At 39.3% G+C, this 66,557-nt stretch overlaps 1 protein-coding gene across 2 annotated transcripts; it reads left to right on the top strand.

Moving 5' to 3' along the window:
* Positions 1-28,614: 28,614 nt before the first annotated feature.
* Positions 28,615-46,934, top strand: FST (follistatin). 2 transcript variants are annotated; one of them, XM_087715486.1, is made up of 6 exons: positions 28,615-28,852; positions 30,929-31,120; positions 33,427-33,645; positions 35,454-35,678; positions 44,760-44,990; positions 45,469-45,764. In XM_087715486.1, coding segments are annotated over exons 1-6 (951 nt in total). In that variant the 5' UTR covers positions 28,615-28,770; the 3' UTR covers positions 45,471-45,764. The 2 variants fall into 2 exon arrangements, with proteins under 2 accessions (XP_087571612.1, XP_087571611.1); XM_087715485.1 differs by lacking the exon at positions 45,469-45,764 and adding an exon at positions 45,773-46,934 and having other exon boundaries at positions 28,618-28,852.
* The last annotated feature ends 19,623 nt before the right edge of the window (positions 46,935-66,557 follow it).

The raw sequence follows: 66,557 nt of genomic DNA on the forward strand, positions 1-66,557 counted from the left end.
GCTGGTCCCACCCCGCCCGGTTTAGTGAAGAGGAAAAAGTCCCAATATGTCACATGATGCCGTCATGACGATGCGAGTTTGACACCCCTGAAACAGATCATTAATAAAAATGGTGAGCAGCACAGAGCCTAGGACAGAGCCTTGACATTATTTCCAAGCCTATATAGAGCCATAGCAGTAATAGCAATAGCAGTAGACTTTCCACTAATGATGCAGTGAGGTGCTTGTTTCCCTTTTGAGAAAAGAAAAATGCACTGAGCATTAGCTTTTTGGACATAATCAATACAGTTTCTGTTGATTGCCTCATAGGGCTTTCAGCCCTCTCTAAGCGGTTTACAGAGAGTCAGCATATTGCCCCCAGCAATCTGGGTCCTCATTTTACCCACCTCGGAAGGATGGAAGGCTGAGTCAACTCTGAGCCGGTGAGATTTGAACCGCTGAACTGCTGATCTAGCAGTAGCCTGCAGTGCTGCATTTAACCACTGCGCCACCTTGGCTCTTGTATGTGTGCCATGTATGTGTGCCATGTATGTGTGCTCTATGAGTTCGATCATCCAGCCAGTTATGAATGTATCTAATAATTGGGGCATCTAGCTCACTCTTGCCATTTTATTAATGATGTCATGAGAGACTTTGTCAAAGCTTTGCTGAGGTTGAAGTAAATAATATCCACAGGATTTTTGTGATCTACTAAGACAAGGAGATAAGATTAGTCTGACATGACTTCCTTATGACAAATGCATGCTGGCTTTTGTCCTATCCAAGTTCTTACGAACATGGAGAGATAATAACATCTGTTGGGAGATCTTGCTCAGTAGAGCCATAGAGCTGATAGGTCTCTAATGTCCTGGGACAAAGACTCAGGACATTAAAAAGGACAGGGACATTTGTTCTCCAGACTTCTGGGACCCCACTAGTTTTCCTGGGGATCTTGGAGATTACACCTAACAAAGCTTTTGATCATCTCTACTTTATTCCCCTAGAAAGTAATTTCACCAGATTGTGGAAATTTGAAATCCTTAAATTGGCTAAGTATTCCTTTACTATCTTGTAATCTATGCCGAGCTGTCTTTCCACTAATGATGCAGTGAGGTGCTTGTTTCCCTTTTGAGAAAAGAAAAATGCACTGAGCATTAGCTTTTTGGACATAATCAATACAGTTTCTGTTGATTGCCTCTTTTATTATATGTCCCTCCTTTAATACTTATGTGTCTCTTTTCTTTAGTATTTTGGCAAGGTCTATAACCCACGTAGTCTCTCACCTTTCCTGCTAGAAAAAAAAATAGTTTGAGATTGTGCCATCAGTATCTCTTTAACAGGATTTTGCGTAATTCCTGCACTCTTTTTTTTCCATTTAGGGTCTAACTTACTTCCCTCTAAGATCATCAAGATTCATTATTCTGAAATACCAATTTGCAACCCAAATTCTTCCTCCCCTTGATATAATAAACACATGATGTTTGTATCATAGGGCCAGGTCATGAACTGAAGAGTCTATGATTTGCAAAACATGGTTTAACTTGCCTGAGACTACTCAAACTGTGATTGAGTTATCTTTGGCTTAATGTGATACATGAAACAGGTCAGTGAGAGGGAACAAAATTAGAGACATGCCCAGTGAGTTTAATCACATCAGAAAAGTTTCTGAAGAAAAACAGAACTATGGCATTACAAGCCTCTTAAACAAAACTACAGCATTACGGGCCTCTTAGGGATACTATTGATACAAGCATATCAATATTGCTCAACCAATAGTCAATGAAGCATAATCCATGCACTTACCATAGATTGTATTATCAACAGCACAGGAAAGAAATCCAGCATGGTCATTGCGAGCATAGGGAATGATAAGAACTCTTCTCTTTCTATTCTGAACATTTCCGTAATGTAAGCTTCCAGGCAAGCCAACTGCTGTCTGAAGACTCAAATATGTAGCGTGTCTCAAACAGAGACAAACTGTTCCAGAGGGGTGAGGAAGGGCTAAAGAACATGCTGGCTTAATTGTTTGCAGGTATATGCTGGGAGCAGAAGGGCATTCTTAGGAAATGAGAATGTTTATTTTAAGAATAACTGGATGTTCTGAAGAGGACTAGTGAAACCATAGAATTATTATGCCTCACTAGTGAAGTCATAGTTTTATAATATTATATTAGAGCTAAATAACCCATCCCCATTGGGTCACCATTTCAGAGATATTTCATTTAAACAGAAATAGACTGACTATGGATGGACAAAAAAGCAGTGGGAGCAGGAGTGACTTCTGACTTCCTGTCGACTTCCCCACTGAGTTTCCATCTGGGAAGCTGGCAAGGAGCCTCTGAGATCCATCCTTCCATCCTTCCATCCTTCCTTCCTCCCTCCCTCCCTCCCTTCCAGTGGTGGGATTATAAAATTTTTACTACCGGTTCTGTGGGCGTGGCATGGCTTGGTGGGTATGGCATGGCGGATGTGGCAGGGGAAGGTTACTGCAAAATCCCCATTGCTTCCTGATCAGCTGGACTCGGGAGGCAGAGAATAGATAGGAGTGGGGCCAGTCAGAGGTCGTATTTACCAGTTCTCCAAACTACTCAAAATTTCCACTACCGGTTCTCCAGAACTGGTCAGAACCTGCTGAATACCACCTCTGCTCCCTTCCCTCCTCCCTCTCACCCTCGAATTCTTGCTAGCTTCTCTATTTCCTGCAACTGAAAAAGTCAGCAGGAAGTTGCAAAAATAAGTCAATCTGGAAGGCAAGTGGTTGCATCCAAGTAAGGGAGGGAACAAGAAGGCATGCAGGGATATGGATCAGAAATGGTATGTGGAATTGTATGAGAGGTGCCAGATGGGTTAAGAAGGGTGTGTGGGCCACAGATACTATGCCAGTTGGGGAAGGTACATGAATGGGTAGCATAGGCATCCCAAGGCACCAGGAAAGATTCCTTGGGATGCAAAAGAGGTGCTTTGCAGGTCAGGTCAGGTGCAGTGGGGTGGGGCAGACCAAGAGGGTGCGTGGGGGGTCACAGATTTGTGTAAGAGGTGTTGAATGGGTTGAGTGGCTGCATGGATTAAGTGGGGTGCAGGAAGGTGGCGAGGTCAGGAAGAATGCATGGAGATTGCAGGGGTGTATATATATTTTAAAATATGCTTCATTAGGCAGAAAAAAAATCTTTCCAGGATTTAAAAAAAGTCTAGATAGATTGAATTAATAAGTATTTGGCATTGAGGGAAAATACAATTCAAAACAGTTGTTTCTGACGAATTCCAAGTAATAGAAAGAAAGGCCTGTAACGATGAGAATATTCATATAAAATGTTCGTGGTCTCTTTTCTCACTGTTGCACTGCCAATTACTTATTGGTATCCTTGTGACATCCTGCGGATATACGTGAGTGGATTATTTACAAAAGCTAGCAAGTGATTAATAAAGCCATCAGTGTTGAAAGCATGCTTTGTTATGCTACAAGGGCATAAACCCTCTTTGTAATCAAACGTTGTGGGGGGAAAGAAAGCAAATATCACAACATTGTATGACTCACATTCATGTCAGTGTCCTGACATAGTTCAGCTATAAGCAAAAAGAAGAAGATGAAATGTTTTGGGCGGAAAACTTTCAAACTCCAAGTTTGAGAATAGACATTCGAGGTCAAGAGTAATATAATGCTGGAGTTAAAAGATTTTGAAAAGACAAAAGCGCTAAAGGTTTTCCTTCTAGAAATAAACTTTATGAATGTGGATTTGAAAATGGATAATCATTTAAGTAAGACACACAATAATGCTGTTCATGGAATGCCTTCATTTATTTTTAAGAATGCATATACCTTCCGAATCTACCACACCCCATTAAGAACTCTCAGAGACTGCAAGGACTTTATCACAAGTTAAAATAACAATGCCTCAATTCTGGCCAGTATTCTTTTACTCTTTGCCTGTCCATATCTAGAAGGTGGGCTGAGGGGTGGGTTGCTGCCGGCATTACTGCCAGTTCGGCGTGCAAAAAATTTTGCATGCGCATTTGCACTTAAAAAGGTCTGCACATGCACACAACGTTAGAAAAGGGGGGGGGGAATTATATTTTTTGCAATGAAGATTATTCTGTGCATGCACAGAACCAAAAATCAAGATGGTGGTGCCAACAGTAGAACTGGTTCAGGGGCATGGCAGGCCAAGTTACTACCTACTCAGCTGAAACAGTCCGTACCCGTAGGAACCTACCTCTGGGTGGGCTGTGAGGTTGTCAGAAAAGGCCAAAGGGTGATTTCAATTGTACAATCAAAACCCTGCCCCCTTTTAACATATAACACTAATAAAAAGGAGACTAATGGTGGGTCTAGGATAACCTGCCACAGCCAAATATCCATGGCCTTCTGTCCATGGTCATCTCACCAGAGCCAACTTGGCATGGCCATCTTACTGTGGGACAATTCGCCTTACCCAACTTGTACTAACTTGCCATGGGAAAATCCACGTGGGGTTACTCAACATAATAAATGTTACCTGGCACTGTTTCTTCTATATATTTCCATTTTGGTCAATGGAAATAATGTCAAAGAAACAGTGGCTCATAATGTTTATTGTGTGGAGTTATCCCACGTGGAATTGTTCCATGATGAATTGTCCTACAGCAAGTTGACTGGGGCAAGTTGGCCTTGGCAAAATTGCCATGGCAAGATGCCCATGATAAGTTAGCCATGGCGAGTTGGTCATGGTGAGTTCTCCCATTCTGAGCTCGATTTGCTTAACTACTGTGATTCACTTAACAACTGTAGCAAAAAGACAGTTAAACTCACTTAACAACTGCATTGCTCAGCAATGGAAATGCATGTGCCAGTTGTGGTCATAAGTCAAGGACTACCTAAAGTAGTAATACGCATAAATAAAAACTTCAAAACATAAGAATGTTCAAAATATTTTAAAAAGTTGGAGCCAATGGGAAAGATACCAGAAACAGAGATGCATCTGTTAATTTGTTAATTTGTAAAAGTGATATGACAGAACCAATATGATCTTTCCCACTAGGATGTTCTAAGAAACAACCTTAGGGTCATTCTGCTACCAGTTGAACATTATGTTGTTTTCTACTATATCCATTTAAAGTGCATTTTAACCGTTTGCTTTGAATGTAACTAGCATGAGTAAGTCTAGATATGCCTTTTTTTTTTTACCAGAATCACAGCTGGCATGCAAGCCCAAACTTATTGAAAGCTTTCCTGCTATTTTTATCTATTTATACTTTTATAAACAGTCCAAAGTTCTGGGAATTCAGTCCTTCAAGAAGAACCATAAGTCAGTATGTCCTCCTACTTAATTCCAAATGGGTTTCTTCCAGTGTGACTAGGCTCTGAGAAAGGAGTACACATCAATGCTTGGCTCAGAAATGAAAGATTCACTGAATCACAGAATTAGAAATTACCCAGATCTATCTACTGATACTTTGAGAAGACCAGGAATATGCCATCTCTCATATATTCAGTCCATATAATCACTTTAACACCCAGATTGGGAAAGAATCCAAACACTCATGAATTAAGTCCTTTACCTCCAAGTAGCTTGTAATTGAAAATTCCAAATTTGCAAGCATTGTGATGATTCTGATACATCATTTTTCTAAGAATACCAGGAAAAAAATTACCAAAATAATAAGGTCATTTTTAAAAGTATTGCTAGATAAATTTGAAGGTCAATGTTTAGTCTTACTGACATCTATATGGTTTCATGAGAAACTCTCCAAAAGGAATATACACAGTAACTGTGTTCAACATTTATACATGAAGTACATTGGTTTTCATCTCTCATTTTATTTGGAGCAATGCACTGAAAGCTTTTTCAAATTGATTTGTAGCAAGAATTCATCTGTACATTCAATTACCATCCTATTTCTCTAATTAATATGGATATTAATATTTTAACAACTATCTTGGCCCACAGATAATAATTTCTGATAGTTATGTTTGTAGTTCTGCCTGGATTTCTAGACAACAGGTTCTGATAATATCTACTTAATAGGTTATCTCAGTATAAATAGAATATGGCAGACATTATTAAGTTTAAAAAATGCTGTGTTGTTTTTGTTATATTTTCGTGTAGATTTCTGAAGGAAGTCTTGATCCACATCAGAGATGGGTTGCTCCTGGTTTGACCAGACCGGGTGAAACAGTAGTAGTAGCGTCGGGAGACTCCGCCCACTCACCCAGACACTTCTGCGCATGTGCAGAAGCGCCACATGTGTGAGTGCGCACACACATAAACGAACCAGTAGTATAAAAAAAATGGAAACCCACCACTGATCCACATCCACCTATTTCAAAGTTTTATATTCTGGTGTAATCTATGGTGTTTTATTTTATCCCTATAAATAATGAAAATAAAGGAAGCAATCATAATTAAATATATTACATACAATATGACAAGGATGCTTTTCCCCTGTTGTTTTCAAGTTAATATGCAAACTTTTGTTTTTATTGTTAATAATTCTGAAAATATTTCAGAGGGGAAAATAGAATATGAGATTGTACTATATGTTGATACATTAAGATCTATAAATAGAACGGAAACTTCCTTTCCTGATATATTTGTTAGTAGCAATTGGGATAACACTTAGACTTATATACCGTTTCACAGTGCTTTACAGTCCTCTCTAAGCGGCCAGCATATTGCCCCCAACAATCTGGGTCCTCATTTTACCCAGCTTGAATGGATGGAAGATTGAAATCAACATTAAACCAGTGAGAATCCAACTGCTGACTGCAGGATTAGCCTGCAATACTGCATTCTAACCAAAGCATCACCCCAGCTCTACTAATATACGGATATGGTTATTCAATATATTGGAGTGAGTCAAAACTGAGACCATTTGATTCCCCCCTATATGTGTAGGAATTAGCAAATTTAATCATCTAATTTGACATAGTAAAACAAGATCTAAAAAAAAAACTATAATTCTTTTGAGAATATGGGGTAAATTAATTCCAATTCTGATTCATATTTCAAGAATCATTTATTTTAGCATTCCTTCACATTCTTTGAAGCAAATTTATATATTATTTAATAACTTTCCTTAACAGGGGCATCTTTCAAGATTTTTACTGCACATAAATTACCATTAACTGTCTTATGAGAACAATATATTAGATTACAATTTGGCATTTATTTTAACTCTGAGCACTTGTTAGAACAAAGATTCCAGCTCCTTTCTTGGTTTAACTTGAAACATGCTATTTGCTAAAACTAACTTCCTGCTATTGGATACTGTGATCAAAAGAACGCTTAATGGTGGTCAGACTATTGTTTCAAGGTCTCATAGCCTCATGAGTCCCATATCCCAAAGTGACCCATATGACTCTATTACAGATGAACAATTCAGCTAAAAGTTTTAAAAAAGAGAACATTATAGAACAATAAAAAAACTGAGAAGTACAGCATCAGATACCTTAAAAGACTATGAATATTTATTCTGTATAATTTGAAAAAGGAATTATTTATGCTGATAGAATAGAAGCTATTGGAGGCTCAGAAAAGAAAACGAAATAAAGCTTGGGAGATTGGATTATTTCCCATTTTGAACACATTAGTTTATTTTAATTCAAAATGTCTGGTTTATATTAATATAGTTAAATACTAAATGAGATTTTGGGTCACTGGTTGATAGTAATTCTATCAAAATAAACCTTTTTCATTTCTACAAAATCTAATTTATAATGTGAAAACAAATGTTTTGTGTAAATTTGTTATGTGTTATTGTTTTTCAGCTGGAAAATAATGCATTAGATTTTAGGTAATCCGCTGCTGCTTATTCTCTGGGTTTCTATTACAGATGTCTGGTGTTTCTAATTACGTTTTTCTTTGTTTTGCTTTTTGTACTGATTCCAATTTAAAATTTCCCCTTATTTATAAATTATAGGAATTGATAATTAGGAAACCAAGAAGGAACTTGCAAGTAAAATGAAGCCAAAATATGACATCGTAATATGCTTTGAAATTAAGTAGCCATCTTTAGTATGGTGCCCCCATATATACAGTATTAGACTATTTTTCACAATTCCTTAACCAACCCAGAGCTAGAAAGGAGAATTAAGAAATAACAAGTAGGCCTTCAGAGGTTTTCACTGAGGAAGAATGAGTAAAAAGGCCTGTGTTCAATGAAGTGATACTACACAATACAACAGTCCTTAGCAAATGACTCTGAAAACCTGTCCCCTTAAAGTAGGATGTGATCTGCTGCCCTTCTTTTAAAGAACTAAATAACAACATTTTGTGCTTTCCATTTAATTTTCTTGCAACATATTTGTAATGTTTTGTGGATTTGTGGCTCCTTGATGCTCTCTGAGCTTAGTTGTTTTCTTGCAGACATTTCATTACCAAACTATATAATGTTGCCAGTGCTAAAAGGGAGTGGAGTTTGCTCTCATTTTATATACTAGTAGCTTGTCCTGTCACAGTGTTTGGTAGTGAAATGTTTACAAGAAACTAACCAACTCTAAGGGCAGCAAGGACTCACAGTTCAACTCTGAGCTACAAATATTCTCTTCCTTTATGAGGTTTTTTTTTTTAAGCCTATTATTTTGAATTGTGCTTCAAACATAGTGAAGAAGTTACAAGACCTAAAATGCTTATGCTGTTCACTGGTGTCTTCGGCAAACGGGAACAATCCAGTTTGACAACACAGACACAATGGATGTTGGGACACTAATGCTGCCATTATGGATTTGTATCTTCACATCTGATACAAGTTAAGACATGGCATTTGGATGATGATGTCATCACACATATGTCATCGTTCGCCCACTCTCCGCCCATCTCTCCAGATGGTTCTTTATGCATACTACGGGCTGGTTTACAAATGGATTTAAGTTACCCTAGTTTGTTTATAGCTTTGCGTTTTGTGTAGTTTCTGCCACTGTACTTTGTAAACCATGGTATCTGACTTAGATAATTTGCAAAGCACGTTCATTAAGAATTACTCAGTAAATTCTGGTTTAAAAAAAAAAATTACGGCTGAGCACAGCTGTAAGTCCAGCTAATAAAATGCAGCTTTTCACTCCAAATATATTCTGTCTGATGTTAGACAACAGCTCCTCCTGAGCTCCCCACTTTGACATCTTTGCATTTCTTTGTTTCTTCCCTTCACATCCAGACTCTTTTCTTAGCCTGTCAGTTCTGTCTAGATAACAACATTCCTAAAAATATGCCCTTTCCACTCACCCTTGTCTGCCACTCTCATCAGCAAGAACTGTCACCTCTGATTGTCTTCTTTAGGCTTTTTGAGTTTATACTAAAAAGACACATAGTGTTCTGCTTTGACTGCAGCCTTACAACCATTTACAAATCCCATATTCTTTTTCTCATCTCCTTATAAAGCTGGCTGAAAGCTTTCGGTAAAGGTTAGCCTATATACTACTTTCGGATTGGTACAGCTCCTTCTCTAGGTTTTCCCATGTTTGAAGTTTTCTTTTCCATTTTAAAACTAAATCTTCTTTCTTTGATATGTGTAAGAGTTTTCCTAACCCTGCTGTCCTCCAGGCATGATGTCATTTGGCGCATGTAAAGAGCAGTAGACAGAAGATGGCTGATGTCATATTCAGCTTTTCTTCCAGCATGTCAATCTTTATTTGAAGAATGCATTTGTAAGTCAAGAAAGAGAATAGATAATTTATCTATGAATGTTATCAATTACTGCCCGCTCTGTTCATTTTCATCTATATACAGTATTTGGGCATAATTCAGCTCAGCGCTTGCTTCGGAATTCAAGTAAACATTAATAAATTTGAATGTTCTTCTCTGTCAAAAATGTTTGTAGAAAACTAGCATATAATTTAAAAAGACACTAATTTATGTGAAGGAACATTTTGAGAGCAAGATATTCCCACTTGCATTTGAATTATATTATGATACAATCTTAGACAAATATGCTTTTTTAATGTATTATCTATTATTGGTCCACTAATAGATATTATACAGAATGATTGATCATAAGATCTAAGAGAATTGCCTGCTGCTGGTGTATCTGAGGTGGAGTAGGTAGGGGTAGATGATGGTGATTGCTCAAACCTGCATTCAGGTGTCTGCCAGTTGACAATTCTCTTTAAAAGGAAGGGAGATTTGATGTGGCTAATGATATTCACCTGACTTCATAGGAGAAATCCGGTGAATGTTATCCAAGCCACCTGATTATTCTCCATTATTGCATAGGCGAACTATTAACTAAAGTAACACTCAGCAGACAATAATCTGTCCATAATAGTAGACTTGTTGTCTCACACCAAAATAATTTTCTACTATCTAAGACAAAGCATCCGGTTAACAGTAGATCTGAAATCTACAAGGGACAGATTACAAATTGAAATAAACTCACAATAGTCATGAATACAGAACTGATTTTTACAAGTGAATCTATGTAACTTGGGGTATTTTTCCATCATTTAGGAAATCAAGCTATTATTCAATAAAGTAGGTAGTGTACCAACAGAATATGTATTATGGGTTTTAAAATAAAATGTAGGTATTCAAATATAGTTGGTTATCAGGTGGGGCATTTAGAACAGGGATGTCAAACTTGATTTCATTGAGGGCCGCATCAAGGTTGTGTTTGACCTTGGGAGGCCAGGGTGGGCATGGCGAGGGTGGATATGGCCAGCTCAACATCACTTGTGTTGGGGGTCCCTGTGGCAGCCCAAGCACTCTGCAAGCAAAAATGGGCTCCCAAGCTCTGTTTTTGCCTGTGACTGCCTCTTGCCACTCTCCTGGCAGAGGCATCACGGGCCAGTGTTTCCAGGTCAGCCCCGTGGGCTAGATCTAAGCACCCTGCAGGCCGGATCCTTCCCCTGGGCCTTGAGTTTGACACCTCTGATCTAGAAGAAGTGATGGCATCTTAACATATAAGCCTTCTTATATTTGCTGCTTATATCCTAATGTTTTTAAAATGTTTTATTAAACCAACAGCGCAATGTTTTCTTAAGATGTTGCATATCACACAGGGGTCTTATATACATATACCCATTTCCTAAGAAGTCCAGGAGTATCAACATCATTATTCTGTTTGAAAGAATACATATACATAGATGTACCATGAAAAAATCAGAGTTTATATTCATTACTTTTAGTTTTTTAAATTTTATTTATTTGTTTAACTGAAGGTTACAAACTTACATAAGCTCTTCTGAGCACAAATATGAATGAAACAAGAAATACTGAAGGATTATATAATCTTAGAGTTGGAATAGGCAATCCATCTTCCAAATTATGCAGAAATCTGAATAAGAGTACTCCCATATATGGCTGTTTTGCTTCTTTTTAAACATAATCAATGAATGCAAGTTCACATCATCTTCTGGTTATGACATTTATTTTAATATTCAACTGGAATCTGTCTTCCTATAGCTTAAATCTGCTACTCCATGTTCTCTGTTCTGGAATGATTCTTACCAAATTATTTAGCAATTCCCTAAGAATTACAGGGATCTTGAAAATTTGCACTTTTTTTGTACCATATAGAGCCGTGATGGTGCAGGGGTTAGAATTCAGTGCTGCATGGCTAACTCACTGCTCACCCCAGGAGTTCAATTATGAATGGCTCAAGATTGACTCAGCCTTCCATCCTTCCGAGGTCAGTAAAATGAGGACCCAGATTGTTGGGGGCAATATGCCGACTCTGTAAACCACTTAGAGAGGGCTGTAAAGCACTGTGAAGTGGCATATGTGTAAGTGCTATTGCCATATGCTTACTTTTAATACAGATATTTCTGGATACATATTTTGAACTTTCTTCCCCTTAGCCTATCACTGTTATGATTATTGTAACTGGACGTTTCATTAATCATAACATACTTGAATTATTATTTCCAGTTTAAGTTTGTAAAACATATGCCAGGCCCTTTAAAATTTATAGGAATCAATTACTTTAAATGCCCTTATTAGCAGTAGGTTTCAATATCCTGAAAAGAAAGAGATGTTCATAAAAGCAATTTTACACACTTTTAATTGCACAACCTCTTTTCCAGTTACAGTGCTTATGGTTCCCATTACAGTAATTTCCGAATTTTGTATTTCCATTTGTTGTCTGCATAAATTGGCACACGGTTTTCTGTAATAATAGTGAAAATACATTGTAAATACATGTTGGCACTGGTTACCTCTCAGCTACTGAAACAGCTGACAACAAGCTGCTTTTATGAGTCAATTGCTTTTTTCAAAGAATATTTTTAAGCCATAGTTAGGAAAACAAAAAGATTGCAGAGCAAGATTGTGCAACACCATGGGAGGGCAAAAAGATTAGAAACTTATAGCAGATTCAACAGAATCCCAAATTCTATTTTGAAACAGACCAATTTGGCAAGAGGGGTAGGTTGGGGTGGGGGGAGAATGCTTTATTGCTCCAGGCTAAGAAGGACTCAAGCATGCAGAGATAAATATGACCAACAGATCAAGTTTCTAATCACAATGAATGATTTTATTAGGGGCTTCCAAGCAGTGTTGTGGAAAATATTGAAATAACACATTGCAGGAATTTCCAATATCTGTTGCTCTTTTACCCACAGGCAGGAATGTCTAAATGTCTTTGATGGAATCAGTGAGAAAAAGAAGGATGTAATTTTGAGTGTTTATTTGAGGACCTCCTAATTCTGCCACTGCATCACATCACAACCATTGCTCACAGCTATCCTGTGGCATCTTCAATAAACTGAAATGAGTAAAAAATAAACCTCCAAAAATATGACAGTCCTTATCCTCCTGTAAAAAGTGAACAATGCTTTCAGATATTATCCAGTAGAAGAAAATATTATAATTATTTGTCAGTTGATTGGAGGCAAAATAAATTCCAAACAAGATAAAAGATCTGATCTCCCGATTGATTTATACTGAATTATTTCTTCTGGATGGCTGCATTATGATCCAAAGCAATTTTGCATGAAATATTAATAGGAAATAGTTATAAAGTGTGTATTTTAATGATCCATCTAGATCTGTATGTCTAAACTAAGTATCTGAATTGAACAGAGATTGGTCCCAAATCTTTTACATGCAAAGCATGCACTGACTTAAATGAAATATAGCATTTTCCTAATAAAGTTATTGAAGTGAAAAGGGAGAAAAGAACACAGTCTAGGCAGATGTGGCTTAGCATCATCTTTCTATGCAAAACTCACCACATTCTGGTTTTATCCAGTTGCCAAGAGACCAAAGTCTTCAGTGAAAACTTAGTAGTCTTCACTACTAGTACTTCTACAGTGAAGAAGAAGGGTGCTTCTACTTCATAGCAATAACCATCTCCAGATCCTTACAGCCCCAGAAAAAAAAAATGATGTGGAGTGGGGTTGCACTTGTTACTAGTTATCATGGAACACACTTATCTAGGAATTAGGGAAAAATTCCTCTACTAGTATCTATCATTCACTCCCCTTATTGCAATGAATTTTCCTTTGTAAATTTCTGTAAAGAAGAATCAATAACTTAAGGAGAGGTTCGGTAGTCATACCCTATGATAGTGTGATGGCACGAGTAGGGATCTTGCACTGATCGTTTGATATAATACATATAAGATGTGGTTTTGTTATTTTTATTATTCTATAGAATCGTAGTGTTGGAAGGAACTGTTTGCTTGATTAAGTATTCAAATGTAAGATCAAAGGTTCCTTCAGAAATAAACCATTGCACCTGAGAAATGTGCAGTAGGAAAAACTACTTCAGGAAAACCTCATGGGCCTCGTGCACACTGGAAGAGATAGATTGACTGAATTTGGGGCTGAGGTCACTTTGTGAGTTGTATACTACGCTTGCCAGTTTGTAAAACAGAAAAATTGGAAGAGAAATTGAAGGAAATTCTGTCTAGACAGAAAAGCTGTCAATGTTACAAGCAAGAACCCAGCATTTATCTCAGCACAACCTTTCCCTGCAGTTCTTTGACTGTGAAAACTCCTATATACATGACATGCTATGGCTGGATACAAATCTTTGTTGCCTACTAGGATGAAGTCACTAAAAAAAGGTTACCCTATTTTTCGGAGTATAAGACACACTTTTTCACCCCTAAAAGAGGCTGAAAATTTGGGTGCGTCTTATAGTCCAAATGTAGTTTTTTTCGAAGGTTTTTTAAAGCCCTAATGAGGCGCTAACAAGCAAAGCAATCTTCTGTGCTTTGCCTGCTTTTCTCATTGCTGCTCCCTCTGATGATCAATTGTGCTTTACAATAGAAGTTGTTTTTCAGCCCTAACCAGGGGATAAAAAGCACGCATGCTCAAAACCAGCAAACCTATGTGCTGAAGCTGACCAGACTAAGGATGGCTAGCCAGATGAATACCTGGTAGGCAGATTTTTTTTCCTATTTCCCTCCCCAAAAACTAAAGTATGTCTTATACTCTGAAAAATATGGTAATTATCACCTGTCATCTACAGGGCGGGGCATAACCTTTTCCTAGGGGGTCACAGCAACACTTGTAATAACAACACAAATAATTCATACACCATTCGAAAGCCCATCAAAAACTGAGTTTATTGACACGATTTAATAGTCAGTATGACCACCATTAGCCCTTCGAACAGCATTCAAACGAGGTGGATAAGAACACAACAAATCTTCAAACAGTTCCGTTCGATTTTCCAGATTTTTCAACACAGTTTCCAAATTCATTCTCAAAGTTTCAACCGAAACAAATTTAACATTTAATAGCTCATTCAATTCAGTTTTTTATGGGCTTTAAAATGAGGTGTCGCGGAAGTTGTAAACTGCTGTCAATCTTGCTGTGACCCCCTAGGAAAAGGTTATGCCCCGCCCTCTGGAAAATCTGGAAAATCGAACGGAACTGTTTGAAGATTTGTTGTGTTCTTATCCACCTCGTTTGAATGCTGTTCGAAGGGCTAATGGTGGTCATACTGACTATTAAATTGTGTCAATAAACTCAGTTTTTGATGGGCTTTCGAATGGTGTATGAATTATTTGTGTTGTTATTACAAGTGTTGCTGTGACCCCCTAGGAAAAGGTTATGCCCCGCCCTGTAGATGGTACAGTTCTTCTTATACCTAATGTAGGTTAATTCTGGTACTTCCTCTCCCTTCCCATGATTTCATGAACCTCGTCTTATGCTTTGTAAATACATGATCATACTATATATACAGTGACGAAAGAAACACAAACACGTTTTTAGATAAATATATTGGGTATCTCATTTCTTCCTCTTGTCGCCTCACCTTTCTCTGTCTTTCTCTCTGTGTCTGTCTCTCTCTCTGTGTGTGTCTCTGTCTCTGTCTCTCTCTCTCTGTCTCTCCATCTCTCCATCTATCTATAACGTAAAGTATATCAGACAAGTATATGTAAAGTATACCATTCCTCAATTGCATAATATAATTTATTTAGTATATTATTCAGTAACAGGGTCTGATTACCATTAAGTATGCAAGTCAGCAAAGCGAGCTATAATTCTCCCAGTTTATCTGTACACTACTAATACTCTCGTATTTGTCTGTTTGTCTGTTTGTGCCCCATCCACCTGTGAGTGTAATCGGTTAATTAACCTGCAACAATTTTGAGCCAAGATACCTAAAATCTGCTAACTTAAAGAATGCATTAAAAACCCGGACTCGCAGCTCCTGTGGAATTAAAATTTCCACAATCAAAAGATCATTTTCTTTAGAAAGTTGTCACCTTTGCAGCATCCCCATAGTCACATGATTGTGATTTCCAGTGTTCCCTGCCAGGCTCCTACAAGCACAGTCCACTGGGAAGCCAGCAGGAAATGAGAAGTCACTCTTGCTCTCATTGCTTTTTTGCCCATCATGTTTATCTGTTTAGGTGAACAAATTTTGACTTATTGTTGAAGTTCATTTCCATTACAGTTATTTTTATATTTATGTTATACTCTTCTTAGATGATCGTGGGACTGTCCAGTGTTGGGGTAAAAAAAAAAATCCACTTAAAATTTAATGTTCATTCTGGTTCCATCAAGCTGCACTACCTTTCTCTCAAAGAATGACTTAACAGATCACAGAGGTGGACACATTCACCGTTGAATCCCATTCTTCTTCTACTCTGATGAGCTGAAGATAGCATCCAGTTCTTCTCACCATCAGGCTCAATAAGAGCTCACCAGCCCTATCATGAAAGTAGATCAGACTGAGAGACAATTACTTGCCCAAAGTAATCCACTGAGTTTTGTGATTGACTGGGAATTTAGAACTGAATTCCCTTTGTTTTATTCCAAAAGCCGTATTTACACCCTGTAATTGCGCTTTGGTGATCTGCAGGGCTGTATATATTTTCTGATATAGGTTTCCCCCCCCCCCCCATGTTTGCCAGATTCACAATGTACATTTTAGGCATTCTATATGAATGTAACCATGGTTCTAAAATTTGAAAAGCAAGTGTGGCCTTTAAGAGTGAGCCACCTGCCTGAGTCATATCTCATTTGTAAGTAAAAGGTGACATTCTACATTGCAATGGAGCTTTTCTTTTCTCTGCCTTTGTGCTCTTTTGAAATCTGATCCAGCAAATTCCCCTTGCAACAGGCTGCTTGATAGAGAGGGAATCACTCACCTTTCCACTGCATTGGCAAAAGTCATTCCATTGGAAGAGCCACTTGGAATTCATCCTAAACGTACTTTCTTTACTGAGTTTATTTATTCATTTTATTCAACTTATATGACACCCATCTTGCCTAGAGGTGATTCTAGGGTTTTTTTTAAAAAAAAACAACCCACTAAAATAATAAGCAGTGACATTAAATTAATTTAAAATTGACAAATTATGCTTGATTCTACACATTAATAAAGTTACTCTGAATACATTACCTAAATCTTTTAAAAAAAGAAGCAATACATTACCAAGTCAACAAATTCAAACATCACCACAATAACATAAAAGTTGGCATTGCTGGGAAATGAAGCATCTTTGTCAGAAAGATGACAATGTGGGCACGAGGGGACCTTAAAGGGGAAAGTTTTCCATAATTTGCATACCACCATCCAGAAAACCTCCTTCCTTAGTACTTAATACTGGCAGGGGCACCTCCAAGAACAACTTTGGAGTCACTTACGTGAGACATACAGGTAAGCAAAGCAGAGCAGAGCAGAGCAGAGCAGGGCAAAGCAAGATTATTTTTACTAAAAGAAATGAAAAACGGTTGATATCTGCAGTAGGAGTTTCAAAGTAATCTCAGAAATAGAAGGTAGAATCATTGACAAAGTGTTGAAATCAGGGGTGGGATTCAAAAATTTTAGCAACCGGTTCTCTGCTTGGTTGCTGGGTGTGGTGGGTGTGGTGGGTGTGGCCTACTCAGCTTCCTGCACAACTGCGGGGGGGGGGGGCATTTTCACCCAGGCTCTAGAAGTTTTTCTCAAGCCTCTGGAAGGGCAAAAATGGCCTCCCCCAGGCTTCCGACGCTCAGAGGCTCTCCAGAGACCTGAAACGGGCCCATTTCCAGACTTCCAAGAGGCCTATTTTTCACCCTCCCAGACACTGCACTTACCTGGCACCCAAAATGGGCCACGTGGAGACTCCTGGGAGGGGAGGGGTAGAGGGGTGGGCAGCCAGTCCTTGCAACTACCAGTTTAGCAAACCAGATGTAAAATTAGCATCCGGTTCTCCTGAACCGGTTCGAAATGGGTGAATCCCACCCCTGGTTGAAATCATACAATCATATCAGTCAGCTCCAGTTATCAACCTAGAAGGTCTGTTTTGATCTGATTTAAATTTATTTTCAAAGAAATCCCACGTACAACGTATTGATAAATCCATACTTGGAGAACTGGACTACCAGAGAATAGACAGTTGGTAACTATCTATTCTCTGGAAGTCCATCTGCACAAGTGTGTTGTGGATCACAAGTATGTAATCAGTAAACATACTGATTACTCAGTACGTTGTAGATAGGATTATTAAACTTTTCCAAGCAGAAATACAGCAATTATTTTAGCTAATAAAATGTGCTTCTAGACATCAACGCTGCCTACACCTCCTATGATAAAGATGGATTCTTAGCCCCATAAGAACTGCACCCGAATATCAAGGAAAATGAAAAGTTCCCGCAAAGAGTTTGAATGTCATTCAGCTGTATTAATGACCCATCCCAATGATGAACATAAGCATCCTTGGCAAGAATGGGATGAGGGTAAAAGATCATCACAATGCAAACTCAAGACTAAGGTAACTGTGCCTGGTGTTAGGAATGAAGCAATAAGGGTGGGCTTTGCTTCAAGATGCCATGTTTGCATAAATTCACTTTCTTATTGTGGTTAGCAGCGAACACCTATTGCAACTGCTGAAACGGGAGCGCATGCACGTGGGAGGAGCACCAGAAACCGGAAGAGCAGCTCTCCAGCATGTGCGCCAGCCACCTGGTCTTCTGGTTGTCTTCTTGGGCTGTCTTCCAGTTTCCGGCGCTTCCACGCATGCGAAGACCAGCTGGCCGGCACACATGTGAGCACTGGAACCCAGAAGAGCAACAAGCGATGGCTGGCATGCCCGGAAAGATGACTCTATGTGCCACTTCTGGCACACATGCCATAGGTTCTCCATCACGGACCTATGGTATCCTATGGCACAAATGGTAGCTCTTATTTTTTCTAAAGTGAGATACAGTTTATAGACACCGATCTCCAGTCCATGAACTCATTTGGCTGTGGATTCAAATTATACATTTCCTCACCTGGATTGGATGAAAGAAAAAAGGTAAATTTGGATGTCATGTTTGACTCATGATACTTCTTTGATCTAGAGCAGCGGTTCTCAACCTGTGGATTGGGACCCCTTTGAGGGTCGAACGACCCTTTCATAGGGGTCACCTAAGACCATCGGAAAACACATATTTTTGATGGTCTTAGGAACCAAGACACCAATTTTATGGTTGGGGGTCACCACAACATGAGGAACTGTATTAAAGGGTCACAGTATTGGGAAGGTTGAGAACCACTGATCTAGAGAGCTTCTTCACAAAGATACTAAATTATATGGGAAATATACTAAAATCTCAAGGTTTAACTGCTGAAGGACAGAGTAATAATCCCTCAGCACCACCTTCTGGAAATGGCTATACAAGTAGAGAGGGGGCAAAAGCTACCTCCAGATCTCTACTCAGAAGAGACATATCATAGTGGCTGCTGTAAAATGTCAAATAATGAGACTTCATCAACAAAACCAAGTAAAATGTCACATTATAAAACATTTGATTTTCTACGTCTCTAATTCTTGGATTGCAACATCTTTTATTCTGCTCTCCCATCACTTCTTTCTTATTTTGTGATAGGATTTGGTATTTCTTGGGGCAAAAGGCTTCAGTAGCCTCCTGCAAGATTCCAGCGTGTTCATATTTTCCTCCACTGTCTCAGTGTTAACAATGTGTGTCCAAATCTATGACCTCAAGTAGGGACACAAGAGTCTGTTATTACTATTTGAGCTTCCAATAAACCCCAAGCATGGACAAGTTTGACCTTATACAACATGTGCAGATTTATTTAGAAGCATTTGGGAATGTCACCTGCTCCCGAGCCCTTTTAACTATATCCACATAAAGCATTTGTCTAACCACACACAGTCACCATAGTCCTCAAAGCTTCACGAGGCTGCACAAGAGGCTGCTTGTGCTTAAGGTCACAGACATGGCACCCTCTCTCAGTGCTTCCTTTGGCTCAGGATGAACCAAATACAGAAAACAGACAGCTGGTCTAATAAAGCCACTACAAAGCGATAGTTTTGGAGCAAGCACAGTAAAGTTTGTCATAGCCTTTTGGTTACAGAACTCCTAAGAAAGGGAAGAGAGGGAGAAATTTTCTGGAATTTCTAAATCAATGTATCAATATTTCTCATATATAAATGAGAAATATATACATACATACATACATACATACATACATACATACATACATACATACATACAGCATAACAGATTTCAATCCTCCGCTGAGGCATGACATATGACCCAGTGGTGGATTCCGTATCCACCGGGTGTCCACCACATGCACGTAAGCAGCATGCACGCAGCATGTGCATGCGTACTTGCCGCCCGCAATGCTCTGCAATGCTCCAGCTGCTCGGTGGAGCGTCATGCAGGCTCTGCACGCTTTGTGTGCCTAAGTCCCAATCGGCTCATATACAGGTAAGGAGGGAGGGTGGGCCCTCCGGGGCACTGTACTGTAATGGTACCTGGTGCTCCCAGCAGGCACTGGTACGCCCGTACTGGGGCATACCAGTCGTATCCCACAACTGGTATGACCAAATATTTCCAGAAAAGCTTTGGAAAATTCAGGGCAAAAATGAAGCTAAGGTTAAACTTTGCCGTGGTTCCTTTTACAATGTATGATCTAATCATCTATTTGTTAAACAGATCATTGATAGCATCAGTAGTACTTAGATTAGATAGAATGTCTAATCTATGGCTTTGCCCATATATGGTTCCTACAAATCTCTACACAACTCTGCGTAAAGAGTACATGTACTGGTAGTCTTTGACTTACAAGCACAATAGAGCGCAAAATTTATGTTGCTAAGTGAGAAATTGGTTAAGTGGGTTTTGCCCCACTTTATGACTTTTCTTGCCACATTTGTTAAGTGAATCGCTGCAGTTGTTAACTTAGTAACACGGTTGCTAAGTGAATCTGGCTTCCTCATTGATTTTGCTTGTCAGAAGGATGCAAAAGGGGACCCCCCCATGGCCCGGAGACACTGCAATTGTCATAAATATAAACCAATTGTCAAACCAGCATTCAAATGTAAATCACATGACCATGGGGATGCTACAGTGGTCATAAGTGTGGAAAACGGTCCTAAATCACTTTTTTCAGTGGTGTTGTAAGTTTGAATGGTCACTAAATGAACTGTTGTAAGCTGAGGAGCACTGTGTTTTATCATGAATTATGTTCCATTTCTGCCAATAGGGAAGCCATAATGAGGAACTTGGGGCTCACCCTCATCTTGTGGAACACTGCTATGGTAGGAACATGTATTCCCGGTATAGATGATATTCCTTAGAATCTCCTTATATGATAAGAATGTCAGAATGTGCTAGAAATGCATCTATGAATCATTTCCTTCACCTCCATAACCCCTTCAAAGTATAATGAAAAGGTGTTACAGTGATGGGATTCAAATAATTTAACAACCAGTTCTCTGCCCTAATGATTTCTTCCAACAAGCAGTTGACCAAACTGCTCAGAAAGTTAACAAACAAGCAGGTCTCTCAAAGTGGTGCAAACTGGCTGAACCCCACCACTGGTTTTTCATACTTTTTGATCCCCTGGGAAATTCTCTAATAGAATAAAGCATTTATAGCACTTTCCTGGGTGGCAGCTCTCAAATGATGATTCTAGACAGTAGGTTCCTCTTCTTAGTGCAATTCAAACAGTCAAAGGTCATCTGGAAACCAGGTCTCCAATATTCCATCAGTGCCCATCAGTACTGATATCTGGACTATTTTAAAGTTCCTGTAACACCTGGAGTACAGAATCATTCAGAGTATTAGAGGAAATGTTAAATGGAAATGGAGCCCATCAAGGCACACTTTAAACACATTTCAAATAGGGAAGTATTTCTTATTTCCAAATAATTTGGTTTCAATATAAACCATGTGTCTGTGTGTGTTTGTGTGTGTGTTTGTGTGTAGTAAAGAAAGGAATCTTTGTGGATTTTAATCAACTAGTCGTTGCCAACAATAGCGGGCAATGCTTATCTCCATTTCAAGAGCATTGAGCCAGCTCTGTCCGATGACATTACTGTAGTCATATGACCAGCATGAAATCATGGAGCATTGTTACCTTCCCAACATAGTGGTACCTATTTATCTACTCGCATTTGCATACTTTCAAACTGCTAGGTTGTCAGGAGCCAGGGTGAGGATGGGCACTCACCCTGTCACATGGAGCTTGGGTCTCAAATCTGAGCTTCTAGCTTTCCAGCCAACAAGTTCAGTGTCTTCACCACTGAGCCACTGCACCACCATAAGTATGTATGTATGATGTATGTGTGCATGTATGTATGTATCCTTCAGTTTTAACTTTGTTATTGCTGGACAATCTGGAAGCAATTCCTTATGGTTAAGAAGCCACATTTAAATTCATACACAATGCTAAATCATAATTATGGCCTAGAAGCCATAATCGCTTGAAACTAGTCAGAACAAAATATGACAGCTTATAACTTAGGATACGTGACTCATATCCGTCATATTTGGACACCCTGCAATTTGAAGTATAGGTAACCCTTGACTCACAACCAGAATTGGAACTAGAATTTCTGTTGCTAAGCAAGGCAGTTTGTAAATGAGTTGTGCTCAGTTTTATTACCATTTTTCCATAGTTGTTAAGATAATCACAGTTGTTAAATGGATCATGTAATTGTTAAGCAAATTCAGCTTTCCTTCATTGACTTTGCTTGATGAAAGCCCCTTGGGAAGGCTACAAATGGTGATAACACAATCCCAAGATCAGGGGTGGTATTCACTTATCTTCCCTACTGGTTCGCAAATGTGGGCGTGCATGTGCACAGCCTTCCCGTGCATGTGCTTTTGCTGAAAAAAGGGCCTAAATAGGATGCCGTAGAGCCGAGGCTGGTGGGTGGGGCCACCCACAATTTCTGCTACCAGTTCGGGCGAACTGGTCCGAACCGGTAGAATACCACCTCTGTCCAATCATCATTGGGCAGCCATCATTAATACACGTTGGTTTCCAAGCTTCCATATTTTGATCACGTAACTGTAGGGATGTTGTGTTGATCATAAGTGTGAGGAATGATTGTACAATGTTTTTTTCAGTGCCATTGTAATTTTGAATAGTCACTAAAAATCTTTGTAAGTCAAGGAGTACCTGTATCCCTTCATCTGACAACGCTGTCACCTCACCTTCATCATGCTGCCAAAGAATCAGTAGTTTGGTTTTCAGTATATGAAGAAGGAAACATAAATCTGTACGATAAACTCCAAAATAGTTTTCATATAGTTTGAAAGTCTAAAATGGGGGAAGACAGATTTTAATCTCATTGCAAGTGACAAACCCTTGCCTACTTTATATCACTGCCTCTATCCAACATAATTGCCTATGCATTCTTCCCACCGTCCACAATTAAATAATCCAAAGATTGCCTACCTTGGTTTTGTATTTAATTACCGTGGATTAAAAGGGGAAGGAATAACATTTGTGGCAAATATTATTAAGTAAATTCAGATGAATTCTCCTAAGAAGGAAATATCTTCCTAGCTGCCTCTGGAATTTCTACAAGTGTGCAGGAGTATTTCCCTACCTCCTGCTCTCAAAAATTACACCTCTTGTTTGCAAACTGTTCTTAGTAAAACAAGGTATAACCAATCTCAAGCCAAGTCCCAAGAAAATTAGAATTTTCCAAAAACAATTGTCACGCTGCTATAAGTCATGATACAGCTGGGAGGAAAATCCTTATTGTTTCTTAAAGCCAATGCTAATTAACTTCAACAATAAGATTCCTCATAAAGAAATATTGGCTATGATTCCACTTTATATTTCCCCACAAAACATTGTCTTTCTTGTATTTTACTCACAATCCTGCCAGGCATATTAAAATGTATAAATTTCCCAAACAAGCTTGCTTTTCAGGGAGAAAATGCAGTCTGAGAATAGTGACATTCTTGTATCCTGTTGGACAATCGCATCTAGAGTGGGTTTTACTGTAATTTGCATGTTGTGGTTGAGAAACAAAAGAATAATAAAACTACTACAAAAATATAAAATACAATGCCGCCCTAATATTGAGGTAGAGGCAACCTTGAAAATTTAACTTAATTTTCCTCAACCTGCTGATGTATTGGGATTATGGCTCCCAGAAAGCCCACCAGTTGGAGGGAGAAAGTTCCATATGCACCATATCAGGTGGATTTCAGGCTGCAGGAAGTTATTCCAGAAGTCAAAACAATAAAAGACAAGGCAATGGCTTTCATTCTAGGGTGGTTGCATTTAAGGTAGATATTAGTATGTTAACAAAAATCATTTTAGTGTAGAGGTTTAAAGCACTAGGCTGGAAACTGGAATGTACAGAGAGGTCTTATTTTCTGTGGGCCATGATGGCTCTTTATTGTTTTTCCGTTTGTCCATATGAACAGAAGAAGGTAAAGACTCCTTGTAGAACTGGATCCAAAGCTGACCAACAGTGATATAATGGGTAAGGAATGTGGGAAAGGGCAGATTTAGGGCTATTTTCAGAACACAAACTCCGATTTCACCTGCTGGAGTTTAGAAATTTTCCTTGCCCAAGTTAATGAATAAAATGTTAGACAGGCTTTCAAGTTTTATTATTGTTTGTGACAGACTGGCATAGCGAAATTTTAAAAAATGAACAAAAGAATCAAGTAAAGCCATGAAGTAGCTCTTATTTATTACGTATTCCAATTCCAATTCCATTCCTAAATGATAACTCTACTTTGCAAGATTATTGACATTACTATTTGAAAAGTTGCATTCCAGCAGACAGAAGATCATTTGTTAAAATTCTGTATCAGGCATGGGAAACAATGGTCCTCCAGAAATGCTGAACAATTCCTAACAGCTACATTCAGCATGATCACAGTGAAGAATTCTAGTTGTTCAGGAACATCTGGAGAACTTCATACTTCATACTTTGGGTATATCTTGATAAACTTGTGCAATCAGAAGTAAGCACATCTCAAAGTGAGCTCCTGTGTTTTCTATTCACCAGCACAAGTCTGTGATATAAATACCACTCTTACAAGGAAAGCATAATGAAGATAATTTTGTCCTGTATTTAAGAGCCACAACTCCTGATCAAAAATATAAGTAACCTTGTCCAAATGTCTTCTCATGGATCATTTTAAGCCTGTCCATTGGTGCTCATTCCATCATCTAGAAGCAACTTCCATAGCTTCACATATACTTGTACTGTATATGTGTGTTCTGGGGGAGTAAAGCAACACTCTTAGGAAGCATTCCTTCTGAGTCTGTTAAATTATTTCCCTTCTTGGATTTTGGAAAACATAAAGCTGTTTCTTCACCTCCTAAACACCTGCATAAAGCATGATTTGAATTATTGATTCAATAAATCAATTGAAATTGGACATTTGAATTAAGTTGCCTCATTCGATCAATCTGATTTTCCAGTCAACTCATAAAAAATGTTTCTGCAAATACCCAGAAGTTTCCAAAATTGTCCATATCAACCCCAAGTCAACGTGTTTGATACAATAATTGGAATCAATTTCCTGCTTCATTCAGAAATTTGAAGAGTTCAATTGAATTGCCTTCAAACTGAATTTCCATATCAAATATTCACACAGCTCTTCTAAATTAGTTGATTACTCTCAGATGCGTGGAAGACGCAATTATTTAAGTCAAACTCAGCTACCAATCCTTCTATACCAGTGATGGGTAACCTTTTCCTTTTCCGGACCAAGTGCCCAAAGTGCAAATATGTGCATTCCCGAACCCCCAAAATGCAATGTGTGTGTATGCACCCTGTGCCCCCTTGCATGTGTGCCCATCACATGTACCCCATCCCCCCGCATGTGCATGCAGCCCCCACATACGACCTGCCCCATGCATGCATTTTGGTGCCCCATGCACGTACCCTTCCTCTGCGCATGTGCGCAGAGCTGACCTGGGGCGACAGCTTGTGCGCCCATAGAGATGGTGCTGCATGCCACCTCTGGTACGCATACCATAGCTTTGCCATCACATTCCTATACTATACTTGAAAGGAAGTAGGAGCATCTTTATTTCAGGCAATAAAATGTCTTGGATCATTTGATCTATCTATCTATCTATCATCTATCATCTATCTATCTATGTCTTCTTGCATTCTTCATTGAACATCAGATCCCTTACTGAGTTCAAGGGGATTCCTTCCAAATAAGTAGGTAAAGGATGATGATGTCTGTAAAGCAAAAACAGGCATATTGAAGATGATACATATTTTAAAACAGTATTTTTATTAGTATGCAATCCTCCAAAAATTCTTCATTAGGCAAGATCTTTGAAAATTTGGAGGTGATGATGGAACAGGAAAGAGATATAGGTGGTGTTTAAGCCAGGTCTATATTGTCTGTGATGGAGAGCTGGGATAACTTGCAGACTTTCTATCTCATGCTGCTCTCCTGATAGCAAACGTCAAGGGATGTACATCAACTGCTTTTTGTGCCTTTATCAAGAGAACCTGGAGAGAGAACAGAAAATCCATCCATAACATTCCCCATTGATCCCTAACAACTTAGGAATAGGGGTTCATAAAGGCAAAATCAGAAAGTTAAGATGTTATTGCTGCAGAGTGAAATACATTTGCAAGTCGTCAGCCAGGGCTTGCAAAGTAAACTTTTCTTCTTCGCATCCTGTTGAGGAAAGTTAGGGGTTGGACTTCAAACCATGTTAGGATATCAACATCTCAAACCTTACCACTGCTTTTTATTCTTTCGGGAACAAGAATGTGATAACTTCTGCACGAGGCCTGTGGGTTTTATTTTCCCCTTATTAATTGAGAATGCCATCTACCATAAGAGGGCGCCCAAGAACCCCACATTAAGGCTAATATTCCAGGGAAGAGAGGAGTGTAGTGGTACTAAATGGGAAGGGAAGGCGGAGAGGGGGGGAAGGATGTAAACTGCTAAGAAGCTTCTGAAGTAACCAAAATGCCCCACAGCTTGATAGGAAAGGTCACAATGTCTGTCTCCCCCAAACACAAAATATACCCCCACCTCACCCCATCCCTCCATTCCTCCCCCCGCCCCCCCAGAAAAAATACAAGAACAGATCAGTCATTTACCAGTCTGGTTGTGAATGGTTTTGACTGTGGGTGCTGGGCATTGTATTGTGATTCTTGCCCATTTTCAAAGCTAGGACTACAGCGCAGTCTGAGGCACCCAAACAACTGTCTTCTAATATTAGCACGGCTGTATTTCTAGATCTATTATAGTCTGTCCAGACAGATCCTATTGTAATGGGATCTTTTATTAAAAGATTAGCACTATCTCCTGCAGTTGGTGGAAAAAAATCTGTTATCACTGAGTTATTTGCAGTTGCAAGGCGGGGCATTTGAAGGGGGGGGGGGACGGGGAAAGAGACACTGGGGAGACCGGGGTAAGGAAGGCGGGAGCAGACCGGGAAGGGTCTGAATGGGAAGGGGAAGGAGAGGAGGGGGGGAAGTCACCCGGACTTCAGGAGAAAGAAAGCACCGTGACCTGGCAATAGGCAAGAATTTCTGTCTGCATAATTTGCAGTCTGTTGCCTGTTGGTAACGGCTGGGAGCAAAGGGGCTCTGGAGCAGGCAATAGTCTCCTTCTTCTTCCTCTCCTTCTTCTTCCTCTCTTCCTCCTCCCCCTCCCTTTCTATTTTATTGTTTTTACTTAAAGAGGCGGCTTTTTGAATCCACACGCCCCAATCCCCCCGTCCCCCACCCCCCAGTTAAGTAACTATTTGGTATAAAAAGGAAATATCGCCTATTTGGTTTCATTCAGCAGTGCCAAAAATTTTGTTATGAGGAACGAGCCCGCCAACTCTCTTGAAAGAAGGGAAGAGTTGCCAGACGGCGCTTAATAGAGTAACGCCGCGAAAGTTCATTAGGCCCGCTCCAGGCGCGTCCTTCCTAAATGGCCGAGAATCCTTATTATTTCATTCGGAGCCGAAAGAGGACCGCCTACGTCGCCTCCCCGCTCCCGCTCCAGACGCCCTCGAGTCAAGAGGCTAACACGCGGGACATTAAACCGGGCATTAAACTCTGATTTGTTTTTGACGAGTCCCAGAGAGGGAGATGCGGGCGCGCCAGACACTTAACTACTGTTTGGAGGTGTGAGGGTTGGAGATTTACGAGGAGTAGCCACAACATTTGGGCGGGGAGCGTGGTGGGGGGGGGGGGGTGCGAAGGCTAACTGAGGGGAAGGAGCCCGTTCGCAGGGCGCCCGGGGGCAAAGTGGGCACAGGGGACGGCTCCGTGCCGCATTAGAAGCGTAGGTCGTTGGACGTCCCAGCCCCCGCAGACTAGAGATGCCGTCGCGGAACCGTCGCCGTATAGGTCCCACGCGGGATTTGGGAGAAAGCGACGGAGAAACACGGCGGGATAGTCTGGGTCGCGCCTCTGCCCCCCCCCCCCCCACGGGAGCGAAGTGAAGCTGGCGGTTGCCAATGGAAAACAGCCCCGGGAGTCCTTGCAGGGAAGGGTCTCGCCTGCGTCTTCGCGTGCCCAGGCGCCTCGCCTGCGGGGAAGAAAGCATTTCTCTTCCTTCCTTCCTTCTTTCTTCCTTCCTCCTCTTTAACGGGGAGCCTGGGCTTTGGGTTCCCACACTCAATTCCCCTTAAAAACCCACCGCTTGGCAGCGAGCGCAAACCCACTTCTGCCTTCCCGATCCCGCTGAGTGCCAAAACCCCAGCGATTCTCCAGTCGATGGGATCAATCAAAGCCGCGGGAAAGGCTGAAGGGGGGGAGTGAGTGGAAGCAGTGGATGGACCCACGCGCGTGCGCGCGCACCTTTGGAGACAAATAATCGGAAAGGGATTCACATTCACGCCGAAGTTTTTTGAATCTCCCCCCACCACCCGAGCACGCGCGCGCGCATACACACACCCTCCTCCTTCCCTCCTCCCTCCCTGCCTCTTTCTTTAATACTGCCCCCCTACACACACACACACACAGACATATATACACACACACATTAGAAGACCGCCCACCGCAGAACTAAGACCCCATTCGATTTAAAGCCAGACAGCATTCAGAGGCTGACATTCATTCAATAGATAGAGCGATCATAAGCACAGGCTGTGCGACGGGCGTGATCGCTCTTTCTCTCCCTCGCCTGACTCTTGCCACTCGAGGTTGCGTTCTTCTCGTTCACTTGGAGGGAAAAGTAATTTAAGGATGTTAAACCAGAGAATCTTTCCGGGCATGGTTTTATTCCTGATGTTTTTCTGCCACTTCATAGAAGATCAAACAGCACAAGGTAAGTTACAATTCACACATTTTTCCTTTGCTGGTGTGCCTCTGTCTAATCTCTTTTAGGTCCCTCTAGCACTCCCTTTCTAGCTCACCCGACGCCTTTACCTTCTTCAACCCACCCCACGCGTTTAAAGCCCCCGTCCTAAACTCAGACTGAGCTTCCCACTGAAGTCTCCGGGGGTTTCCAACTTGGCTTAGTTAGGTTCGCTTTGCTTTGGGGGCTTTCTGGGAATGCGGAGACTGGGGAAAAGGAAAACCCACGATTCGCTGGACAGAGAATCCCTCTTCCCGTCAGCCTTATCATCTTAATCACCTTCTCCATCATTAGCTCTAAAGGGCTTTCTAAAAAAGCTGGCGTCGCTGTTGCCTGGCTTAAACTTCCAGCATCCGCTGAGAACTTTTCCGAGTTTGGCCAACACGGAGGTTCCATCCTGCCTGTGATTTATCCGCTTATTTACATTTCTTTTTTAAAAAATCACCGAGACCGCTTCCTTCCACGGGTGCAAAATAATATTCGCATTAGTTCTCACAAATCCGGGCGCGGGTTCCTGGCGGGGGCGAGGGGGGGAAGAGAGAGAAAAAGGGAGAAGAAGAAAAAAGATTTTTTTTTTTAAAGTTTGAAGGGTTTTCTTTGTGCCTCCACGTTTCATGCCACTCTGGGAATGAACTTCGGAGGGGTGGGTTTCACAACTGCAAGCATGACTTGCAACGCCAATCTAGACGAGCGTTTCCAGAATAACACCCCACCACCACTTTCAGTTCATTGGAACTTGCTTCCATTCCAGGTAAGCGAGTGAAGGGTTCGGATTAGCATTTGCAACTTTGGGCTTCGTTTAAAGCACAGTAAACGAAAGTCAACTTCTGGAAACTGAAAATAGCCCCTTCCGCCCCAATTGGTTTGCGTTGTCTGAAAGAGAGAGATTAATGACATTAAGTCCATAATTGATGGTTATATCCCATCCATACATTTATCTTCCGTGTTGCACCATTGCAACTTTAAGCAAGTAGTCATGAAAAGAACTTCCTAACTGGTAGATCCCTTGGTGGTGGTGCTAGTACTACCTTGAAGTGGGTGGATGTTGGGGCGTGAGAGTAGCGTCGGTTCTGCCTGGCACCCTGTGGTGTAAAGAAACAAATTCGGTTTGATCTGCATTTGTTTTGGAGGTCAGACTGATGATTCACGAAGAACTGGTTCCTCTCTAGATTATCTCAAGGAATAGGGCGATGGGTCAGATCAGTGTTTTTGGCTCGGTTCCCACAGTAACAGACAGACTCAAGGTTGTTGGTGTCAGTGTGTGCGTGTAAGTGCGCGCGCGTTGCTGTTTTCTCCATAAAGTCCATGCCAACTTGTCTATTACACGTCCTTCTACGTTATCCCATTGGTAGAGCTGCAAATCGCTGCTGGAGTGCGTATGCAGTTTGAACGCTCATTCCCCCTCTGCTTCTCTTCTCTTTTTCCTTCTGAAATAGGCGAAATTCAGATCTTTCGAACGACCCGCGCCTTATAGTTGCTAGGATCTGTCGCTCCTACTGAATCGGGATTGACGAGGGTGGGAGCAGTTGTAGTGAGATTTCCCCGTTAAGTTTATTGTGAAAACTTGTTTTTAGTGTTAAAAAGTTGTTTATCGGTTTAGGTAGTTTATAAACAGAGGAGCTGGGTTGATGAGATCAGCGAATGGGTAGAAAAGGAAGGTTCGTCGATCGCAATAACTCTCTTTCTCGCGCACGCACACCCAGAGACACGCACTTTTGATGCTCCAGGTCTATTTCAAGACCTTGCCGTGCGCAATTAACCCCTCTTTCCCCCCCCCCTTAACCACCACCCCCCCCCCCTCTGAAATTGCTGGCAGTTGTCTACCTTCCCCGGCTGGAATAACAAGGCGTCGAACGGGTTTGATCAAGTTGTTGAAACAGCGCTTCCGTTTGATTCAGAGGAGTAGCTTCAGGTTATGAAACGGGACAAATAAAAGTAAACAGTCTAGTAAAAGTCAATTAAACCCGCACGTGTTATGTCTGGGTCACTGGTAACTGACACTGAGCTGGCTGCGTCTCCCTCTCCCTTTTTCTCTTCCTGCACTAGCTGGGAATTGCTGGCTCCGGCAAGCCAGGAATGGTCGCTGCCAGGTCCTCTACAAAAACGGTCTCAGCAAGGAAGAGTGCTGCAAGACAGGGAGGCTCACCACTGCCTGGACGGAGGAGGATGTCAGCGACCACGTGCTTTTCAAATGGATGATTTTTAGCGGAGGGGCCCCCAACTGCATCCCCTGCAAAGGTGGGTGCTGCTAAGAATGGTCTGGCTCTTGAAAGGGCTTGTAAGTTAAAAGATGAAGAGAGGAGAGGGGATGAAGAGAGATTGAAACATCTTCGTTCATTCAACCTAGTATGGCCTTTACATGGGTAGCATTAGATACAGAGGTTCCCTAGCTCTACCATGAGGAATGTAGTCTCTGTCCCTGAAGATGTCAAACTACACTGCTGAATTGCTGTCTCCTCCCATAAGGAAAGGGTAGGCAAGATTATTTTCAGTGCCAAGGATTGTACATAGAACATACAAAATCCAGTGGAACTTGTGCTTGAGCATTTCTTCTCTTCACTGGAAAACCCGAAAGTGTAGTCAGATCAAAGCATTTATTACAACGTAGGACTCTGTGTTATATCAATTTTAATTATTAGGCTTCTGAATTATCTTATCTCTCTACAATGAATGGTACTGGATTTTAGAATTTCCAAGAGCCGTTCTTGTAATACTAGTTGACTAGTTGATCTATATAAAAAAACAACAATCCTAGGCTGATCAGAAACAGGATCAGAAGAGATTACTACTTGGATGAGGGGCTAGCAGAGAATGCCAGAGCTGTAGACAAGACTGGGAAGTAAAACAGGAGAGCCTATCCAAGGAGACCATGTATTGTTGTCAAGAAACCTACCCAAAAGGTTTGGATTGTGTTCTACCTGCCCAACTGACCTGACATCCATTTGGATGGATGGCAGGAATCAAACTGGAAATAGACCTTCCTCTCACCTAAGCTCACAATTCTGCATACAAAGAATACATTCAAATATTGAGCCCAAATTAGAAGGTAATTTGAGTGGAGTGTTTTCTTTTCCTTATCATAACTAAGGCTATTTCAAAGTACATATTTTCCCCCCATGACTCAACTGATTGAAAGCCACATGACTTGACCTGCTCCCCCATTCTGGTCCTTGGTATGCTCACCCAGAAAGGTATTTTGTCTTTGCTCAAGTTATTCTCCAGGCATCTTATTTCTCAGGCAGGTTTATTTGTGACTTTCTTAATCACAGTCTCTGTGTTTTTTAAGTTTTGTAAAACAAGCTTTCTAACAGGATAGGCTTCCAGTTGCATCAGAAAGCTTGTTGTAAGGAGAGGGTTCCTGCCCTCCAGTAGAACCCTTTACCTGCGTTTAAATGCCCTAGCATTTAAAACAAATTTCAGACCTAGCTGAAATAAAGAATGGTGTGTATATGAGAATTTTATGTTTGATGTGTTCTTGGTGCCAGCAGGATAGTACTAAAGAAAGCTAGGAGACGTTACAATGGAAATGCAGCTCTGAAGTCACTTAACTTAGTGTGGCACACGCATCATGAACAGGATGCTTTGCTAAAAGTAAAAACTGTGTATTTCAACCAAAGCTTTTCACCCTGCAATGTTGAGAAATCTCTGCTCCAGTAACCTTCAGCATGAAGGATGTTAGAGAACAAACTCAGCTCATGTCAAGGGCACCATATGAGCAGAGATGTTATTGCACTGAATGATGGGATAGATAGAGGAGGCGGCTGAAACAAAAATAAGGCAGCTTTGGTATCCTGTCTCCCAACTGGCATTCAGAGTGTTTCCTTGATGAAAATTAGTCACCTTGACATATATAGTACTTATCAGCGTAATGGGAGATTAATCTATTCTATCTGTTCAGAGTCTGAACTCACTCATCCTGCTAAGCCATAGAAGAAACCAAAGATGAGCTCCCACAATATGATAACCTCTAAACCAATGTTTCTTAGCCCTGACTTTAAGATCTGAGGAGTTCAACTCCATATTTCGCCATGCTGTCTCAAAGTTGTCAAGAGTAAGAAACACTGCTCTAAACCATAGCTTGCACTTTGTAACAGTTGGATCTATATAACACCCTAAATCAAAGTCAAACAAGCCATATGCTAATGCAAAGTAGGACCTGAGCCAAAGTGTATTTAGAGAGGTTTTAAACTGCTACTACTGTTTTTGTAGGTAAAATTGCATATCATTTCACTGCAAGTTAACAAACTAATTTTCTAAAGAGGGCACTCTCATTATTTTGTGACTTCAGCATCACTGTAGGCATCATTAGTGCAGTTTTCATAGTCTCTTGCAAGTGATCTGCTCAGAAAATGGAAAACCTCTGTGTTTGATTTTTTTAAATATAGTTTTATTGGGGAAAATAGTATTTTGTGATTCAACAATATTCTCATGTGTAGCCTATGAAATTGTGATGGGAATTTTAGATGTTCTTAGACAATGTTTTTGGATTTCATATTACCTGTCCAACTCTTTTCTCTCCATTCCCCTTCCATTTCCTCTTTTAGAAACCTGTGAGAATGTGGACTGTGGACCTGGGAAGAAATGTAAAATGAACAAGAAGAACAAACCTCGGTGTGTCTGCGCTCCAGATTGCTCAAATATCACATGGAAGGGACCTGTGTGTGGCTTGGATGGGAAAACCTACAAAAATGAGTGTGCCCTCCTGAAAGCCAAATGTAAAGAACAACCAGATCTTGAAATCCAGTATCAGGGCAAATGCAAAAGTATGTTTACAGTAACCTTATTTTCTAAGTCCTAGAGTCAGGGATGGAAAGCATGTATAGCAGTGTTTCCCAAGCTTGGTAACTTGAAGATGTCTGGACTTCAATTCCCAGAATCCCCAGCCAGCGAATTCTGGGAATTGAAGTCCAGACATCTTCAAGTTGCCAAGGTTGGGTAACACTGATGTATAGAAAATCCCATAAACCACTTATTCTGCAGAACGATGATAGGACCCGGTCAGTGGTAGGATTCAATTTTTTTAATGTTCTGTGGGCATGTCATGGCTTGGTGCGTGTGATATGGCTTGGTGGGCGTGGCAGGGGAAGGATACTGTAAAGTCTCCATTCCTATCCCACTCTAGGAGAAGGTTACTGCAAAATCTCCATTTCCTCCCTATCAGCTGGGACTCGGGAGGTAGAGAATAGATGGGGGCGGGGCCAGTCAGAGGTGGTATTTACCGGTTCTGCAAACTACTCAAAATTTCCTCTACCAGTTCTCCAGAACTGGTCAGAACCTGCTGAAAACTACCTCTGGACTCAGTGAGAAAACAGGTTGTGAATTGTCTTCCCATTTACAAAATAATAACACAAAGGTAATGTTCTAAACACAGACAATGGGATGGGCAATTTTACCATAGTCTTGTCAAACTTGTTGCACCCAAATGTGGTTTTCAATTCCTAGCATCCTCAGTAATTCCACACCAGCTGAGGTATTCTGGGAGCTGAAATCTGCACATCTAGAGAATGCCCAGATTGGAAAAGGCTTTACTAAGTAACCAAATGCCATTCCTATAGAACATATTTATATTTCTGCAGCAGAACAGAATAGAAAATCTTGAGATGATGAAATTCTGCAAGTGTTTTTTAAAAATGAGGGAAAATGTTAGATAGTTGCTCCTTGAAAAGCTGCCTTTTCACTTGCAAGTAAATTGTTTCAAACTTCGGGGCTGTCTAAGTTTCCATAAACATCTCATGGGGACACAGTAGCAAACACACAAAAGCAATAATAGCATCCTGACCACATTTCCAAGTAATTGCCTACAATTTTGGCTATAATTCATAGCGATTAAGATGGTATTTTCTGATAACCTTGGCTGCCCTGTGTCTAATATCTCCTTGAAGTCATCCACATTGATGGTTGCACTGCATCTTCTGGCAGGAGAGAAGAAGAAAAAAAAAAACACATGCCAAGAATACAAATCAGCAGTTTTTATACCAGTTCTCAAAAAGTACACAACCTATTTTCCTTCCTATTAAAATTGGAAATTAAACTGTGGACTCGGTGATACAAACTGTGGTCCTTCCCATATATTAGCAGCCTTGAAAGTTTGTTCATATGCCAGTTTTAGATTTGGAGGAGGCAAAAATACCCACTTATTAGCGTGAGACCCCTTCCTTGGAGATCTTCCCGATTGCTTCCAGATGCTGTGGAACAGTTTGGAGCAGCTGAAGCTACAGCTTCTCATTCTTGTTGGCTAGGGAGTAGGTGACAAGGAAGGGAAAAGCCATTGTGACATTGTGGATTAGTTCTTCATGGTTATGCACTTTGATAGATGCCAAGTCCTAATGCTTTTTCTAGGATGATCGTTAGAGTTACTAGGTTGTAAATCACTGATCCCAAGTCCAGGACCTTACATTTACTAGGTCATCCATTTAACAGCTAGAGTATAAACTACCTGAAAATTCAAAAGGTTGCTGGTCTTTTACTGCCTTAGCTTAATTAAAGCTTTTTCAGTTTTTGCTATTTGTGTCTATTCTGATGGCTCAGATGCTCTCATTATTCACAATGTTTTCCCTACCGTTTATTTCAGAGACATGTAGGGATGTTTTATGCCCAGGCAGTTCCACATGTGTGGTTGATCAAAATAATAATGCCAACTGTGTGACATGCAATCGGATTTGCCCTGAGCCAACTCTACCTGAACAGTATCTCTGCGGGAATGATGGAATAACATACGCAAGTGCCTGTCATCTAAGAAAAGCTACTTGCCTGCTTGGAAGATCCATTGGCCTAGCCTATGAAGGAAAATGTGTCAGTAAGTACCATGGAACAAGAGATTACAGGTTTATTTTTAAAATGAGAGAAAATACACGAAGGGGAAAGCTTTTCCAACTGATCTGGAATCCTTATTACGTAGCACAAACCTAGTTCAGTTGTTTTTTTCCTGGCTATTTTTCTCAATAGTTATTGTTTTTAGATTCCCCCAGCAAATATCAGCAGAAATTCCAGGATCCTTGACTTAAAACAGCCACTAGAATCTCTCAGACACTTGATGTGGCATGGCTAAATATACCGTATTTTTCAGAGTATAAGACGCACCTTTTTCCCTCAAAAAAGAGGGTGAAAATCTGGGTGTGTCTTATACCTTGAATACAACATTTTGGGCCACCCAAAACCCTGTCCCTTTGCAAAAATGGCCATGCATAGCCTTTAGGAGGCTTCCAGAGTGCTCTTGAGAGCTGGGGAGAACAAAAATGAGCAAAAAATGGGCCCTTTTTTTGATGAAAAATGGATCACTTGGGGGGGGCAGCTCCAGGAGCACTCTATAAATCTCCTAAAGGTTATGCATGCCCCTTTTTTGTCAAGATGTGGAGCAATCAGCTTCAAAGAAGAAGAGACATGGATTTGAACTGCTAAAGTAGAGTTTAGCAGTTCAAATCCACCTCTTTTCTTCCTTGAAGCTGAATTGTTATTAGTTATTTATATAACTGACTTCTTTGCCCCAGAAGCCACTGGCACTTACCTTGCTTCTGAGAATTGTTGCTTGGATTGCTCCACATCTGGAGGGTCCTCCGAAAGGAGAGATGGAATGTTATGTTATGAGAGAAATAGCTCTTGATCGTATATGTCACGTGGAGGCAGTTGAAGCTAGGGATGGCAAAGGGGCAAGTGGGCTTCCTTTCACTACACGTTAGGCAGTCCTTGTTTAATGACCTTAACCAGGACCAGAATTTCCATCACTAAGCAAATCAATCATTAGGCAAAGCATCACATAACTCTACCACTTAGTGACAATAGTTCTAATAGTTCCAGTTGTTAGGCAAGGACCGCACATTCCCCATGCTCTGCCATGTTTGGATTCCACTTCAGTTCTCCCCATCTGCCTATCTCTGTCCCTATCACTGCCCTTTTGGCCACTTTGCACTCTGCCACCACCATCCATCCTTGCTTTCCCCCAGTGTCCCAGCTTCACCATCTTCTTCTGATGAAGCACATCCAGCCAAAGAAGCTGCTGGCCTTTTGAAGACCTCTGCAATGCCACCAAGAGTTCTCCAGGCTTTGGGGAGGCTTTGCAAAGCAATGCCTTTGGGTGGCCAAAGGCAGAGGTGGGGAGAAGATAAGCCAATGTGGGGAGTTGCAATTGTTAATTAAGGTGGGCTGTCAAGTGCCCAAATTTTGATCACCTAAATGTAGGGTAATTGAACAACATAAACCTGGAGCATTAGTTGTAACTACCATTTTTTCAGCACTTTCATAACTTTAAACAGTGGCTGAATAAATAAATGCCTGTTAAGGGAGGACTACCTATTCAAAACCTGAACAACCTGGGATTTGAATTGCATCTAAGTACTGGCAATGGGATAGCTTCCCCATTGCACCAGAAGGTAACTTAAGGTTATAGAGGAAGCTCCATAGTGTAAACAAATGATCTACATTATCTGACAATTTTATCGGAATGGTGAAGTTGCAGTATTGTGACACAAGATCCACCTCTTACATGCATCCATGAGATGTCACAATATATATACAAAACAAGCAGATCTCGTATTGTGGCATTACAATGCTTGTTTGCTCTCTGTGCTACCTGTGTAGGTATCCGTGAGTACAGCTTTCTCCTCTTGCAACTTCTAGAGCTGATTAACACACTGCTTAAGGATAGTTTATAAAGTAATGGGGAAAGTTGACCGCATTATACATTTTACCCTCAACATTTTGTCATTGTTCCCAATTTAAAAAAAAATCCACTTAAAGTAACCAACTTATTTTGCTTAATGCTAAAGGTAGGTCTCAGTGGAGAGTGAAGCTGGAAGAAGACGTTACCAGATAGTGACAGTTTTAGTTCTATTCTGTGCTAGTAATGAGAAGAACTAAAAGTCTTAAGAGAAATTTCCTTCCCCTAAAGTAATCTTATTAATTAATGCTGCTAAAAAAAATAAGAGATGATTAAGATGATATATTTATATATCACTTCCTGGTGTTGAAAATTTGGCAGCGGTGATAAGGGTAGTTTATCCAAGAATTATGCATGAGGACTAGGCATGAGGTGCCCCTCCAGATGTTCATGTGCTCAATTTCCAATTTTCTCAGTATTGACTCTGTTGGCTTGGGCTGCTGAAAGTGATGATTCAGCCACATATGAAGGTCTACCCTCTGCCATAAATTCCATTAGTGTTATTATCTTACCAAATTGGAGAGGGTGATTTACTTTCTTGTTAGTTGCGGTCATGTCCGACCCATCGCAACCCCATGGACAACGTTCCTCCAGGCCTTCCTGTCCTCTACCATCCCCCAGAGTCCATTTAAGCTCACACCTACTGCTTTGATGAGTCCATCCAGCTACTTATTCTCTGTCGTCCCCTTCTTCTTTTGCCCTCAATTTTTCCCAGCATTAGGCTCTTCTGCAGTGAGTCCTTCCTTCTCATTAGGTGGCCAAAGTATTTGAGTTTCATCTTCAGGATCTGGCCTTCTAAAGAGCAGTCAGGGTTGATCTCCTTTAGGACCAACCAGTTTGATCGCCTTGCAGTCCAAGGGACTCGCAGAAGTCTTCTCCAGCACCATAGTTCAAAGGCCTCAATTCTTTGACACTTAGCCTTTCTTATGGTCCAACTTTCACAGCCATACATTGTAACTGGGAAAACCATAGCCTTGACTATACACACTTTTGTTGGCAGGTGATTTCTCTGCTTTTTAGTATGCTGTAATTTACTAAAAGTCCCTTAAAGTGAGTGAAAGTGAGAAGCAAGTTTGAAATCAGAAACTTTCTGATTCTAGCTCAATCTCTTATTTGCATCAGCTCAGGGAAGTGGGAAAAATCATACTGCTTATGTAGGGGTTCTTTTGTTTTGCCCACATGTTCTCCTCTGAAATATTACTTCCGGTTTAAAAATGACAAATCAAAACAGAGAAGGATAGTTTGGTCAGTAAGTTAACAGAGATCTAACTTCAACCCATTTCTATATGTGGAAAAACCACTTACATATTGTTGCCAAGAGAACTCCCTGGCTGTATAAATTACCAAAAATTGTAATCTCCTTATGTCCCTATCTCAGATTATAGACAGTAAATTACAAATACATCATTATTATGTTTATTTATCAAACGTAGATTGATCCAGTAGCATGTTTCTTTAATTAGCAGTCTCAAGTAGAATGCAGCCCCCTCAAAGAGAAGATGGCAGGTAGTGCTTTAAGCAATATTTAGGACAGGGGTCCTCAAATTACGGCCCACGTAACAGCCGCTGAAGCCATTAATACAGCCCGCGTGGGACTACAAGGCTGCCCCACCCACATCGCCCTGTGTGTGGAGCCTCGGGAGACCAAAAATGGGATCATGTTTGGTTTCCCCAGCCTTCAGGGGGGGGGGGAGGCAGTGACACACACACACACACACACACACACACATGTCCCTCATATACATCCCAAGGCAGCCACATTCTTTCAATAACTGCTTTCCACCCCCAGGAGCATAACAAATTAAAATTTAATTTCTGTGTATTGTTTGGACTGCTAAATTGGCCATGCCCACCCAGTCACAGGACCACCTAGCCACACAAACCCAGCTGGTCTGACCCCCCCAACAGTCTGAGGGACCATGAATTGGCCCCCTGCTGAAAAAGTTTAAGGACACCTAATTTAAGATAATATAGCTAACTACAATTCTCAAAATACTTTAGCATTAACCGTGCTGACTAGGATTGTTGGCAAACATTGTTTAGTAACTTTTGGAAGGGCACAAGATCCCTAGTCCTGAATAGATAGCAAAATCCATACTTCCAACTTTAAGCAATATGAAATTTGAAAATTCACAATTTTTCCCTCTAATGCAGTGTTTCTCAACCTTGGTCACCTGAAGATGCGTGGACTTCAACTCCCAGAATCCCAGCAGAGCTGGCTGGGGAATTCTGGGAGTTGAAGTCTACGCATCTTCAGGTGGGCTAAGGTTGAGAAGCATTGATCTAATGTGTTTCCCCTAATTTTGTACATCTCTCAGAATTCACTGAAGTTCGGCAGCCAATAAATATTAATAAATAATTAAAAATAATAAGAAGCTAATATTAAAGACCTGTAGAAAGCAAGAGGGATGGCTTTGACAGAAATACACAAAAACTGTTACCTAGGCAAAGAAAGCTGAACTCTTCTTGCAATCCTAGAAGTTAAGATAATATTCTGTAGCTACTGAGGGAAATTCCCCTCAAATTCAATGGAGTGTAAGAAGAAGAGCTAAAATATAATAAGGCTTGCAAGATTGATGTCAGCCCCACTAGATAACCCAGACCAGGAAACTGACTCCAAAGGTGGACTAGAACTATATTTGATTAAGATGGGCTATAATAGCAGAACCTTTCAAATCTGATGTTTTATTTCCCCTTCTTTACTCTCTACATATCTTAATAGATCCTGATCCACAAATTTTCAGCCACTCTTCAACTCTCATCAGTCACCTTCACTGGTTTCCGTTACCTCTTCCATTTCTGTTGTTTGACTTCTAGTCCACTAAAATGCAGCCAGAGCAATGTCCCAGGAATGACAAACGCTCTCTCTCCCTTCTTTTGTTCTCTCATGGCTGCTGATGGAGCAGCAATAAGCCCAAATGGTTCAGAAGAAGTTGATTAGGTGAATAAATCGGTTCTGGGTGTTTACCCAAAAGATTGGAAATGGATCGCTCCCTGTCATGATCTCAATAATGTATCAGGATTGGGTTTAGAAATATTTCAGCTATTTTCCGGAAATGAATGAAGTATCCTGATTTTTTAATAATCCTAGTTCAGTGCTAGTTAATTAGGGTGAGGGATTTTTTTGCATAATTTATATTGACACTGGTAGATAGAAATATTCCATTTTAACCAGTTACACTCAAATCAGATTATTCATTTCATATTTATAAATCTGCTGTCAGCTTTGGAAGCATATGCCATCTGCATATGTTCTTCCATATTGAATAATGTCCATTTTTAATTTATTATAATATATTTGCAAATACCTAAAATGTGTAAAGTTTTGGGTCTTTGTGTAGAGATTTATTTTATTGCTGCCATTTATCCTGAATTTATCTAACTTGTCTTCAGTGATGGCATTATACAGTCAAAGCCTACAAGCCAGATAAAACTATTATACCATCTCTGACTGGCTAACTAATTTAGGAATAAGGAAAAAAGTAGATGAGTTTAAATCATTCCTAATAAATAGCAAGAGGCAAACATGATAAGAAAAAGTAGGTATTTTCAAAAATTGCTAGTTCTGACTTCAAATTATTAAAATAGAAAAAAAAACCTGGCCCAACATTCCACTCCACATCTGCCACATCACAACTACTTCCTTGGTATGGAAAAATGCTATTGTATACAAATTTATATTTGAAAAACTCATAGGAATGCACTCCTTGGATCCAGAAGAATAAAATTTGGTCAAAAAACTTTCCACCAAATCCAGTTAACAATTATTAAAGACTAGTCTTTCGCCTTGATTCCACTGGAATGTGTGATACTTGTGAATACCAAGTCTCTGAAGACGTTTTCTGACCACATGGTTTAGGATTCAGTTCAACTGGATTCCAATGGAAACATTTTACTAGGCAAGGAAGCTTAGGAAACACACACTGGATTGATACAAAACCACTTTTCTCCCTTACAAATAATAAATAACAGGTCATGCATATAAGGGACATCTGCAAGTACTAAAACCATGATCAAACATAATCTTCAAAACTGTATCAGCATCTTGAAGTGGCTTATAAATTGATAAAGTAGAAAATAAATAAATAAAATCATTTTCCCAGTCAAAGATGAGAAACATTGCAATTACATTTGGATTAAGACTTGATTCCTCTAAAACAGGTCTGTGGAATAGTTTACTTATTCTTTGAATGCTCTGCCGAGCCAGGAAAGACATTCCACAATATAAGCAGTACCCATCAGAAGAGTAAATGCTGTGTAATTTAATATCATAACATTATTATAAGTATTCCCCAGGTGAGTAATCACCTGTCACATTAAATATTAAAGTTCAGCAACAACTGTTGCAAGAGTTCTAGAGGTTATACGCAAAGCTTTTAGGGACCACGTGAAACCCTGAGGATTCGGATTGAATATTTCTGAGTCTAACATCTAATTGTGATGTGAGCAAGCATTTGCACATGTGCACAATAACACAAAAATACACACACAGCCTATTTCCTGTGCCCCCGTGAAGATCATTGTTCTCCTCACAAAAATAATTAGAAGCAAGAAGGCAGTTAAACCCTAACTGATTTGGGAGGAAACTAAACAAATATAGCAAACAAGACTCCTAAGAATGCTATAACACAGGCTATAAGTGTTGCTATCTATGTTCTAACTTGCTTCTATGTTCCTTTGGTTTCAAGGGAAGAGATTTAAATGTATGCCTAACTTCCCCATTTAAATAACCTACTTTTTAAGATGCTGCACACTGATGAATCATATCTAGTTTTCCAAAATAGTTGTGCTTTTACAACTACTATTCTTAAATCATAGATTCTAGGTTAGTACTGCCAAACTTAATAGGATGATTGTATAGACCGATTTTTCAAAAGGCTAATCTGCCCATTTAATGCAACTTTTCAATCCTCTTTTGAATTCAAAATCAAACAGAGTATTTCATTTGTAGTATATCTTGCATTTATGTTTGTGTGTTGTATCAAATGGTATTCTCAGAAACAGAAAATAATAAACTGAAAGCCTTGATAGGTGAGGTTCAGCTTGTGAGATTTCAATGCAAGGAGATAAACCCAGTAGTTGTTCACCAGATTATACATTAGAGAAATTTATTCAGATGTTATAAATGGCTTTTTTTAAATAATGTCATGCTGTACCTACTTCTTTGGATCCAACCCTGGAAGGCCTTGGAAAGGCAATTTTGAGAAATCCCACTCTCAATGACCTCCAGGGTTGTGGAAAATTGTTGCCTAGACACAACTAAAAGGCACCAGTCTGCAAAAGCAGATCTAGATTGTGTAGTCAGCTAGGACATCTGATCTTTGATAAGAAAAAAGGTCATTTTCCCCAAGAAACAAAGCATTTCTTCTCCATTTGCCTTTCACTTAAAATGTGTGTGTGTGTGTGTGTGTGTGTGTGTTTTGATTTTTTTTTTTAACTGTGAGCACTGACATCCAAGATCAAATGAGCTTCATCAGTTTCTGAGCCCTGTGCAGTGCAGGGCGATCTGCTGACTAGCAGCTTGGGAAACCAGTATTAAATAAGGAATCATGTAAGCTAAATTCTAAATGTTTATTCAAACACAACTCTTAATGTGTTTAGGGACACATTTAGCTTAGGTGACAAATGCTGCAGAATGGCTCTGGATATCCTAAGCCCTTTCTTAGGTCAAATAGTTACACTGAAATCATGCCATATATACCCCATTTTTAAAAGCATAACTATGTATGAGTGCTGTCCTATCACAGCTAAAAGTCAGCTCTTCACATAAAGTAGTTTTAAATAATCAAGTTGCAAGCTTGCTATAGCCTGATCTCCGTCTTTGTCTATCTGACTGTCTGTTTGTCTGTCTGTCTCTTTCATTCTCTCTCTCTCTCCCTCCACCCCCTCTCTCTCTCACACACAGACATGCCAACAAAAGCAAAGAAAGTATAATCAGACAGTAGACAAGGTATTTCAACTTTTAGCAACATTCCTGCCATTAGATTATTTAAATCTGGCATGCTTTTTATTTGCACACGTTAGAAAAACACAGTACATAGTACTCTCAGAATCACCTTGAACCACAAGATGGGCAGCAAATAAAATTGATAAATAGTTTGCTACTGGTTTATCATTATAGATAATAAAGCACCCCCGGCCACAATCCACCTTAAGAACTTGAGAACTATATATCACATTATTACTGTCACTAGGGCAGAAATTAAAAAGCAGATTTTTAAAGTTCTTTCTCTCCTTTCCAACCATTTTTAAAAGCATTCCCTCCAATTGAAATTAAGAGAAAAGAATAATAAATTAATTTCAAGCCAACGTAGATTACATGTCTACTTGAGCAAATGTTTAGGCCAGTGGTGTCAAACTTGTGTCGTTACAGCATCATCATCACGTGACATATTGTGACCTTTTTTCCCCTTTTGCTAACCAGGCATGGGTGGGGCCAGCACTCAACACATCCGGCCATGGGCCGTGCATTTGACACCTCTGGTTTAGGCTAAAAGGACTTTTCTGTAATGAATATTCCATCCTATCTGGAAAAGAAGCCCAGTCAATATTTCTTTTGTTCCTCTGTAAAGCTGGAATTTTCAAGGTTTTACTTTTTAGTGTCAAAAAGAATCAGTCTTTGAGGCTACTCGACAGTACAAGATGATTCTCAACATTTTATTTCCCATCTCTCCCCAATTTAAGTCTGGGAAATATGTTGAATTAGATGGTTTTGGGGTAACCTGCCCAAGTGTTGTTCGAAAGTAGTTTTAGTCATACTCAAGTCCTACTAATTCTGCTGATTCTACATCAAGCTTGGCTGGAATTAAATCCACATAATACTATTTATACCAATAGGAAATAGGAAGAATTGTTATATTTTGTGCTATACAGAGTTCAGAACTGGTCTATGCATCTTTTCTTGAAGGTTGGGCATCATTTCTGCAACACTTCAGGTGTTGTCCATAGAGCTTGCAATCACAGTGATTTTGCTTTTCAGCTGAAGAATTCAACCACCTTCACAAGCTGCCTTTCCTAGTAGCACCCTTGATCTTATCCTCTACCCCAACACTTGGTGATAATTCAAATTCTCCACCTTTACTTTCACTCTATTTGGGGAGGGAGGATTCACTAACACACACACACACACACACACACACACACAATTTTTGAGAGCATTGTTTTTCTTTTGCTCTTTTAACCCTTATCTCTTCCCATTTTTTCTTTAATAAAAACCCTTTATAGAAGCCAAATCTTGTGAAGACATCCAGTGCAGCACTGGGAAGAAATGCTTGTGGGATTCCAGAGTGGGCAGAGGACGGTGTGCCCTTTGTGATGAGCTATGTCCAGAAAGCAAATCAGACGAAGCTGTCTGTGCCAGTGATAACACCACTTATCCAAGTGAGTGTGCCATGAAGGAAGCAGCCTGTTCCCTGGGTGTGCTATTGGAAGTAAAACACCCAGGATCTTGCAACTGTAAGTGAGATTTTTAACCTTGCAGGAACTTTAATCTTCTGAAGGCAAACAAACAAAAATCCTTAGAATAGGTGAGGATTTAACCTTTATTAAACAGGAAAGAAAAATATGCAGTAGTGAGATCTTACGTAGAAAGATTTATGTATTATGCAGAAATCTTTGTGTTTGATGAGAAGAAAAATCAAATGTTTGAGGGTCCTTTCTCTTTTTAGGAAAGTGTCTAACATCAGAAAGTTGCCTTAAATGCATCTTCCTAGCTGTTTCTTGCCTTCCGTTAATATTGTTTGCTTGAGTGTGCTTTGCTGCCTGCTTTATTAACACTTGGCTATAACCTAATTGTTCCCTCACCTCAACCCTTCCCAAACTAGCTTAACCCCTAACCATGTGGGCTGCTGTCTGCTCACGATGGCCTCTGAATGAAGGACTCAACAGCAGTTTAAAAACCTAGAACACAAGAGCACTTTTTATCTAATTTCAGGAATCTGCCAAATAAACCTGAGCCATTGAGTCTCCAGAACTTGCTGCAGTTATGACTTCATAGATTATGTAACACACACTTTACACATACATGCAAAAAGACAAACAAACAAATAAACCAAAACCCACAATCAACTTTATTGTATAACCACAGGTGCCAAAGTGCATCTCACTGCAATCTACGCTTTAAAAAACATGCCACATCCTATTTTGGCTATGCAGGGGGCTTTGAAAACATGCACAGACAGCTTCTGCGCTTTGTCATCCGTATTTAAACAAGAGCTCCCCTGTATTCTCCTATCTAGCCATCAATGAAGAGCCTGAGGAAGAGGAGGAAGAGGATGACCAGGACTACAGCTTTCCTATATCTTCCATTCTAGAGTGGTAAAAAAAATCTCCATCACTTTTGAAACAGCCATTGGGCAAGAATTACAATGTCCATACTGTACATAAGTGTATGCTTATTTATTTGGGGAAGAAAGAAGTATACATATAGTTGAATCTTGTAGACATTTATTTATACTGTGTCATGTTTTATAATTTATACATTAAAGAAGTCTGATTGACTGTACACCTTTTTTTGAAGAAGAAGAAATGTAATCGTTATGGGATGAGCTGTGTTATTTATTGTGAGGTCTCTTGCTTGTAAAGTAAAGCTTTTTTTCTTGTAAACTATAAATCCATTCCTTAGAGCCTAACCCTCCTCCCCAATTACAATTTTCAGCTCCTTATTTCTGCCAATGTTAACTCTTTTCCATTTTAACAAAACTTTGCATGACAGTTTCAGTTACATTTTCTATTTATTGTGTTTCCTTCTTGCCAATTCTGTATATAAATACATGATCCCTCGGATATTTGTTTACAAGGAATCTTGACTGACCAAAAGGCGCTGTAAACTGAGTTAAGTATATATTTGAGGTGGAAAGAGGGAAAGCTTTAACAAAACCTCTTTCCCTGGCTATGTTCTCTGATTGTATCATGTAGTAATGGGATCTCAAAATCCTGAACGTTTTTATTGTACTATGATAATTCAAACCCAAAGATCGGATTATGAAGGGTTTTTTAGTTGCTATGTGGCTAAATGTAAAGAAAGCATTATTTTCTTTTTTTAAGAAAAAGAATAAAAATGAAAATACATTGTCATGAACATCAATGTTTTATTAGGTCTGTCCTCGCAGATGGTCCTGCGTTCCATTTTTTAAGCATTCTTTTTGTTTCACATTCAAAATGTTAACAGAATATTATATCAAAGCTTTATCAGTTCAAGTTTCTTGCTTTTCATAATACTTTCTTTTTCTGAGGCAATTTTATATTTTCAAACATGACAAGTTAAATATAAATTCATTTAAATATATAGTTTTGTACTTTTCTACCATGTAAATGTGCAATGTATATAAAAGTTATAATGTGTATTTGTAAATAATTATGAGTGAAAAAAAATAAAAAATGGATATCCTTTCCCCCAAACCTGTGTATATTGAATTCAATTATTAGTCAACCAATGCTTGGGTATAAAACATCTAAAGTGAATGCTAAATAAATTCCTGCAGTATTAATTTGGATTCCACTGGAAAATATTCACATTCCAGGTGACCAATGGTGACTAAACGAGAAATACTGTAAGATACCTATGTAGAACAAAGAAGGAAATGAAGATTTTGTATGCTGAAAACTGAGTTTGTAGTTAATGGTTGTCTGGGAATGTGCTAACAATGTAGGTTCAATCATTTTTAATCTATCCTCATTACTCAATCTTGATGAGAAGAAAATTCTGCCCCATGGCATTGTACATATTTCATTCTAATGTAAAGGTATTTTTACAGTCTAGGGGACTCTAGCCCAATTTACTATGTTTTCACTATCTCATATTGAGACTAATAAGAATGAATATACTATACTGGTTGGATGTTGATTTAGGACTAGAGAAATCAAAGTTCAAAATCCAAAAAACACAAGAATGTTGTGAGGATAACAATCAAAAGAGGGCAGAATTATGTGTATTTCCTTGTTTCTTAGAGGAAAGAAAATGCTGTATATAAATCTAATCAAACAACATTATTTGTGTCTCATTATACCTTTAAAATTTCACTGTAATTGTAAACCTCCTTCAAAGCCATAGAACTAATCTCTATTTCATACAATCATGAGATTCTATAGTGAGGTATTTTGCCAAGGTAATAATTAAGTTTCTCTGTGACAGACACTGTAATCTTGAAATTGTAATAATACATTTAAGCCTTTATGTTGAGCAATTGCTCTTGTATATTTTGTACACCTAGCAATTCTATGAAAACCTAAAATAATAACTTTAATAATAATAATTTAATTGTTCTTGATGGCCTACAGCTGAATGTATCTACTACTACTAAAAAGTATCTGCTTGAGATGGTATTAATTTTTATATCTTCTATTTAGTCTATGATAGCTCATTCAAATGCACAAGGCATCAGTATAACTTTATCATCATCATTTTAGCCATTGTCTATCCACTGCAGGATGAAGGCTGCTTCCACATGTTTCCAACCAATACAGTCCTTAACTTTCTTTTGCCAATTGGGCAATACTTGCTAATGTCAGTGCATCTTACAATAATTAGATACATCTAACTATATAAATTCATCAATTTAATTTGCACCTTCTTTTTCCTAGTGTAATCCTATTGTGGAGTAATTATTTTACAAATAATTCTAAATAGATTTCTATTAAAAAAACATACTGTGGTCATGAATAAGAAACATAGGAAACATCCTGCTAAATCATAGTAACCTGAAGTCCAGCATTATATCTCCCTTATTCAATCAGTCATTCTCTCTTTCTCTCAGCCTTGCCTAGATCACTGGATTGTGTTGTGGTTAAAAGGAAAAGAATCTATTCTGCATGGTGCTCTGACTTCCTTAGATGAAAGAAATTAAAAAATAAAAAATAAAAACATGAACAAGGATTTAAACTATTAAGAGAATTAAGCCTTTGGCTCGAAGGGACTTTTCGCTTACCAAAAGATGCTCTGTTGCAGCTTCTCCAAACTTATGCCCATTAATGTGATGAATTACAACTCCCCGAATCCCAAATGTAGTTGACTACATATGACCATGTTGAGTGGTTGTTTGGGGAGTTGTAATCCAACACATCTGGAGAGGATCAAGTAGGGAAAACTGTTTCCTTTCCCAGAAAGGATGTAAGGAAAAGACAAAGCTGCAACATTTGTAAGATTCTTTGTAGACAAAATAATTTGTATTTGCTCTGGTTAGATGCCACTGGGACCAAATCTTACCTCAAGCAGGGCACTATCTTGTAATGTTATCTGGGTTTCATTTAATCTTATGGAGTGTGAAGAAATAGGCATGCTTCTCTTCAGGGTATGAGCTCAGTCACTCATGCCCCTTTTGGGTCCTTTAGACAATATGATATGTGGCTGGTTTCTGAAGATGATCAATGCTTCTTTGAGAAAAAGAAATGCCAATTGCCTTAAAGAAGGCAAAGTTATGTCCTCTCCTGCCACTGCCACAAGGCCACAGTCTCTCAGTCCAGCTCCTTTATATAACTTCTGCCTGGTCTCCAATCTTCATCTTTGGGGAAATATTTTGGAAGCTATTGAAGGGTATCAGAAGATCTTAGATGATGTGAATTATCTAGATCCCTTCCAGGCAAGATGCAGGGTTAGGGGGCTTCAAAATTTTCAGCAATGGGTTCTCTGATGGGTGTGGCATGGTGGACATGGCCTAGTTGGCTTCCTGCACCATAGTGGGGAGAGGTTTTCGCCTTCCCTGGGCTTCGGGGCCTTTCCTTGAGCCTCTGGGAGGGAAAAAGCTGCTTCTTCCAGGCTCTGAAGGCCCTCCAGAGGCAGGAAACAGGCCTGTTTCCGGCCTCCTGGAGCTTCCAGGAAGCCCATTTTCCCACTCCCCAAGCCTCCACGTGGGCCCTGCATTTACCTCGCATCCAAAATGGGCTGCGTGGAGACTCCTGGGAGGGGTGGGGCAGGGCTGGGTAAAGTGGGCAGACCAACCGGGGTGGGATTTGGAGGTTCTCCAAACCAGCTATAACATTAGCTATGGGTTCTCCCGAATCTGGGCAAACCCGTAGTAGCCCATCCTTGTCTGGGACCAAAGCTATTTTGGTATTTGGTATTTATTAAGATTTATAGGCCGCCCTTTTCCCTGAAGGGACTCAGGGCGGCTTACAACCATTAGGAAGGGGGTACAATACAAAATAAACAATATATAAACAAAATAAGTAGTAAAAACACAACATGCATTCTACATTCAACACTCGGGTGGGGCAAATTAAGGACTTATCCCCAGGCCTGTTGGGAGAGCCAGGTCTTGAGGGCTGCGCGGAAGGCCTGGACGGTGGTGAGGGTGCGTATCTCAACGGGGAGATCGTTCCACAGGGTCGGAGCTGCAACAGAAAAGGCTCTCCTCCGTGTAGTCGCCAGTCGACATTGACTGGCGGATGGAATTCGGAGGAGGCCCAGTCTGTGCGATCTTATCGGTCGGAGGGAGGTAATCAGCAGAAGGCGGTCTCTCAAGTACTCAGATCCACTACCATGAAGGGCTTTAAAGGTGGTCAACAGCACCCTGAAGCGCACCCGGAGATCAACAGGTAGCCAGTGCAGCTCGCGGAGGATGGGTGTTATGTGGGCGAACCGCGGTGCACCCACTATCACTCACGCGGCCGCATTCTGAACTAACTGCAGTCGCCGGATGCACTTCAGGGGCAGCCCCATGTAGAGCACATTGCAGTATTCCAGCCTAGAGATCACAAGGGCTCGAGTGACTGTTGTGAGAGCCTCCCGATTCAGGTAGGGTCGTAACTGGCGGACCAGGCGGACCTGGGCAAATGCCCCCCTGGTCACAGCCGACAGATGATGATCGAGAGTCAGCTGTGGATCCAGGAGGACTCCTAAGTTACGAACCCTATCTGAGGGGTATAAAATTTGACCCCCCAGCCTGATAGATGGAACATTAGCCAAATTGTTGGGAGGGAAACACAACAGCCACTCGGTCTTGTCCGGGTTGAGTACCAGTTTGTTAGCGCTCATCCAGTTCTTAACGGCCTCCAGACCCTGGTTCATCACGTCCACCGCTTCATTGAGTTGGCACGGGGTGGACAGATACAATTGCGTATCATCCGCATATTGATGGTATTTTATCCCGTGCCTCCGAATGATCTCGCCCAGCGGTTTCATGTATATGTTAAATAGTAGGGGGGATAAGACCGAGCCCTGCGGCACCCCATATTTTAGGGGCCTCAGGGACGATCTCTGCCCCCCTACCAACACCGACTGCGACCTGTCTGAGAGGTAGGAGGAGAACCACTGCAAAACAGTGCCTCCCACCCCCACCTCCCGCAGTCGTCGCAGAAGGATACCATGGTCGATGGTATCGAAAGCCGCCGAGAACCAGGATGGACGCATGGCCTCCATCTCTGGCCCTCCAGAGATCATCGGTCAATGCGACCAAAGCGGTTTCTGTGCTGTAACCGGGTCTGAAGCCGGACTGGAAGGGGTCAAGGTAGCTAGCTTCATCCAAGGCCTGTTGAAGCTGGAAGGCCACCACCTTCTCAACAACCTTCCCGATAAAGGGGAGGTTGGATACAGGACGAAAGTTGTTTAAAATGGCTGGATCTAACGATGGTTTCTTCAGGAGGGGTCTCACCACCGCCGTTTTAAATACGGCGGGGAAGTGCCCCTCCCGAAGGGAGGCGGTGACGACCGCCTGGATCCAGCCATGTGTCACCTCCCTGCTGTTGGCAACCAGCCAGGAGGGACACGGGTCCAGAATACAAGTGGAGGCACTCACAGCTCGAATGGCCTTGTCCACATCCCCAGAGGCAACATCCTGGAACTCAACCCAGAGATGGTTTGCCAAGTGATCCTCTTGTGTCCCGGCTGGATCTGCTGCAGTGGAGTCCAAGTCCGACCGAAACCGAGCAACTTTGTCCGCTAAGAATTGGGCATAATCCTCAGCTCTACCCTGCAAGGGTTCCCCCGTATCCCTCCTATTTAGGAGGGAACGGGTTATCCTAAACAGGGCGGCTGGGCGGGACTCAGCGGACGCAGCCAAGGTGGCAATATGAGATCTTTTTGCTGCCCTAAGTGCCCTGATGTAATCCTTGGTGCAGGTTGTTAATAGTGCTCGGTTCCAGCTGCACTGGTTATTCTGGTGGATTAATTTGTTAAAACCTGAAAGGAGGGACTATATCCCTTTTGGTCTTGTTCATTACTGTTGACTATAATATCTCTCTGGACTCCCTGTAAGTTTTGGGGAATGAAAGACTTTTTTACAGCGAGTCTGCTCATTCCTGACTGTGCAGTTCCAGGCATTTTCACGGGACAAGAGAAGTTGATCCTGTGATAATGTTACAATATTTAACATATACACGATACGTCTGAGAGAGGTCAAATATGCCTCTACTATATCACCTTTCCAAGACCAATTTGAGATGTAATGGAGATAATTTCCTGCAAGCTAAGACGTACCAAATATAATGAGACAGGTTAAATCCCAAATAAATTATTCTTATGAAAACATTAGCACTCCTATTTGGTTCCGATTATGGTTCTAGATAGAGGTTTGCTCCTTCTGAAATAGCAACTCTTGAACTGGATGTTCTCTTGGACTCAGAGATCCATAGATTTCTCCAAGATTCCATAATGAATGGCCTAATCATGCCTCACTTAAGAGATAATACTAAAGTGGTATCCAGTCCTTATCTGCCATGTTTTGAAAACTTTCTTAAAAGGTTAAATGCCTTTATATCAAGTTGAATAGATTTTGTTTTTTGTTTTATAATTATCTTTAATATATGGAGTAATCAATATGCAAGCATACATAGTAAATTTCATACACATGCAGTCTCATTCACACACAGGTGTGTTTATTTTCTAAAGCTCTGTAGAGTAGAAAAAGCTAATCCTTAATATTAACAGAAATTAATGTATTAGCTTTTATTTCATTTATTCACTCACCCAGTAATCTACCATCAATAGGAGAACCTCTCAGCTTCTGCTGCTTGGCAGATGGAACACAATGGATACAAGCTCTGGACTCAAGCTCTTCCCTTTTCAAAGCAATGTTGTCATATGGATGTCATAGGTGGGGCTGCATTATGACACTAGATCTGCCCTCTTGCTGATTTTGGTCCCACATGCATGGACTTACATTAAAAAAAACACTTCATTCAGCCCCAAAATATCTGGCCGTCAGCTATAGAAAAAGTTGTTGAGGTTCAATAATGGCCACTGATCTGGGACTGAATAGTATATATTGTACCTCTCATGTAATCAATCGGGTGTGAAGTTGAGTAAGGAGGCTCTTTATCACTAATATGGATTAGTGATTAGTGGTTTTTCATGTGGTCTGCCTCACATTTCTTTGAAAAAGGATTGAATACAAAGTGAGTAGAGTCATTTCAATGCACAAATGGGACCATGGTTCTTTAATTTCTTTCAAGATTTAAAGTTCATTTGCTTTTTAATTCCATAGAGAGAGCTGAAAGCCCTATGAAGCGGTATATAAGTCTAATTAATAAATAATAAATAAATAAATAAATAAATTTTAGCATTTTACCCAATTTCAAATTTTTTGTCTTAATATAGTGGGGATGATGCTACTTATTTGCAACAATCATGCCACTGAAATTTAGCAGTATGGTCAGACAGGATCTGAGAAGAAGCAAAAAACCATTTGCAAATAAGTAATATTTGAAGGCAGCTATCTAATTCAGTATGATAAATTACAATTTGAATTCACAGTTAACAGATTCATTCCTTCAAACCCAATGGGTTGACTAGTGAAATTTAGATACCTTGAAAATCTGATTAACAATTAACTTTCTGATTAATGAAACTTCAATTGGTATGCACTTTTTCTGGGAAATGAGAAAGCGAAACAGGATCTGTTAGTAATCTCTTCCTCCACCATGGCATGTAATTATATTTCATAGAACTACAACCAAAAACAAAGCATTCCATAATCATTGTAGCAGCTAAATTATATCACAATTGGTAGGTGAAGCTGTTGTGTTTAGAATGGTTGAGCCCCATTATGAGATCAAGTCTGCCACATGTTTAAAGAGATACCACTCTGTTTCAGAAATGCAAGGAATGTGTGAGACACTTATTCCTACGGGAGACTAGCTGAATGCATAAACAAGGCAGATTAAAGGAGGTAGCAAAGCTGCAGATGAATTTAATATGAGGTGTCCATGCTAAAATGTATAAACGTGTTAACCTGCCAACTGTTCCATGTTGCATCCATATTCATACAGTAATCGCATGAATTTGGCTGGGAAAAACTAAAGAGAGTATTATGCTTTTAGATGCATTTTTAATATGTTGTTATACAATTGTCTGTAACTTTAAAAAACACAGCATGGTATTAAAGATATTTATATGAATATTGAAATAGGTAGCATGAAATATACCAACATGAAATCTCCTAGCATTCCAAAATAATATTGTACAGTTAGTTCATCTGGACTTTTTTCTGGTAATATCAACAAAGCCAGAGGAAGTAGTGTTTTAAAAATAGGAGGATTAAATAATGAAAAACAAATTCCTTCATGACAAAATCCTAAGAAACTTGTGTCATTGTACACGTTAAAATCCAGTCATAATAAGTTGGTTGGCCCAAGCCAATGAATTCAACAACCAAATCCAGAATAAAAAAAATATATTATATTGCAAACTTTATTATATGGGTGTGTAAAGACTGATGGAGTTTTATCCGAATGATACCTTTTGCATCATGTATTAAATGTTTGCTGAGGTTAACAGAAAATACAATTCTCTTCAAGATGGTTTGTATTATTGAGTCCCCACCAATTAGTTACGTTAACTGGAGGCTGGTGGAGAGAAAGAGGGCGTGGCCAAAGTCACCCAGTCAACTTCCATGCCGGAGCCTGAATTCCTGTATAAAATTTTCTTTTTTCTAGTCCTAGTCTAAAATAATAATCATAAACTCCTACATTTTATACCAGTATCTATCATTTTTATTCAATCTTTTGTATATAACATATTTCATATTTAATTTTGGGGGATGTGCATAATGATTTTTAAAGAAACCTATTTTATTTCATTATTGCACATTACAAATTATATATTGTTTTAATACAATTTGTGCACAGTATTTTTATAAGCAAAAACCAGGACTCATCTACAACAGACAGTGTAAGAACTGAAACAACCTCTAGGTAGGACAGGCAGAAGACTGGCAGAATGCATCCATGAGTACCAATTGGCAGTCAGAAGACATAGTGAAAATTCTTTAATTTCACAACATATAGACAGATTTAACCAGAGTTCCAACTGAGAAAATGTGACAATCCTAAATCAGGCCAAAAATGCAAGGTAAATTCTAGAAGCCTGGTACTCTGACAAATCAGCCATAAATAGACACATGGACATTAACAACATCTATAGACTGTGCAAAAGAGTGGTGGGCTCCAAATTTTTTAACAACCGGTTCTCTGCTGGGTGGGCATGGCTGATGGGTGTTGTTGGGGGTCATGTGACTGAATGGGCATGGCCAACTCTACGTCAGTTGTGTGGGACAGGCAAAGGTTGGGGAGGGAACCCAGGGGTCTTTTGGGCGAGGGGAGGAAAGAAAGATCCTAACTGTGTGCGTGAGAGAGAGGGGGGGAGGGAGAGGGAGACTGCATCAAGCTAGACTGGGAAATCTGGCTGCAAGAAGAAGAGAAGCTGAGTAAGCTGTTTTGGGGGCATTTTTGTGACTGATTTTTGGGCATTTTTCAGGCCAAACAAAGAGCTGAAAAATGGCCTGAAAACAGTCAGAAAATCGGCCTGGGTTTGGGGTGTTTTGGGGCTATTTTGGGGGGCCATTTTCAGGCTGTTTGGGGGGCCTTTTTCAGGCCTTTTTTCGATAGCCTGCTTTTTAGGAATTTTTTGGGCTGTTTTCAGGGTAGTTTTGGGGCCATTTTCAGGCTGATTTTGGTCCAAACAACGCCCAAAAAGCAGGCCCAAAAATGGCCTGAAAACAGCCCGAAAATCAGGTGGGGCCAGGGCCAGTTGGTGGTCTGATTTGCCAGGTTTCTGAACCATGCAGAATCAGAACAACCAGTTGGGGCAAACTGGTCCAAACCAGCAGCAGCCCACTTCTAGAGATGATCAACCAGCCCAAAAGAAAAAGGAGTCCAGCACCTCTCCACCAGTAATCAGCATTTGGATCAGCATAGATTAATTCCAAGATTAACTTCAGACCAACAATTAAGTAAGCAATACCCCAATCAAGAAACTGCCAAAGAGCCATCAGTAAACAGCCCAACCAAAGAATCAGTTAGATTCCCACCCACACAGACAGGAAGACACCAGAATATAAACTGAGAGCAAACAGCACAGCTTACTAGCACTGATGATGTTACCTGGTTAAGGTAATGAAATGCCTGCAAGAAGACAAGCAAGCTCAGAGATCACCAAGGACCTCTCATTTCACACTGAGCACAAATATTCTCCTTTATTGGTACAGTATTTTTTTGTCATATCTTTGAGTATTTTGTTATATATAATTCAAAGGAAATAGAACTTATTCCTTGGAGGAAGATACCATTAAAAAACCCTTGAATTAGTCTTTGGTACAGAAGTCACTGTGTTGTTCTTCACTGTAGAATTTCTAGCTTTAAAATCCCTGTTATAAAGCCTCTACACGCCTGATGCCATAAACTAACAAAAACTTTTCCTCTCCAGTTTGGTGGCCTTGAGGTGTTTTGCAATATAACTCTCAACTGTTATAAGGATGCTTCTGGAAGGCCCCAGGTTGAGGAAGGCCCAGGTTAAGGAAGCATCTGAAAGGCTGCAGGTGGATCTACACAGTTTATGTAGAAGAAATGCAAAATGGAGAAATATGTTGCTTTGAAATGACCAATTCTATTGATGAAAGAAATGTCCTTCTGGACAGCTCCAAGTGGGGAAAAAGACACTGGAGACATGGAGGCTGCTTGGAAAGATGGTTTATTGTTGGACAGGGCCACATGAGCCCTGAACAGAAAAGGTGATCACATGCTTCAATGTTGGTGGAGAAGAAGAGAAGAGATGAGGGAGGGGCTTATAACCTGTTCAGTTCCACCTCTCTGTTTCCTGTTCCTGTGTAAGAAATGCATTCTGATTGGTTGTCAGACTTCCATGGGGTCATGCAGGGGCAACTCTCTAGGCTGTGTTTTAAATCCAGGTATGGATGAGTTCTCAGATGCCATGTGGTCAGTTGAGTAAAGGGCCAATATTATCATGCTTTTACTCCCATCCCCCCTGCAGCTGCAGTGAAGAAGCCTTTATTATGTAAAAGGGACTAGCTTGGCCTTAATGGCCCATTAACAGTGGGGATGGGCAGGAAGTTACAGGCAACTATTTTGTCTTTTAAAACATGTTTCTTTCTTTTCATATCTAGAGAAATATTCTGCCTTTTCAATATTTCCTAGGATATTTCATTTTTCTGGGAGAGGACTGGATGATAACTTCCCACACTATATTGCATATGTATGTACAACATTGTTCATATAGAGTTATATATCAATAAGCAGATTTTGGTGCATGGTCCTTCACAATGCTCAATATCAATCGCAAAGAGTCAGTGGACTACTCCTTACTGTTGTCATTATTAGCAGTAATACAATTAATTAAAAGAGCATTTATTAAAATAGTTGCACATAATAAATATTTGGGGTAGATAATCTGAAACTTCACCAACATGGTCAATGAGCTGAAGAGTTTGGGGACCTCTACTTTAAAAGGATTATTTAAGTGACTGTCAAGATTTTGTTATAATAAAAATATCTACCTTAAGCATTAGCAATACTTTTTAAAAAATTAGCTGTAGCTAAATGGAATACTTTGGGCAACATTTGGCCCTATGTAAGCTGGGCCTTTCTTGTCTGAGCCAGATTTATAACAGAGGATTTGGGTAGTTTTGTTTTGCTTTCCTTAAATTAACAGAAAAATTACCCATGTTCTGATATTGTACCACCCTGAAAGTCCTGAATTAATGTGAAGTGAGTTTGGGATTGCTTACTCATCTCTGAAGAAAACTAGAAATGTTTATATTTAAAACTAGGTTTTGTGGTCCTATTTTTTGATCATTACTTCTGCTTGATCCTTGATGCTATAGATATGCCAAGTATTTTGAGATCGGGGAACAAGAAGTAAAAAAGGCAAGTGTTGTTTTTACTTATTTTATATGACTGATGTTCACACTGGCAGTCCTGGGAAATCTATACCTCTTATTTTGGAAAGCTCTGCCTGAAAAGGTTTCAGCTCCCAAGAGACTGATATGTAGATGAGACATTAAGGAAGATTATAATACCCTGTTATTACCTCCCCACATGCTACTAACCAGCACAATAGCCTGAGAATAGTCTTCATTCACCAATTTGGGTTGCTATTGAATTCATCCTCTTGTTCCAGGTCTACACACTGAAAAGCCATGACTGGAGAACGTTGTGAGCATTGAAGGAGAAGGAAATCTGGTGCTAATTGTGATGGAAGATTTTGAATCCAGTGAAGTGACAGACAGATCACAATGAAGTTAGGATCCAAATCAGGGACTTTATTCTCTCCTGCCTCTTTTTAGAAACTTTAACAAGAAGAGATTATGTCCAAGCCAAAGGATACTAGAAAAGAGAAAATAAAAGCTGCCAATTTTAATGCTAGTATTTCTAAATGTATAGTAACAAATCATTTAGCAGACTAGGAAAGATGAATATTTAATTTAGGAGCAATATATTTCTACATTGCTTCCTTTTGATGTTAAATATAATATGCCATTAATTATTAGTAAACAGTGTGGCTTTTGTTGATTAAATTTTGAGGTTAATTAACCTTGTCTGTTTTATATGTCATATTTTCAGTAGTAGGAAATCTAATTTAGAATCAAACTCCACCCACGGTTACCCTGAGGCAGGATGGGCAGCAAATATATTTATAAATATTTTATAACTGTAAATAAATAAATAGAAACTAAAGAAAGATTTTAGATGCTAAAGGAAGATTTTCATGCAATTCCTCCTATGTTTTATTACTATTGCACTTGAGGCTAGGAAAATTATTCTTTTTTTTAAAAAATCCCAATATTCTATATATACACATGAAAGTTCTGTTTTACTGAGAACATTATTTCCCATTAAATGATCTTTATTAAAAGACCCAGTATCTAAGGTCCAGTAAAGTCCGGTTTTTAGGAAGGCATCAATAAATTGATTATGATGATGATCAGATTTACCAATATAGTAAGAAAATAATAATGTGGTTGCAGGCCCTTAGGAAGAGAGTTAGTTCTGCCTTATGCACAAAGCCAGCTGGCTGACTTTGGGTCAGTCATGTTCTCTCAGCCCTAGGAAGGAGACAGTGGCCAAACACTTCTGAAAAACCTTGCCAAAAAACCCCCTGCAGGGCAGGCAATCTTTGAGAATCAGACATGACTGAATGGAAGAAAAGTAATGCTAGTCTAGATTTGCCAAAATAGTAATGGCAGACTTACACTGATGGAGTTTACATCTCTGAATGTATGGTGTGTTTAACAATAAGTACAATTGAGAAGAGAGCTAATTTGGTGTAGTAGTTAAGGCATCAGGTTAAAAACTTGGGAGACCACCAGTTCTAGTCTTCCTTTAGGCATAAATCCAACTGGGTGACCTTGGGCCAATCACACCCTCTCAGTCTCCGGAAGAAGGCAATGGTAAACCATTTCCGACAAATCTTGCCAAAAAAATCTGCATGGACTTGTCCAGGCCATTGCCAGCAGTCAACATTTACTTAAAAGCACAAACATAAAAAAGGTCCCTAGAATAGTCACCGTACAATAGGCCATGATAGCTGAGATTTTTTTGATTTTCCAGATCTGACTTATTTGGAGAACAACATTTGAAAAAAATGCATATAATGTTCCAGGAAAGTATCTGGTTTCTTCAATATTTATTATATTTTACTTATTCTTAATATTTTGTGGTCTTTCAACAATTGGCTTGCTAAACATGGACAATAAATAGTTTTCCAGAATCTCATTCACGCTCATAGGATTTTTGCATGGTCACCATTTTCCCACAAATCATATTTTTCAAAAACGAAAGAAAATGACATTGAAAGCACTATTATCCAGTCAGACAGATGCTGTCAGATTTGCAAATAAAGCTAAACTGCATGTACCATTTGTTTCAGCTGTTCTAAATGCAATAGAAAATGAATTAATGACTTTCTTAGAAGGTTTGCCCTTGTACATGGTTGCATGCACATCCCACAACAGGTGTTTTCCAACTCCAGTGCCCTCTCAGGCTGGCAAAGCTACCCTGGAGTCAGATGCCAGTCTAAATCAAGCCCTGTTCATCTGCAAAAAGTAACCCTGTTTGTACAAGGGCAAACCTTCCAAGAAAGTCACTAATTCATTTTCTATCGAACTTAGAATATTAACGCCCTAAATTCCCCCATTTTCCTTGGTCTTCTTGGTCAGCTACAACAGTCTTTCTCCATGAGTCAGGGAAAATATAAAAACTGGACTTAATGTTAAATAAACTGTAGCAATATACAGTATATGCTTTAAAGAAATTTACTCTTAATCTTGAAAACAAATCCAGCCCATATCCTGTTTCAAATTGAACCCTCTGTGTAATGAATTCAAAATAAATCTGACAAGATTTGTCTTTACACATTAGAAAGTTTGTTTTGTTTTGTTTTGTTTTGCTATACAATATTGTTTTGCTATCTTGTAAATCCAAAAGATTTCGTGCATTCATTTTGAATAATCACCCTGCTGAATAAGTCAAATCTATGCATGTTTAATCAGAAATGCAGAATTTATGGTTGATATCCATAATTATTCTTTATTTCTGCCTTTACTATTAATTTTAATTGTTGTCCTAGCCTTTGTTATTCTCCTGATCAGAAACACAGGCTAATGCATCATTGCTGCCTAAATGTATTACTTTTCAAAAGAAAAGAATTGGAAGCTCCGACTTCTAACAAACTTCATTGTTAAAGTGGTCCCCCTTAATTTTCCCCCACATTATTCTCAGCAATGCTAGACATGTAAATAATGTACCCATTATTTAAATTTCACATACTGCGACCAATCAAATGTTGTTGTTCACTACTATGAAAAATTGAAAGGATGATTGGAATCACTGCCTAACGCTTCCATTCCAGCACATATACAAAGGATATAACCTAACCTAAGTCAGCTCAAACCAAATTACATAAGAACTGTAAGTAAAAAACAGTATATGTGACAGAAACATTAACTAATTTCATTATGGCAAAGTGAAGATGAGCATTTTCATGTAACATAAGTATATTTAACATTTGTTCTTAAGAGACTATCTTCTTTAATAAATTAACTTCTATTACATAGCTCTTGGAATTTAGTGTTTCATTCTACAAATCAATGAATAACAGATTATACATCAAGATCAACCTAAGTAAAAAATTGTTTTGCATGTAAAATGGAAGTCATGTTAGGAACTAGTTTGGTCTCCTTTGTTAGGGACTTCTCCAGTCTGAATATCACATCTAAGAAGACTCCCATGTTCTCACACAATGGACATTTGACAGCAGAGCAAAGCATCTTTTACACATATCTGAAAGGTCAGAAAAAAATTATTAGAACATGCAAATTTCCAGATTCCATGATCCTAAGTGGTATCTGGCATTATAACTAGCATTTTCAATTATGCATGGGAAAATGACTGATTGTCACTCAGATATTTGGATGTATGTTCATCTAGATTAGTGAAGAAATTATAATTTCATTAAAGGTGAAAATATAAAGGACAGTAATGTTTAATTCAACTGCATATTAATGAATGTAACTTCATGGGTAATTTAAATTACTGTATAAATAAAAGTTATAAATTCAATAAAAAGAGCAACATCATTATTTTGTTTTAAGGATTTTTAAAATAAATTTCATAAACTAATGGGGATTGATGGAAGGATTACAATAATCTTTGATGCATTCAGTCTTATTTAAGTCTGATTTTCTCATTTGTTACAGAAGTGGTGATTGGTATTAAATGTTTATTTGACTTCTTTTGAAATATTAATGGAAAGGGAAAAATAATTTCCAATATAAATAATATAGGACAGCTATGATAGGAACAGGTCTGTAACAATAATGCATACATGAAAGACACTTTTAAATAAAAGTGATAGTTCACAAATTCTCCAAAGTTCCATTGATAAAATCTGGAATAGTAGTACTAAAAATAACATTGCCTCATGCAATTAACACTCTTTTAACAAGAATGCATAGATTAAAACTTGTTTCAACTGGAAGAATCAGTTTAGGCGAATTATTGATGAGCAGACAGAGGAAACCTTGATAAATGGGTAATGAAAAATGTGCATTTGTAATTTTGTAAAAGGTGACATGTTGTGATGTGAACTGTATCGTAATAGGAATTATCATGTTGCAAATTAAAATGACACAAATAAACAAGGTAAACACAAAATAAGGTAAAGAAATACTGTCTAGGAATCACAGATTTTGCAAAACATAATTTGCAGGAGGTGTTTTGAGTTGCCTCTCAAAAACAAGAATTTGGTTGCATGGAATAGAGAATTAATGTCACTTTTGCTTTGCCAATGCTTCCTGTTGGGTTAAGAAGTCTTTTCTTCTCCATGACAGAATCCTGCAGCTGAATGCTTGATAATGTTGAAGGGCTATTAATATGCTAAGCCTTTTAATAGCATGGGATACCATCATCCTGTTCTCTCCAATTTTATAGTATGGCTCCCTGATTTATAATTTGACTTAAATAAATCTAAGCTTGTACAATTTAAGCTGATATAATTTAAAACCTAATATATATTAATAAAAATTGAGTCACTTTTTGATAAGTTTATCAGAGTACTTTTCTGTAGTGACATATACATTTTACTTCACTGTGAAAAAAGAAGAATCATATGATTATTAATTACTTTTGAAGTTTGGTTTTCTCCTTAGGTACTGTAAAGAATTTTTTAAAATTCTCATTTATATATTGTTGTTTTGGTAATGCATTTATAGTATTTCAGTACAGTAGTATAATATTTATTATACTACCCCACATTTCATTTTATTGCATGGACTCTAAATGATAATGCAAGTTTGGACAATTGGAATTCCTAATTAATGAAGAAGAACACAGATTGGTCTGGTTAATTTCTAGGATTATTTCGCTAGACAATGCCAAAACAGGTAATCCAATGCATTTGCTGGTGTTTATGGTGTTGGACAAGACGACAGCAAAGAGATGCAATCATCTACTTGTATCCAAAAGTCAATCCTCCTAAATTGGCCTCTCAGTAAACTGTACATTATCCAAGAACTTTTAAGATGCTATTCAGTTATGGCCAGCAAAAATGACTGCCCGCCCACCCACTTTGTTTCAAGGAGATCACAAGAAAAGATAGCTCCATTTGAGAATAAGCTTCAATGAATTCAATATGTCTCACTTTTCAATAGAAGGTATACATTGTTAGGGGTGTTAAAGACTGGAATGTGAGATGTGAGATATGACACATTTTCCATTTTAATTTATATCCTGCACTTTCACGATTAACATATGTTACCTAATTGCCTGATAAGAAGAAACAAATATAAAAGTGGAGACCACCACATTTATTCAATAATAGATAGAAAGAAAAAAATTACCAATATAATATTCTCAAGAAATTTACGAACTATATTCCCCTTTAAAAAAAAAATATTGGAAAATAATCTTTCTTCATTTAGGTCACTACAGTAAGGCATATAAAGAAATGTAATGTACTGAAATGGCAACAGATTGAAACTGCTACTGAAACATTAAAAACAACCATATTTTCAAAAGTTCTGGTCATCCTTGTAGTTTTGGAAATTATGACCAAAATTTCCATTGCTAAACAAGACAGTGTTAAGTGAATTGCATCCCCATTCTACAATCTTTTTGCCACAATTAAGTGAATCACTGCAGTTGTTAAGTGAATCATCTGGTTGTTAAGTGAATCTGGCTTTCCCCCTTGACTTTGCTTGTTGGAAGGTTATAAGTGGTGATCACATGACCCTGGGATTCTGCAACTATCAATTTTGTTCCATATAGCATCAACCTTGTGGACTCTCAACTTTCCTCTTTCTGCTACGTATTTAAAATGGACAGTGATTAAAAGATAGATAGATAGATAGATAGATAGATAGATAGATAGATAGATAGATAGATAGATAGATAGATAGATAGACACCCTGTTTTCCTGAAAATAAGACCTCCCTGGATAATAAGCCCAATCGGGCTTTTGAGCTCATGTGCTAAAATAAGCCCTCCCCCCAAAATAATTCCTCCCTGAAAATATTGCAACACAGCAGCAGCCATGAGGTAACCAACCCTAACCTCCTACACCTCAAAAATAATAAGACCTCCCCAAAAATAACTCCTTTTGGGGGTCAAAATAAAATATGACCCTGTCTCATTTTCTGGGAAACACGGTATGCATATATATGCATGGTGCAGGTATATATTTATGTATTGTATATAAAATGAACACAAATGAGCAATGAAACCAATGCAATGAAATTTTAAGAAAGATGGATTTATTATAACAATGTAACTGAAAGGTTCTTCACATTTCCCCTGGATGGCGTCTGTCCCTCCCTAAGGGTGGTACACCTCATAGTTTGTGAAAACCTGCCCAAAATAGTTATTCCACCTGGCAGAGAAACTTATAGCATAGCAACGCTGCATGGCTGGCAACACCTGACAGGTATAGATTTCATTTTGCAGGGAGAAAAGCAGTTATAGAAGTGAAATTGAAAGAATGAATTTGTTCTCATACCAGCTTACAATTTCAAGTTTTTATGATTGTTTTGCGATGATGATGATAATGATGATAATGATGATGATGGTGGTGATGATGATACAAGAATAAGTGGAACTGTCCATTTACCAGAGGGGGAAAGAGCAGAAGGGACTTGAAAGAAATATGTAAGAAAAATGTTAGCAATAATGAATCTTCTCTCAAGCTTTAGCAGAACTTTTTGAGATTTATTAATATGCAAAATAGATTAAAGAAACAATAAAATAAACTGAATTCATGAAAACATCACAGCAATACAGACTATTTTTCCATAGTTCATGTTGTCTATTTACAAAATTCAGTTGTTTTCTGGGTTTGCATAATAGACAATTATTTTCTGGGTAAAGCAACAAAACCTTTAGCACAATTAACACCAATCAAGTGTGGCATGTTGTCTGAACACTGTCTAGTTGACTATCACATTAATTGGGCAATTTAGAACATTCACTATCTCCCAATCTCCCAATCCAATCTATAAAACAGGGCTGTAGTGAAGGTAAAATGTACATTACCTTGAGTTTCCAAAAATAAAACATTGCATTAATTAATTATCGTCAGAGTTCACAGAAGAATCCAGTACAAGCCAGATGATAGAGATTGTTGTTAAGGTCTACTGGGCCTTGAGTGAAGTGAGAATGTTATTTGAACATCTAACAGCAACATGCTGAACTATGGATTGCGTGGGAAGATCACTAATGGTGAAACGAGTTATTTCATGTAACTCAGAAACAATTTCATATAATTTAGAAATAAGACTGATGATTTTAGAATTTTAGGATGCTTTATGCTACGTGACTTACTCCTAAACCAAAGGATGGGAACTGGATTTTTGTACTCATTTATGAAAGTATACCCAGTTGAAGATTTACTTACAATTAAAGATAACCTCTCTCATTGTATTTTTCAAAACTCTCAAAGTATTTAGACTTTGTATAATATCAAATCAATACTGGTTTCAGTGGGTTAACTGTTTTTTCTCACATACCATTTGTTTGTTATTGCTTCTTTTCTAAAACTTTGCATTCCTTTGAAACTTTTCTAGAGAATTCTTCAATTAAAAACAATTCATAGATGCTCACAATAGACTATTAAAAAGCAACAAACATTTATCTGCTCTGTGTACTTGTCCATGTCCTTGTCCATTTTTAAAAAAACTGGATTGTTTTGAAAAACAAGATTAGAAGGGGATTTGGGGACATCACAAGTACTAGCCAATCAGTATCATCCACAGCTGGCTTTTATTGCAAATTTGTTAGGGCTTTTTTTCAAAGCTCAAGCCAGGAAGTGAAAGGTAATGCAAGTTTCCAGCAAAAGCCTAGTACTCTGAAAATGTTTACATAAGCCTTCACCTTTAGTGCGAATAGGAAATAGTGCCAAACTTAGAGACACCACCGCATTCAAACATGGGCATCTCAGGTAACACAGCAAAGAAAGATCTTTGGCTCAACAGCTGTGCTGACGGCCTGTTGACAGGCCTTGAGGGAAGGGGAGGGGGAAGGAACAGACTGTTGAAAATATCAGGCATTCTAAAGATGGATCAGCAAAAAGAGAGTCTATTTAGCATTGAGCTGGGAGCTCTAGTAGACAAGGCATCCGTCAAATGTACAATATGTTGGGGCTTTGCTAAAACAGTTTCAAAAGTCTCGGTTTCTTCCTACCACCAGACTTCAAAAAGAACAACAAAGAGAGATTTTCTTCTCACCAAAGAACGATTAGCATTTAACATTATTATCTACCAAGTTGTGTCTGATTTACGCTGCTTGAGGCACAAGAGCCATTATGAGTAGCTTCTCTTTTATTGTTCACAGGGCTCAAGTCTGACTTAGGCACGCTCAAGATATTAAAAAACAAGATCTGAAAAAAAAAGAACTTAGAGCATATGGTTCTAAAAATTCAAAGACAGAAATCTGTTCTACCTCATTTTCCTCAGGGAAAACATAACCAAATATACCCCCATGGAAGAAGCTGTAAGAAAGAGGGGGCTTGTTTGTGTAGTGAATGAAACAGAAAAGAAAAGAAAAGAGAAAAGAAAAAGAGAAAAGAAAAGAGTAAATCCCTGCCTTACGTCAAACAATGAGAACAGTCTCTAAATACTGTCAACCACTAAACAAGCCCGAAACAAATTCTTAACTTGGGAAACTTTAGTGGCCTTTCACTCATCCTGCTTGTTTGAAGTGGGGGAAAAAATGTCTCTCTCTGCCTGTTAGATCAGCAATATTAGTTTATAAAAGAATTTTAGCTGTCTTCCTAATCTTTATTTTAAAAAAAGTGACAGACATAAACGT

Source organism: Thamnophis sirtalis, unplaced genomic scaffold, assembly GCF_051295495.1.
Source record: "Thamnophis sirtalis isolate CommonGarterSnake01/CBP01778 unplaced genomic scaffold, rThaSir2_p1.2 scaffold_5, whole genome shotgun sequence".
Classification (NCBI taxonomy): Eukaryota; Metazoa; Chordata; class Lepidosauria; order Squamata; family Natricidae; genus Thamnophis; species Thamnophis sirtalis.

Excerpts from the sequence above, each read along its gene's own strand:
- FST (XM_087715485.1), top strand. The coding sequence starts at position 28,771 with ATGTTAAACCAGAGAATCTTTCCGGGCATGGTTTTATTCCTGATGTTT. Across the intron at positions 28,853-30,928 it reads AGAAGATCAAACAGCACAAG|CTGGGAATTGCTGGCTCCGG; the intron begins GTAAGTTACAAT and ends TTCCTGCACTAG. Across the intron at positions 31,121-33,426 it reads CAACTGCATCCCCTGCAAAG|AAACCTGTGAGAATGTGGAC; the intron begins GTGGGTGCTGCT and ends TTCCTCTTTTAG.